This window comes from Buteo buteo, chromosome 7 (assembly GCF_964188355.1).
Source record: "Buteo buteo chromosome 7, bButBut1.hap1.1, whole genome shotgun sequence".
Taxonomy (NCBI): Eukaryota; Metazoa; Chordata; class Aves; order Accipitriformes; family Accipitridae; genus Buteo; species Buteo buteo.
The window spans coordinates 40,600,432-40,667,926 of record NC_134177.1 but is presented as its reverse complement, the minus strand read 5'-3'; the positions used below and the strand labels follow the sequence as shown (position 1 = coordinate 40,667,926).

The window sequence follows — 67,495 nt, the reverse complement described above, 5'->3', positions numbered from 1 at the left end:
TCCTATGCCTGGCACGAGGGGTGTGGGTGCTGCCCCGAGGGGTGTGGGTGCTCCCGTGGGGACTCTCCTGCTCCCCCCCCCCCCACTATGAGGGACCCCCTCGTGCATTCCTGGCAGTGTTGCTTTGCTCCAGGGTAGGAGCCCCCCATTTCCTTCCCGTGGGGGGTTATTACTGAGCTCACCAGCCGGGGTACCGAGGCTGAAGCCATCCCCAAGCCTATTTTTGCTCCTTCGGAACAGGACTGGCACAGCCCTGTGCTCGAGCAGCTGGTGATGCCCCTCAGCTCCCCAAACCCACAGCAGAAACAGGAGTTGAAGCTCTTGACCCCCTCCCCGACCCCCTAAAACCCCATCAGCGGAGGAGCTGGGGCAGCGATGGGGAAAGGCTCAGCATCAGTACTTACAAGAGACACCCTGGCTTCCAGTCCAGATTGCTGCCAGCAGCAGGGTAAGCAGGGCCAAGGAGAAGACCTTCATGTCCAACCCGGGTCTTGGTCAGTGCCAACACCCAGCAGCTCTTACTGCCTCGAGGCCACCGAGAGCTACCTGACTCTCCTGCCTGCACCTTGGCGTGATATACCCCCTGGCCAGGCTTTCCATGACAACTTGGGACTCTCCCCGGGGAAAGAACCACCCGGAGATATTAATAAAGGGCAAGTAGTGAATGGAAATTCCTTCTCCTGGTCCCTCCAGCCCCTGCAGTACCTGAGGGCTGCTGGAAAGTGTGGCTAGCAGCCGACAGCTCTGCGCCACTGGTGATGCACTGGGGCCGGCAGTCTATTTTGGGTTTGGTTGTTGCCGCCAGCAAACCACACAGGATGATGCTCACACTTGCCAAAGCCCGCGGCGAGTTTATTTTCAAAAACCACCCACCGTCAGCTGCGATGCCTCTCCTGCAATTTTGCACAGGGGTGAGTGGCTCGGGGGTGGTCGGGCTCGCCCCAGCCCACCCTGAGACCCATCACTGGCTGCCCGTCGCGGTGGCTGTGCCCATGATGGTGCCGGTCACCGTGGCAGTGCCCATTACATCTCCTCCTCACATCCGCAGAGTGTGGGCTGTTGGTGGGGACCGACCAGGCACCCCCAAGGGGCAGCTCTGTCTGAATTTGGGCCAGGGGTCTCCACTCGTTAGGATGGCTGACGAGGAGCGTGGGAAGCCCCCTCCTCACGGACCGTGCCTGCCTCTTGCCCTTCTCACAGGTGGCTTTCCCCAAAGCCTGCATGGACATGGTTTCGGTCCATGCACCCCCTTGGACCCCCCCAGACCCCCTCGGACCCCCTCGCAGAGACATGGCTGGGGCTTCGTCTCTTCCCAGCTCCTGACTGACCCCAGCACTTACAGATGTGGTTTAACACCCGGGTAGGAAAGCTGGTAGCAGGATCCGCCCCCTCCCCAGACACTTGCACAGACAGATGTTTGCATGCGTGAGATCACGTTTAATTCCGTTCAGTGCCTCGTACAAAAAATAGCCGCGGAGCTGCTCCCCCCTTAACCCCTCTGCTGCTGTCAGGCCGGCGAGCGCAGCCTCACCAGCACGCTGCTGCTGCCTGCGAGGGGTACAGGCAGCTGCCTGCATGCAAAGCAGGGCTGAAAGCATGGGGGCTGGCAGCGGGGCTGGACCCCAGCACCCCACGGGGTCGGCACACCCCATCCCGGCGGGATGCCGGGAATGGCAAAGGCCCTTTGCCTTCGAGGAGGTGGTGAGGGTCATCACAGCGTGATGGGGAAGATGTCCCCGATGAGCTGCTATATCCAAATGTGGTGCCCCTGCAGCCACCTCTGCAAAGGCATCACCTTCGTTGTGTCTCATTCCCCGCGGAGAGGACTCCCCGTGCTGCCTCCAGCCGCTTCGCTAGCTGGGGATGGAGAAGGAGCTGACTTGGAAGCTCTGCTGGTACTTCCTCACCCAGGCCCTGCTTGCCTGGGTGCAGATCTCCTTCCCGCTCCTCACCCTGAAGCTGGGGCAGAGAAAAGACGGACTTACCAGGGTGGCGGTACGGGGACACCAGTGCTGAGTTTCCGAGGGTCTCAGAGGCACGGAGGATCAGGATTGGACCCACCCAAGCAAGGCGCGGGGTCTGGCAGGGTGTAGAGGGGCTTTATCCCCAGGGCTGGGTTTAGGGTACTCACATCACAGCCTCGTGTGGGCACTCAGGGCTGGTGGGGTAGCAGGCGACGATGTTGTCTCTCTTGATCCTTCTCGTCTGGAATTTGAAGCAGCACTTGTCTGGCATGGCCGGGGCTCCTGGGGGGACAGTGCAAGCTTGGTTTAGCCTGGAGACCCCCACCTCCCATCTCAGCCCTCCCGCCACGGGCACGGCGGCTCTTTGGGGGGAGCCCCCTTACACCCCATGCGGGAAGCAAATCCATCCCCACGGCCCTGGGGGCTGTCCCCGTCCCCCAGCCCCGTGGGGACGTAGCGGGTGGCAGCGCTCACTCTGAGCCAGGCTCTGGCAGCACAGCGCGGCGAGGAGGAGGAGGAGGGCGCAGACCACCCCGGCTGTCTTCGCCATGCTGGGCTGTGGGACGGCTGCTCGGTGGTGCCGGGGCAGAGCTGCCGTCTGCTGGGGTCAGGGCCGCGGGGCTGCTTTTATGGGGGAGAAGCGGGGCTGGCTTCCCCCAGGGCCAGCAGTTACGTGGGGGCAGGGGGAGGACCTGGTCCCCTGCCACGTCCCAAAGCACAGAGGGTGAAAATTACTCATCCCCTCCCAGCACAGCCCTGGGAAGGGAGAAACCTGCTCCCGGGCTGTGCTTTTGGCCCCCGATGGACTTGGGGTTTTTCCTGAGCTCCTGCCTCCAGCGTTAGGGCTGGTGGTTGCTCCCAAAGTTTGGCTCCGCACCCCCGTTCCTGGGGCAGGCTGCATGCCCCATGGCAGGAGCCCCAGGGCGGGCGAGAGGGTCGGGGCATCTTCCTTGGGTGGGATCAGGACAGGGCTCAGCACCCTGCAGGGTCCCCAGCAGCAGCACACGCTCCCGACAGTCCATGTCCTTCCCCTGCACCCCAACGTTTTGCATCCTATCGCTTTGCATCCCAGCCCAGGGGACAAGTGGCCACATACCTCCACCCCACTAAAAAAAAGCCATAGAGAAACAGCTTCTGTTTGGTTGTACCAGGCACGTACACGGCTCTGTACTAGTTTTAGGGGTGTTTGGGGTCCGTCAGGGCCAGGAAAGGCTGGGCAGGTGGCTCCGCTGCCCTCCCCCCCTGGCACCGAAGCAGCAGCTCATGTTCTTGGCCCTGCTGAGCTGGGAAAGGCAGGGGCCAGTTTGGGGCTTCCCCAGTGGATTTTGCCAGGCCACAGCTGTCCAAAAAGCCCCCTCTCCCCCCGGTCCCAGCAAATCCCGGGATTCATCCCAGCTGCCTGCAGCTGGCGGACGGTGGGAAGCGGTGGGGAGATGCAGACGTGCATCCCCGCCAGCCCGCCAGCCACGTCCTGCCACGCAGGGCTGGGGACGCCGATGGCACCCTGTCGGCATTTTGGCCACCCTGGGCTGCAGTGCAGCCCTGCCGTGGAGACCCAGCTGGGGAGGGCATGGGGTGCTGGCCCAGGCAGGGACCTGCCCCGATGGGAACTGGGGTCACATCCACGGTGGGACCGCACGTGTCCCTCCGTTTGCTCTTCTCCAAAGCCATTTCCCAGAAATCAGCCTCAATTTTTTGGGCCGCAGCGTGCTGGGTAACAGCTGGGCGCAGCAAGCGGGGCTGGGCGATACCCCAGGGCTGGCGGGTGCGGACAAGGGGGGAGGTCGTGTTTCCGTGCCTGGCTGGCAGAGCAGAGCACCTTTCCGTCATCACCCCAACTCCCATTTAATCTCTCCTTGGGGAGACTCGGGGAAGTGGAAGAAAGCGGATCGCTCTGATCCCAATCCAGTGCAGCTGCCTGGCTCGCTTTTCCCTTCCTGGATCCATCCTTTCCCTCTTATCCTCCTTCTTACCCCCACGCACTGAGGAGCTCCTGGCCCGGCCGGGGTAAATGTAGCCTCCTAAGGGTAGAAAATACTCCCTGCAATAAGAAACAGAAGCTCAAGGAAAACAGAAGAGAGTTATTGGACTGGGAAAGGCCCCTTTTAAAGACTCCCATGCGAAATACTGGGATCCATCAAGCTGGGGAATTCCGGGGATGACGTTCCCAACACCTGCAGCATCCCTCCAACCTGAGCCCCGGCACTGGTGTCTGCCCCGCGGAGCGAGCAGACCCTGCAGACGGGGTATTTTGGAGCACGGGGGATTTTCAGCCCTGGTTGGGTCCCTGGAGCTGGCAGCCCCTGAGCACCCCAAGGTCCCTGTGGCTCACCTGTACCTCAGGAGGAATATTCTCCTTCCCGTCCCCACATAGCCCAGGACGGGGCTTTACTGGGTTGTACAGACCTGACACCGGAGCCAGGGATGTCCATGGGGGCTCAAAGGGGCCAGAGGCACAACTAGGTGCTCCTGTGGCTCTTGATGAATTTAGGAGAAACTAGTCTTCACCCTACAGGTCATCAGCCCTCCCACGTTTGACGCAGAAAAGGGCACGGTACATGGGCAGACCCACTGCTGTGATGAGCAGATCCAGTCTCTGCTCTGGGGTGGCCCTGCACATCCCCCAGTCCCGCATGCTGTCTGGGCTGAAAAACACCCTTTTCCTCCCTTTCTTCCCCCGTTTCATGGTGGGGGGTGCTTGCTAGCACTCAGATCTCCGGCTCTGGGCTTGGCTGCAGAGTGTGGTGAGGAGCAGAGCTGCTGGCAACAGGCCAGCAGCCTCCATCTCTGCCTGACACCTCTCCCAGGGCCATGGCGTAGGGTCCTGGGGTTCTGCCGGCCCCACCTTTTATCACCCTCCCTTGCTGGGAAATCCCATGAGTGGGGAAAATCCCACCGAGAAATATGGGGGATACAGGTGGGGGACCCAAGGAAATGTTGCCTCATCCCCCAATCCCTCCTGCCACCCCTGGCATGGTGGGAGTACTGGGGGCGGGAGAAGGGCTGGGGGAGTGGGAGGAGTGGGAGGTGTCGGCGCCTGCAAAACATATGGGACGGATCCTGCTCCTGCTGCCAAGAAGCGCAGGGGAAGGTGGCAAATCTGGGGGCTGGCAGAGGCATATGGGACCCTGCTGGGGGCTGAGCTCTCATTACCCTCTCCAATATATTTGCAGGGGCTCCAAATCTTCCACTGCTGGGCAGGATGAGGATGCCCCAATCCCACCGGCCCCCGGGGGACAGCAGTGGATGCTGTGGCCCCGGCCACCCCACGGCTGACCCACACGGGCATCGCTCCCCAAGGCTTCTCTGCATCCTTGAACAGAAAGCGCAAGCAGCTCCTGAGGAAACCACCGCCTCCGCTGGGAGCCTGTGGGTGCTTCATCACCTTCCGTGCTCAGAACCAGCCCCAGCCTCGTCTCACAGAGCGAGCGCTGCATTGCTGGGGCTGCCAGAGAGAGCTGCCGGGCACACCGGGATGCCGGCTCGGTGGCACAGCCCCCCTCGGAAATGCCGCTAGCCCCTGGGTGAGAGTTGCTTTTCCAGCCATGTATGCAGATGCTTTATTGATGCTGCGGCACTTCTCGTTTCAGCTGATCGATAACCCCGGGGGAGGAAGATCTAAGTGCAGCGCCCGCGGGACGGGACGGCTGCTGCAGCTGGGGCAGCCAAAGTCACGAATGTGATCAAAGCAGCTTTCCCAGGTCAGGTCTGTTTTCTATAAAGGATTTGTTTGATTTATTCTTCTCCCTTTTAAATCTCTGTCTCGGTAGGATCAGCTTTTCCATTACCTGGCTGGGGCTGATGGCGAGATAACCGCTAAATGCACAGCCTGCGCGTGCTTGTTTCCTTTTTTAAGGTCCTTGCCCAGCCCCGGCCACCCGGGACTTCCCCAGGTGCTTGCAGAAATGGTTTATATTGAGATGCGTCCACCCTCGCCTGTCCCCAGAAAGAGGTGGCTCGTAGTCATCCCCTGGCTGCCACCCACATCCCTGCGGAGCCTGGCTGGCTCCTGCCCAGATGCCACCACCTTCCTCCAAAAGCAGCAGGGTTTTTTTTTTTTTTAATCCAAGGCTGGAAAACCCAGAGGGGATCTGCAGCTCACCCTGCAGATGCTCACTGGGATGGGAGTGGGTGTGTGGCCGCCCGGGCATCGCCCAGTACCGAGGGGATGGGCCCATCTCCTGCTGTTGGAAGATGCACTCACTTAGAAATAAGATGGAACAGATGCCACCATCCTTGGCCAGGGGAGATTTCACAAGGAAAGTCATGGCCAAGCCCCGATTTCAGACACGTTAATCATGTGGGAGCAATGGTGAACACGCCGCAGGCGTTGCTGGAAGAAGCCGCAGCTGCATCACCACGCTCCGACCAGCCCGTCTCGCTCTTGCCCGCCTAACCTGGGCACGGGGAAAGGCTGGTAGCGATGCTCCCCGGCTGTGGGAACCGGGAATCCAGCGAAACGAATGGCATCATGTAGCTTTCATGTAGATATCTGGGGTTTTGGAACCCTCTCTTGATTATGGAGTCTGTGCTCTGCTCCTGGCTGGTGGCTGTGCCGGGGCAGCCCCCTCGTCTTTCCCGGCTGCCAGTGCCAAACAGTGGGATGTGGGTCACCCTATGTCCCCATAATGGGGAAAGCAGTCCCAAAGGGACAGGTTTTCAACCCAAAGCTGTGGGTGGGGGGCTCAGGGCACCTGTGGCAGAGCTGATTCCAAAGACGAAAAGCTTTCCTCCGGGATGACGGTCCCTCTTCCCATCACCCAGGGAAAGGGGCTTTGCGGTACCCACGTTGTGCCCTTCGGGCAGCTCGTTCCTTGGTGTTTCGTCCTGTCCCAGCTGTGCCAGGCTGAACTCTCCCCGGTCCCCGGTGTGCCCCGCTGTGTGCTGCCTGACTCATTTCCCGTGTCCTTTGGCCCCCAGCATCCTGGCTGCCTCCGCACAGGGACAGCCCTGGCTGAAAAGCTGATTTCACACCAAACTCCTCTGCTTGAGATTACGATCAGGGCTGGGCTGCTCGAGTTGAGTGATCTCTTCTCCCCACCCGCCCCGCTCCCCAAACTTGGCCTTTGAAAACCCAGAGTTTAAAACTAAGATAAACCCGAAGCACTGTCTGCCTCCTTATCTGCACCCTGATTTCTGCAGGCTACACACGCCTCACAATTTCCCAGCAACCCAAAAGGCAAGAAGCAGCATTTAATGGTGGAAAAAAAAGAAGAAATACCAAAAGAACAAGTAAGATGCTCATAAAATCCTCTGCACCTGGGAGCTGGGGTCAAAAATAATAATAAAAATCACACTAGGGACGTGCTGGGCTCTCTGGATCTTCTCCAGGGACAAGACCCAAGGCTGGGCAGCGCTGGCAGGATTTGGGGAGGTGGTGATGGGCAACGGGGATCAGCATCACTAGGATGTGGGGGGCTCTGCTGCACCACCCCGAATCCCCCCCGTGACCCGGTGTTGGGTTCCTGTGGTGTTTTTCCCCAGGCTGCGGCTATCAGCAGCTACGATCTGCTTTTGCAGCATTAGTGACTGTTAGCTTTCACACATATTTTCTGAAACCACCTGCCCAGGGAGGAAAAGACACCCAGCGGAAGATGAATACATTTGTCCCAGGACCACGCCGGGGTATTTTCCTTGTGCATCCTTTCGCCGGCACCGCTCTGAGCCGGGGGAATTGGGACCAGCATGGCCATACAGCAGCCCGGGCATGGCCACCCTTTCCCCTTAGCATGAGTTGCTTTTGGAAATCTCCCTAAAATACTTCTGTGATTATTTCCCAGGTCCGCCGTGGGAAAGCCCTTCCTCCCCACCGTCCCTCTGAGTCTGCTGTGAGGAAAATCAGAAGTGAGAAGCATTGGATGTGGCAGCACGGATGGGGATGAGCACCGGCTGTGCGGGGCTGGGTCCCACTGGCCCTTGCTGGTTTTGGGACCCTGGGGCTCACTCGGGGCTCATGGCAGTGGCCGGACCACAAGCCAGGTGAGGTGCTGGCCCATGGGAGCCCTTTGGTCCCACCGAATGGCTGCCTTGGCACTGCCAGGCTGGGCGGAGGAGGGGAGAGCAGAATTTGGGGTGCCGGCCTGGGGCACAGCAGCAGTGGAGGGGTTTCTGCATCCCTCCAAGCCTTGGCTGATGTTTTTCCTCCATTTGGCACAAGATGTCAGTGCTGCCCAAGGAACAGCTGCCGGTGCCATTCCCCCCTCATGGCCTGGCCGGGCCATGGTGCTTCTTCTCCATCACTTTGGGGTGCCCAGCCTGGGGTGCTACCTGGGTGCTCCCGGAGCCCGGACATGGTCCCCCCGCCGGCAGGGACCCACCGGGGCTTCTCCCGACCGGTGGAGATGCACCGAGAGCAGCAGGTCTCAGCCAGCCCCACGGCCTCAGGTTCTTCTCCTTTGGAGCCACCACGAGGCTCTCAGACACCCCCTGTCCCATGGGAATCATCTGGAAAGAAATCCAGGAGCCTGGAAGAGGAAGCAAGGGGGGGAATCAGCCCCATCCCCACATCCCGTGGCACTGCCATCTCTGCCGCTGGCCATCCTCTCCTTCCCTGTGGTGTGCAGGGGATGGAGAGCAGCTCTCCCAGGGCTGGCATCCCTCAGGGGGAGATGAGCTACTCCATGCTGGGAAAAAAAAAATACGAAAGGGGATACAGAGGGAAAAGAAGCTGGCAATGAAAGAATTGAAACTCTCTACCAACCATATGTGGAAAGGAGGGGGGGAAAAACCCTCAAAAGAGTGTTGACAAGTCTGGAGGCTTCTGGGACCTTGGGTGACCAGAAAAATAACACATCAAAGACCTCACGTTTGCCTGAAGACAGATAAAAACTCTAAGCCAAAATGTTCTATGAATATTTAACTACCATCAATATTTAATTAGCAGATAGAAAGAGATTAAGAGCAAAGGGATCCATCCTCTGCATGTGCTCCAGCCCTGCTCCGTGGGCACGTGGGGGCTTGCAGCGGCGGCGGGGGGGCACGGCGCTGCCTGCAGCCTGGCTTGGCCCCGAGATCAGGGCACAGGGACCCTGAAGGAAGGGAACGAGCCCCCCAAAAGGAAAGGATCTGCTTTCCTAGCCCCCCACTGCGGGGCTGCGTGAGAGAGGGGAGGGATAACTCATGGCAGACCTGGGTGCTGTGTCTCTGAAACAGCTACCCCCCCAAAAAAACCTGCAAAAAAGTAATTTCAGTGATTCAGGATGTTCCAAAAAGAGCATCTTTACCCCCCCCCCCCGGCTCCGGTGAATTGGCTGCTGAGGGTGACAAACAGAGATGGAGAGTTTCTGCAGAGAGAGGGTCAGGAACTGAGCTTTCCCAGGGGATGTGCAGGGTTGATCTGGGGGGGCTTTCAGGGAGTGCAGTGCCGCTGGGGGCTGCCCAGCCTGGGGTGCCCTGCAGGGTCAGGGCCCAGGAGCTTGCCCAGGGGCAGGGGGGATGCTGGAGGTGACTTGTCCCCCTGCCCTGGGTTCCTCCACCTTGTGGTCCATGCTCACTCTCCTTTGGGCTTGAAATCCCCTCCTGCCCCAGTGCCTGTGAAACTCTCTGCCTCTTGGCCGCAGCCAGCGGGGCAGAAAGGTGCCAGCCTGTCCCTCAAGCTGCCCCCCAAGCTGCCCTCCCCTGCCCACGCTGCTCGGCTGCGTGCTAATGCTTCGCCCTCGGTGTCTAAACCATATGCTCCCGAGTGTCTAATCCACTATTAATCCCTAATGACTAATCCTTTTAAGTGACAGCAATGGCTGGGGGATGGTGGGGGGGGGGGAGAGAGGGGATGGACACTCCATGTGCCACTGTGGTCCCCTCCTAGACCGTGTCCCCTGTGTCGGGGGGACATCGCAGCAGCCCCCGACCTCCAGCCCAACCCTTCGTGGGAAGCTCGTCCTGGGTGACCACGGTCCCTGACACTGGGGTGGGCGCTGGGAGAGGGTGGAGGATGAGGAGGGCTCGCCTTGGCCAGCCCTGGGGCTGGGGGGGAGAGCTGGGGGGGGGGGGGTCCCACCACAGCTCAGCCCTGGGCTTTGGGCCCCCCTCACCTATGTTTCGAGGTTATTTCCCTCTCTGGGAGCTGCCTTAGCTGGGGAGGGACTGGAGAGGGCAGTAAAAGCCAAGCCGTGATGGATTTTCCTTGCCTGCTGGGCCAGGGAGCTGCGGGACAGGCACATAGGCAGCACTTTTGCAGTCCCCCAAATGCCCCAGAAGCTCTTCCCAGCCCTTTCCTAGCCAGACTATTGCTTGTGGAAGCGAAGCACTCTGTGGGTGCAACCGTGAGGGTGTCTGGATCTGGGCGTTTGGTCTGGACCAGCTCTCGGAGGTGAGGATGTGGGGCTGGGGGCTGGGGTTGGGATGGTGCTGGGGACCCCCCGCACTGCCTCGACCCCTCTCTCCATCCCAGTGCTGGTCCCTACAGCCCATGCCAGCTGGCCGATGAGCCATGGTGCCACATCCTCTTGCAGCCAGGGTCATCCTGGTGGCTTCCCTCTCCCAGCCGGGGTTTTGTGGCCAACCTGGTCCTCGAGCATCTCCTGAGCCATGGATGCTGTGAAACGGGGGCGGGGTATTTCATGCCTGCTGATGGTTGCTGGCAGCGTGCAGCCAGCAAACCACTTCACCAGGCGCTTTCCCACCAGCTGGGGAGGGGTTTTATTTTCCCCTCCTGTTTTTGATGTATTTGAAGCAAAAGCCCTTGGTGTCTTTTCTCCCCACCGCAGAGCTGGAGCCCTGGCCGAGCAGTGGGAGCCAGTGGGGCTGGGAGGGCGCACAGGGGGTCCCCACCCTCCATATCCCCCAATGTGGCAGAGCCCAGGGGATACCTGGAAAATAAAACCAACCTCCCAAAGCCCAGCCTGGTGTCCTTAATCCCCAACAAAGCCAAGCCCAGCTGGCGCGGGACCCGACACCCCCGTGTACCCCGCAGCAGTGTTGTCACCCCGCGGCGGTCCCTGGCCCCAGGAGGACCGGGATTATGCCAGATCACTCATGTATAAAATTGTTCCTCGTCCGGCGAGGAGCCCGTCGGCAGGGGAAGCCGTGATGGGCTCCGCTCGCCGCCTCGGCACGGAGACCTGCCGGGCCCTGTGCCGCGCGGCGATGTGGCGGCGGCGGCTGCAGTTTCCATATCTGGGCCATTCACCACTCGAGACTTTTAGCGCCCGGAGCAACGGCATGTACTGCTGATGAGTTCTTTCTGCTCCAGTAATTACAGTGAGGAATTTGTCAGAACGAGCTTTCTAAAACCTTCTTGTCTTGTTCTGATTTTACCTGGAGTGTAAAAAGTCATTAGTACGGTAAAACGGAGGCTCTGCTAAGCCAGCAAGCCATCCAGATAAGGCAGTTTACATCCACTACACACTCAATATGCACCAAAAAAAAAAAAAAAAAGGGGGGAAACAAAAAAATTGCTGGCTTTCTATTTTACCCAGATGGAGTTTTCCATGATTGAAGTTAGCAGGATGAGAAGGCAAGCAGAGAAGGTGGCAGGCCCGTGGGCTGGGCACGGCGAGATGTGCCGGCTGCTGACACCTCGTCTTCCCCCCGGCATCTGCGTCCCTGGCTGACGAGGCACGGAGCTCCCCGGCCGCCGGTCCCCTCTGGGATGGGCCAGCCCTGCTATTTGGGGCAATTTGGGTTTCACCCACAACCCCTCTTTCAGGAGCTTCTCTCCCTGCAAACGCAAGCGCAGGTTCGTTGGGTACAGGCGTCGTGGTTTGGAGAGGCTCCTGCCAGCCCCAAGCCGCAGCCCGTGATGGGGCCGTGCTGTCCCCGTACAAAAAAACCAGTGGAAAACTCACCCAGACGATGCTCCGGTTGTCCCGGGGCTGCTCTGAGCATCCCTCTGTGAGGCATTGAGCCCAGGGTGGGGAAAACCTCTCCTGATCCCATCATGGCCTGAAAATAGCATCGTTTGTGGTTTCAAAGCATCCCAGTCCCTGCAGGCTCCGGTTTCAGGGATATTAGCAGATGTCAGGGAGTGTCTGGGGAACTCAGGCTTGAAATGAGCCAGGAAAAAAAATCATGTCAATAGGGAAAAAAAGGAGCTGATGTCAGGAGAAGTTGCGAAGCGGGTGTCAGCACCCTCCCCGCTATTTTCGGCAGGGAGCCGCAGCCCCGGTTTGCCGGCGGTGTGAGCGGGGCTCTGCCTGCAGAGGGTCACCAAGCCTGCTGCGGGGGGAGATGGATGGGTGTGATAAGACCTGGGTCTTTTTTTTTAAACTTTCCAGCCAAAAAATAATTGAAATTTAGCAAAATGTGTAATGTGGCCAAGAGGATTTCACTTACTGACCTCTCCTCGATCTCCCTCCGGGCCATGATGCCGGCTGGGTACCACATCCATCCCTGATGCTGCTTCATCACTGTTCTGCCTGAAACCCGGCAGAAACTCCCACCCTCTGCAGCCTTCAGGGGTTTTTAATAGGGAGGTTTAAAAAAAAGAGACGCTTCTATCTTGGGCTCTAATCAAAGCATTTTGGTTTGGATTTATTAAATGATAACTTTGGGGGGGCTGAAAGGAAACCCTTTGGTGGGGGCTGCTTGGATTTCAGGGTATTTCCAGCATCTCTGAAGGGCACTTCAAAGAGAAGAAGTGATTGCAAGGCAGAGCATCTCTCTCTGCAGATGCAAAACCCAAACCTTCAGATTTCTTCCCTTCTTATTTACTTTCATGACCAACTTGGCAAAGTTCAATCAAGTTTGGAAATGGTTTTGGTGTCACCAGATCTGTCTTCCAGGCCCAGAAATCCTGGGGAATGGGAGAACATTTCATCCCCAGTGTTATCTCCTGGAGGCACAGTGACTCCCTGGTGCCAGGCAGGTATTTTGGTGCTTAGATGGGTATCTGGGGAACAGTGTTTATAAACTGGGCAGCAGATTAATCCCTGTGCACAACAAAGCTCAGCTTCTGCTTTTCCCCTTCCTTTTCCTCCCTTGAGCTATTTTGGGGTGCAAAGACCCATTTTTCCCTTTGCTACACCCTGACTCCGCACACCTGAAGGGCCCTGGTGTGGAATTTGCAGCACGTCTGATTAATATTAATTATTCCCTCTTATTAACAATGTGAGACCCCATATCTGTGCACCCCAGAAAGGCTGCCTGCTTAGTGCTCTGTTCCCAGGGTAAATGGCAGGTGAATAAGATTAGGAGCTGTGAGAGTGCACCGTCTAAGAGCTTTAACCGGCAATTCCCAGAAATGGTGGGGAAATAATTCAATATTATTTATGTGATGCCGCTATGTTGGAGCCAGGCTTGGACCATGGATCCCTGAGGCACAAGGAGCCGCCCAGGACACACAAAAGGGGGTCCTTGTTTCCACCCCCTGCCACGATTAGGCTCCGAAACAGGGTGTCAGAAGAATTAAAGGGATAGATTTGGGAGAATGGTGGTGATGGGAAGGGTCTGGGTGCTTCGCTTTCCTCCCCAGGCTCCCCTTCCACAGCTCCTGGGTGTCCCCAGCTAGATGTGGGTGTCCCCAAATGGCACCTGCAAATCTCCCCACCCTGAAGTCTGTCACCCTGCGGTGGTGGCGGGGCTGTGGAGGCGATTCGGGGTGTGTGGGGTGCCAGTAAAGCTGCCTTTGGTTCCAGTGCCGGAAAAGAACAGCTCTTATCTGGCTACTATTTTTATGTTGCTGAAAAACCAGCAGTTTTGGGTTGGCAGAGGGAAACGAAACACCGGTTCAAGGTCAAGCTCCAGTGGTTTTGGCCAAAAAAACAGAAAAATAACCCCATGCGGGTGATTCAAAGCATCCAACTTTGAGGTCCCCGAGGGGGATTTTCTTTTGCCTCTTTGCCCAAACCCAGAGCCAGAAGCTGGCTGCAGCCATGGAGAAGCGTGTGGCCGGGGCACCCTGCCGCCCCACGCTCGCTGCTCTCTGTGGCTCCGGCTCAGCCCTTGCCTGATTTTTCTGCCCCTTTTTCTAGCCCTATCCCCAGTTTCCAGCATTGTGGCTATTGCCCCGCTCTGCAGTGCTGCCCTTGACCCTCCTCTCCCCCCCCTCCATCACAAGGATGAGGAGGGTCTGAGGATGCTGCGGGATGGAGCATCCCTCGAGGACAGCTGGAGGGCTGATCCGAGATGTTGAGTTAATGTGAGCGCTGCAGTTTACTCACTAAAAGAGGTACAAATATCACCTGTCAAGCACGTAACCTGGGATTTGGTCAAGAGGAAAGAGAATTCAATTATTTGTCAGAGTATATTCCCCATCGCTTGCAGCGGCTGGCAAGGACAGGGTCCAAAATCTGCCCTGGTGGGATGTACCCATCCTGTCCCTGTGCCACCCAAACATGTGCCCGCTTCTCAGGGACATGTGTCTTTCCCAGTGCATCCCACTCCACTGAAGCAGTGGTTTTACTGGGCTGGGTCAGGATTTCTTCACCTCCCCATCCCCTGCCCAGACCCTTTGGCATCCCTGAATAAAGCGCTGGTGATGGGAGAAGGGAGTTAAAGTGGCTGGAAAACGCTTTTAACAAGCCTTAAAGCCACTTTGCATCCTCACATTGTTTCCAGTAATAAAGTCAGGTTATTACAAAAATCTATTACCATCAAAAGCCGCCGATAAACCTCCAATCCATCCGCTGTGAGGTTTAATATTCCTCCTGGAGAGCTTTCCCTTTTCTGTGGCACCGGGCCCTTATCTGCCATCACCCACCTGGGCGGGCTGTGCCGCGATCAGATTGGGTTTGCTATTTGTGGGGGGGTGCGCGTTTGATTTCTAATCTGCAGGATTTTGGTTTTGGCATGCTGGAGCTGTTGGATCCCGCTGGGATGCAAAGGACCCACGGGGGGCGGGGGGCAGGTGGGGAGACCTGGGTCATGCCATGGGGCTCAAAGGTGTGACTTGGGACCCCCCCCAAAAAAAACCCACATTAAATATGGTGATTTTATTAATAGCAAAATTATCTGCCAGCGGCTGAAGTGCAGAGCCCCGGTGTGTCATGCACCAGGGCTCAAGGGCTGTTGCAAAGAGCAGCAGCTTTTGGGGGGTGGCACACTGCACCCCTGAGATGGGTTGGTGGCAGAGCAATGGAAAATGTTTTTTTTTTTTCTAAGTTTCTGGCAGTTTTAGAAAGGGGAGAGGAGAAATTTGCTTTGGGATGGTTGGAAACTACTGCTTCTCCCCCCTCCCCAAATTATGGCCAGATGGAAATGTGGAAATTAATGAGGAATAAGGAAATTAATAAGGAATAAGGAACGGGGAATAAGGAATAAGGAAAGTAATAAGGAATAAGGAACGGGGAATAAGGAATAAGGAATAAAGAATAAGGAATAAGGCATAAAGCATAAGACAAAAGGCGTAAGGAAATAAGGAGTAAGGACTAGGACAGGGTCCATTCCTGGCCCCAGGCTCCAATCCCAGCCCCATGGACCAAGACCACCCTTCTGCCGCAGACCTTGGACAGAAAAGCATCCTCCTTGTAGCCAAGTTTTGAGGCTGCTCACGCAGGGGCTGCTGCCGGAGCTGCCGCTCACTTCCCGCCTGGTTAAGTGGGAGTCCGGGATGGAGACTTAAGTGACAAATTGCCTGCTTTTTAGTGGGATTAAAAATAGACAGCAGGCTCCTGGGATGGCACTAACGCTCTGGCAGATCTGGCTTGCGGTCAGGCTGATAACGCCGGCGCCGGCGTGTTTTCCAGATAGCTCTGGGGAGGCGGATGGGGAGACAGCGAGCCCCACGGTCCCGGGGGAAGCAGGGCTCACCGCGGCGGGAAGGCAAACCTTGGGCCCAGGACCAGCATCGATCAGGGACCGCCGTTAATTGCTATTAGAGACACAGGGCCTTGGGGGGCTGCTTGCCCAGCATGGGGGGCTCTAGCCTATAAGGAGGATGGGGGCTGGCAGAGCTGGTCGGGTCCCTTCTGCTCTCGCTGGGCTCCACTGTGGAGGTGGGAAGGATTTTACTCTGGTTTACCCAGGACCGGCACATCTGTAGGGACCAGGACTCAAATCACAGCTCTGCACTGGGGAGAGGCTCGTTTTGGGGGCCCTCTGCGTGTTTTGGGGTCCCTCTGCTCATTTTGCAGTTCCTCTGCTCAGCTGCAGCCCTTGCTGCTGCCCAGGGGTCTCTAAGAGTGGGTAGTGCAAAAGGGGGGTAATTAATTAAGATCACTAATGGATGGAGCAGGGCTGGGCAGGTGCTCACAATCCCACCAGCCCAGCTTTTCCCATGGGAATCACCCCGCCGGGGAGCATCCCTGCCTCCCCCTGCCCTGGGAGGGCTGTTTGGGGCCAGCCCTGGCACTGAGCATCTCCACGGAGCCCGCGTGGTCTTGCCAGCTTCTGGTGGTGGAATATAAATCTTTCAAGGCTGCAAATGTCTTTTTTTTTTTTTTTTTTTTTTTTTCTATTCTGGGTGAAGAAAATGGATTTTTTTTGCAACTCGCTTCAATGTCACTGGTATGGAGAGATGGGAGCGGATGCTGTTTGTGCACTGCAGACCCCTCCCTGCGCAGCCAAGCAGAAACTCGCTGCCTTCCCTTGCCTTCCCTTTGCATATTCTTATTTTTTCTCACTGCCTGGTTCTTTTGGGAGAGTTTAGTGTGTGCCGGGACAATGCCTGATGATATGGAAAGGGACTTGTGCAGCTGGGGTGCTATGGCATCCATAGGCCAATCCGGGGTCCCCCTGTGCTGCAGCCTACGGGCAGTTTGTAACAACACTCAGTGATTTATGGGGTCCTGGCTCTCACGAAACTCTAAATCAGTGCTGCTCCCCCAAAATTCACCTTCGGGCAGGGCTGGGACCAGGGCTGGGAGGAATGAGAGGGGAAGCGGGAGAGGGGGAAGCCCCAGGGGGGAGGCTGACTGGTGGGGGGCCGCGGTGGGACCCCCAGCCAAGCTCCCTGACCTGTGGGACGCAGTGGCAGGGTGCAGCCCCATCTTTGCTGCCCTTTCATGGCCTTCTGGAAATGACCCAAAATGCAAAACCATTTTGACCTGTGCACAGGGGCAAGCTAGGGCAAGGTGAAGGGAGGTGACAAAGGACACCCTGTAAGTCTGTGGCAGGGGCTGAGCCCTTTTGGCCACCTCTTGCAGAGCCCTCAAAGGCCGTTTGACTTTGCAAAGCATAGTCGCAGGCTGGGGAAATGCAGCCTGGACCCTGGCAGCCCCTGGGCAAATGGGGGACCCTCGCCCTCCACACCCAGCTCTGGGAGAGGAAGATGAGGCTGAGGAAGGATGCAATCGTCCATCAGACCCCCCGAGGTGGTCAAAAAAAGGACTGCAGACGTCAGAAAAACCATCCCCATGTCCAGCCCCGTTAGCAGGGTTGATGTAAAGGATACACCAGATGCGTCACTGAAGATGTCGGGGGCTTTAATTGAGATGTGACCACCTGTAGCCAAATACTGAATCATCTTTGGCCAGATACCGTCAAGGTCAGGAGCATTTAATTCGAAAAACCGCTGAGCTCTGATAGAAATTATTGCTAGAAGCCTTAAACACCAGCTTTTGCCACAAAATTGTGATCCTTTCCCTGCCTGCCCCCAAGACAGCCCAGCGGCTATCCCACTGGAAAATCCTCCCCCTCTCCTGACCATTCCCCATCTTTCCCTTCCACGTCTGGACTTTCTAGGGGCTTTATTTTATTTTAAATGGCTGCTGCATATTGAGCAGAGAAATGACGTTGAAGGAGGCTTTTTTGACCCCGGTGCTATAATTATTCCAGATTCCAGCAATGCGTGTGGTTCAAATGCTCTTTTCCCTGACGCCTCCCAGCCCTGGCCGGTGGCTCCTTTCTGTCGGGTACGGGATTGCCTGCGGTCCCAGAGGCTCAGCGCTGGTCACGGGTGATGCAGGCAAAGCCCTTTGCATGGGTTTCCTGGCAGGTTTTTGCATCCTGTGAATGCCCAGGTACAAAACGAGGGGTTTTCTGCTGGTTTCAGGCATATTTTGGGTTAGATGCAATTTCTGCTGTCTCCGAAGCTGCTGCTGCCCACTCTCTGCCAGCTCAAGCCTGTTCTGGCTGCAATGCCAGTCCTTCTGGTGCAGGCAGCAGGTTGCTGTTAGCCCGGGGAGAGCAAAGCAAGGAGCTCAACCCAGCCCCTGCTCTGCCCTCCCCCTGCATCCCCCCCTCGCCCCCAAATCACAGCAGCCCATTCCCACTCAGGATCTGCCTCCTCCATCCCCACCCCGGAGCTGCTGAAGGGGTTAATCCACGTTGCACAAAACCAGATGGGAAAACTATCGGCTGCTAAATGAGCTCTTGAAAAATTCATGGTTCTAAATGGTCTTCCAGGGGGTTCTTCCCCGCCACGAGGGATGGGAGCAACCCAAATCCCAGCTGGGAGCTACTAATGGCAGGAAGGAAAGGGTTTCTCTGGGCCCAGCTCCAGATGGGATCCCGTACCCCCAGGACACCCCAGCCATTACTGGGGTGGCCATTAGACAACGCTGGGGCTGACCCAGATGAATGAGCAGCTGCTCCATCGTTATCCCACCGGACACACCAGCCGGGCAGGCGCTGAGGATGGGGCTCTGAACTCCGGGATAAAAGCTGGGCTCTGGTTTCCCCTCTCGAGGCCGGCGGGCAGGGGAGGGTTCCGCTAGCCGGGGGGGGCAGGTGTCCCATCTGCCTTCAACAGAGCCCCGACAGCCGCTCGGGTGCCTCTGGGGGAAATTTGGGCAGTGTTTGATGACTCTTTGCTTGCAATTAGCTGCTCCAGCGCTCGGTTGCCAGCCCCGGAGGGAGATCCCCCAGGGAAGTGTCTGCTGGTGTTGAACCACGTCCCGTAGGCACGGAGGGGGTATGGGTGAACCCCCCCGCTCCTGCTGCTGGGGTCTGACATTCTGGAGATATTTGGGTGCTTTTTGGGGTGCAGCGGGGGGCCCAGCTTGGGACCGCTCTGCAATGGGTGTCCTGTAGGAGATGGCAGCGGGACCCTGGAGCTGCCACTGCCCCGTGCCCAAGAACAAACTCAGCCCGACGCATCGCGGTGCCTCCGAAAACAAGGCTGCGGGATGCTCAGCCAGTCTCAGCCCTTCTCCCAGCGCCTCCCCCCGCCGCCGTCTCCGTCCCCGATGAGTGCTGTTGTGACAGGTCCAGCGAAGGGGAAAGGGAGGCCCTGCTCGCTGCCGGGGCCTCTCGCCGCTCGGCTGGCAGCGGTCCTCGGCCCCGGTCAGGCGGTGCTGAGCCAGGTGGCAGAGGGGGCCTGTGGCGGGGGACACGGAGCTGCCGGTATGGGGGTCCTCACCTGGAGAGGTCACGGTGGCCGTGGGGAGAGAGGGGACCCGAGATGAGGAGTATCTGGGGGAGAAGGGCAGAGAGAGGGGGTGTGGGATGGGTGGAGGGAAGGAGGGATGGAGGAATGGAGGGATAGAGGGATGGATGGATGGATGGAGGAATGGAGGGATAGAGGGATGGGTGAGGGATGGAGGGATGGAGGGATAGGGGTGGATGGGCTGGCAGAGGGGATAGAGGGATGAATGGGAGGGTGGAGGAATAGAGAGAGGGAAGGATGGATGGATGGATGGATGGAGGAATGGAGGGATAGAAGGATGGGCGAGGGATGGAGGGATAGGGGTGGATGGGCTGGCAGAGGGGATAGAGGGATGGATGGGAGGACGGATGGACGGATGGATGGATGGACAGACAGACGATATAAAGGGATGGATGGATGCATGGATGGATGAATGGATGGGCAGACAAAGAGAGGGTACATAGGGATAGATGCATGGATGGATGGGTAGGTAGACAGAGTGACAGGGAGAAGGTATACAAGGAAGGGTAGCTGCTGGCCGGAGACGAGCAGCTGACTGTCTCAGCAACCAGATCCAGAGTTAGATGGACCTTTGCTCTCATCTGAACTGGCCATTTTCATGCTCCCCTGCTAAGTACCCCAGCATTGGAGAGCTGGTGGGATCTCATCCCGCTCGGCCACTGCCAGGCTGTCAACCTTGGGCCAGCCATGAGCCCGGCATCTACTGAGCCCGTGCTTGGGGGACAGCCCCCCACCAGGCAGGCAGGTCCCCCTGCCCTCAGGGGACGGCCCAGTTTTTCTTTCTGTTCCCGCAGTAGCCCCTCTGCGGGGCACACACAGCTCTGATGTCAGGGCTGGACCGGTGGAGAAGCCGCTCTTGCCACGTTTCTCCCACCCTGCACCTCACCGTGGCTCTCCTTGGGCCAAAACGGGACCTTTTGAGGCTGAGTTGTGTGTGTGGTTTTGTCAGTTTTCTGCCCCCTTCTCCCCAGCTTACAGTGAAAACCCATTACCAGGATAATCGCACAGTGCCGGTCTTCGCCGTGTCCCACCAGGACCCATTTTGCAGGGGTTGGAGCGTTCATCAGCTGGCATCGGGTGGATGCGCTTCCCTGGAAGGGATTGCTGGAGGCAGATGAACCCGGCGAGGGGTGAGCAGGGGGATGTGGTGGGTGCAGGGCTGAACATCCCGGGAGCGGAGGAACTGGCCAAACAGCCTTTTCCATGCAATTCCCAGCTGAACTCACCCTGAGGACGGCCAAACCCCGCAGGAGGGAGCTGCGGGGTGGCAGGATGCTGAGGACCTGCAGGTCAGTACGCAGCAGTGAGCACATCTTGCCTGATTTGGGGCTGCCCAGGATGCTCCCGTACCCTACCCTTCGCCCTGCAAACCAACCCAACTCCAACCCAACCTCTCCATTGACCACAAATTGCACGGGCCCCGCTCAAGCCCGGAGCATCCCAGCTGGGAAGATGGAGGTGGGGAAAGAAACTCTCGCGGATCCTGCCCCAGAGGGCACGGGGCTGAGCAGCGCTGAGCATACGTGAACCCGGGGGGGGCTTGGCCAGGAGCTATTTGGTGTGATGGAGGGGACACCAGGGCCACGCTGGGGCTGCGGGAGGGCTGTGCCCTGCGGTGAGCTCATCCCCACAGCAGCATTAGCCGCGGATCCTTCCCCCACCGCAGCCCTTTATCTGATTAGGGACCGGGGGAGGCCTAAAAGCCTCCAGAAAATCAAACAGCCTGAGCTAAGCCAAGTGAGGGGGCGACTGGGAAACCAAAGCAAATGGGCTTTTCTCCTCCTCTTAAGTGCTTTTCCCTGTCTGTCTTTCCATCTTGGCCAGAGAGGCTGGGAAGGGGGAGGGAGACGGGGATGGAGAGGGGACTTGGGGCGGTCAGGTTTCCCCCGGCGAGAGCGCGGGGATGCTGATGGGCACCTGTCCTGGAGACACGGCCACGACGCACTCTCCTGCACTCCTGCAAGGTCCCAAACAGCACAATATAGGGAGCAAGGCTGGAACAGAAGGGATTCTGCATTTAGTTTTTATATGTTTTATATATATATGTGTGTATATAGATATATATGTATATGTATAGGTGTTGGTGAGGTCTGGGTGGAGGGTGGCAGTAACTCCCCCAGGAGCGGGGTCCCTTTGCAGGCAGGGGCTTGCAGACACCTGCCTTGCCTCCTCCCTGCCTCTTCGCTGCCCTCCAGCCCGCCCAAGGTCTAGAAATAAATGGTTGCAGCTCCGGAGCCATTTGGAGATGATGAACGTCTCTCCTCGCCCCCGTGAGACCCCGGCCGTCCCTTCGGGCTCGGAGGAGAAACCAGCTGCAAACTCATCAGCCTTGCGGGAGGGAGCAGGGCCAGGCTCACCCTGCCTGCTCCTGCCTGCCAGCCTGCTGCCCACCCTGCTCCAGGCGGCTCTATATCCATAGGGGCTATAGGGTCTGTGTCCCAGGCATTGAATCCACCGGTGCTTTGAGTTTTCCCCTCGGCTTTCCTGCACCCCCAGGCACGGCAGGGGCTTCGGTGATCGGCAGGTCGGGATCCGGCCATTGCCGAAATCCCAAGGTCGGGATGCGAAACGTGCTTTTGCTTAAGACGGGATTTGTTGCCTTCGATTTCCTGGCATCTGCCGATGTCTCGCTTGCCTCTTGTCCGTTGAGGGCTTGGTATTTGATTTAGGTGCTGCAAATTCCCTCTCCCCCTCCAAAAATAACACGGGCTGGTCCTCGCCGTGCTGCTCCCCGCATCTAACAGCACCCAGCACCAGGTGCTCGCGGGCTCAGCGCTGCCATCAGCCCACTGCTGATTTCAGAGGAGCTGCTTTTGAACTCAGCCAAGTGGCTAGATCCTCCCCCGAATCTCCACGCAGTTTTTTATTTTTGGGTGAAAAAAAAAATAAAATAAAGCTAACAGCATGGCAAGAAAAGAAACGCTATTGCTGGCCTCCCTGGCTGCCAAGATAACCACCCCCTCCTGACGAGCTGCTGTAATTAGGTGCTTTGAATCCCCGGAGCTGGAGAAACGTGGTGTTTATCAATTTTCTGCGAGGATGATGGGATGCTCCGTTTTTATACGGGGTGTTTTGGCACGTGGTGGATGCTCTCACGTGCACGTGGAGAACAGCCCGGCACCCAGCCGCAGGGATTTACACCATCGGTCTTGCCCTGCAAGGGAAACCCAAGCTTTGGCATTTGCCTTTTATTTTTGCTCAGAAATACAGCAAAAAAAGGGAATGGAGAAATTTTCCCATGGGGTAAAAATTTTTGGAAGGAAAGAGCAAAAATATCACTGCTGGTCTATTGAGATGTTCCCCTCTGAACCGCTGAGTCCACTGGGTTTCCTACTCGTGGGACCATTTCTTTCCCCCCATTCCCTTGTGCTGAGCCCCAACAACTTTGATAATGTTGACTTGTTATATCAGATAAAATTTTAAAGGCCTATGATATAGCCCCAAATTAATATTTTAATAGAACGTAAAAGTCGAGGCAAAGATGAATCCAAACAGTAAAATTGAAATGAAACTTTTTTATCTCGCAAGAAGGAAAGGGCTTGGTGCTACCGCTTTGATTCGCCCTTCCGTTACTTTTATACGCTATTAAAATATTCATTTTAATATTATAAATATTGCATTCAATATCTAATGTGCTGTTACACTGTTCGGGGCACACGAAAGTCAAAACAATTTGCTGGCCGTGGGTAGCATGGGGTGTGCTCAGGACCTGCAGCATCTCAGTGGTGAAATATCTCAGCCCATTTCTTGCTTCTCTCACCCATTTTCCTCTGCCAACATCATCCTGGGAGGAAGGAGACCCACGGGGTGGCCTTGGGGACCAGTGATGGAGACAGTCCCCAAGGGGGCAGAGAGAGGGGTCAAGAGCAGGACAGAGCCGTGGACCCATGTAACAAGCCATGAACCCTGTGAGGAAACCAGCTGGATGATTAATTACAATAAAAGCCTTTTTTTTCCCTTGCCTTAGAAATAATAATATAAAATTAATTTATGGCAATTACGGGATTTCTATATTTATGTCATTATCAGAACTATATAAGGAAAGGCGGATGATATAAATGTATTTCGGGCACTGCTTTGGAGGGGAGGGAATTGATATATATTTTTAATCACATTCCAGGATCAGCCATTCAACTCCCGCGCAGAATTAGCTGTCGGGCCGGGGTGCGAGCGCTCCAGCCGCTAACAAGGCAGCCGCCATCAGAGCCAGCTGCTTGTGGGCGAGGAACTTCCCTGCCTGCATTAATCTTTATTGGAAAATAATGGGAAAACTGGAGGCTTGGGCTGAGGGTTTCACTGTCCTGGGGTGTGTCCTGTGCTTTTTTTATATTTAATTTTTTCTGGTTTATAGGTGATTTATCTCCTTTGGAGGGTTCTTGGGGTCACAGTGTGAAAAATAACAGCCTGGAGTATCCCCTCAGGTGCAAACCCCCAGCCCTGGCTCTTGGCTTTTTGTTTAAAGCCCCCCAAAAAGGTGGGGTTCGGTGCCACGTTTCCCCATGCCGACACATCCAGAGGGAGGTTTGCACCCCACGAGCCCTCCCTGCCTTCCACGTCTCCATCTTATCATCACAGCGAGCTCCTTGCATCACCCTTGGACACACGCAGCGAAGCTGGAGAAAGCTCGGATGTGCCTTGGCGGGCATCATCCTTGTGGGTGCCTCAGTTTCCCCATGCAAAGGGAATGAGGAAAACCCCCCCGGACCCTGCACCCATCACCCGGGGGGCCCTTCGCAGCACCCCTGTGCCCGCTGCCCGCCTGTCACTGCGGCACAGCTCCGTCGCGACACTCCACAGCGGCTCCCACAGGGATTAGGGCTGGATTCGGCGATTAGCACCTCCCGGGCACTGTTATCCCAGCGATTAGTGCTGTCCTGGGATTACAGGCAGGTGAAATGCAGGTCAGGGATTACCGGGGAGAGGCCGGGCTGTCCCGGCACTGCGGGTGCCACTGGTGTCCAATGCCACTGGGGTGAGCGGGACGCCTGGTGGGAGGTCACTGGTGCCAAATGGTGTCCCCAGGCTGCTGGGGGTGATGTGGGAAGCCAGACTCAGCCCTGCCTGGACATCCCTCAATGTTTTTTTCCATAATTCCTTGGGAAATCCATCCTTGGGCTTCCCAGTGCATCGTATGTCCAAAAGAGCAGGAGATGCTCAGGTGGGTCGCCACAAAGACGGATGGTACCCTGCGCAAGTGTCACATTTTGACCTTCTCTGCTTTGGCTTCTGCTAAAATAACAGGATTTATCTCTGGCATCTCCCTGGCACAAGCGGCAACCCCGCCGGCATGCTGGCTTCGGTCCTTGCTCAGGAAAGAGAGATCACAGCCGCCCGCTCTTGCCCACCCCAGCCCCTCTGCCTGCCAAAGTGGGAGCCATAAATAAAATCCAACTGGGGTAAAAATACTTATTTCTGTAACAGTTGAAAAATATCCTGGCGGCGGTGCCAAGAACCTGCCAGAGGCACCGCGGGAAGGCGGGAGGGATAGCACCCAAACACCCCGCTTTAAAAGCCCTCATCCATCAGCGGGAAAAGGCTCTCGTGATGGGGCAGGATGCGGCGCGGTCCCATCATTATCCCTAATTTCCTGACCCCGGGGCCCGTTTTGGAGTGGGGAAACTGAGGCTCTGCCCCATCGCCCCCCGGGCAGGCTGGGAGCGATGAATCACTGCCCGGCCACTGCTTCGCTCAGTCTGCTGCTTCGCCATCCCTGGGGATTCAGACCCGTGAGTCAGCCCTTCCCTCCCCAAAGCAATCGGGAGATTGGCTTATAAATCATGGGATTTTTATGAAAACAAGCAGCGGTCACCTGGGCGGTGGCATGGGGCCGCTCGCTGCAGCAGCCGGGCCTTTTTCGGTTGCCAGAAATGATGCTCTGCCCTTCCCGCAGGGCTCCGGGTGGTGGGTTTCGGGGCAGACCCCCTCTCCCTCCTCTTCTTCACCCTGGTCCCTCTGCCATCCCCCAGCATCGTTTGCAAAGACCTCCCAGCAGCACCCAAAGGTGCTGGGGGTGCGCGGGGGCTCAGCCTGGGGACTGTCCTCCCCCCCCCAGCACTGCCGGGCTGCCGCTTCTTGGGGGCTTCTTCAGCTTCTGTCACTGCTCAAGGTCAATCCCATTAATTGCCGTGAATTATTTTGGCATTAATGGAGATGTCTTATGCAGTTCCACTGTAAATGAGGCTGCCAGGATGAACATGCTGGCCAATATTTCCTGGTGAAGGGAGATGGGGAAATATACGGCAGCAGAGCAGGGAGGGCGAAGGCACCCGGGGTGCTCGCGGGGCTGGTGGAGGCAGGAAAATCCACCCTTGGATGGTGCACAGTCACAGGGAAGGGACGCATAAGCATGTAGGGAACGGCTGCCATGGGTACTCGGTCCCCAAATGCCGGCATCCCCACTGGGGACCGTGTGGTTGAGGGGAGCGTGGCGTTCCCAGGGTGGGAAGGCAGAGATGCTCCCCAAAAAACCCAGCTTTTCCATGGCTCTGTACTGGCAGCAGTGAGCCGGGACAAGGGGAATCCCTCCCCAGCCACGCTGCAAGTGTCTCTCTGCTGGATGCGTGGTGTGGAGGGGACCAGGCGGCCCACGAGGGACAGGGGCAAAGCGATTCTTGATCCCCCATCCCCGGGGGGGCGGGGGGGGCCCAGGGGGTCCCCAGCCACGCGTGGGGGCTGCAGCCCGGCCCTGCCTGCACGCACAGCGCTGCAGGGAACGGGGTGACAAGGTTGATCCCCCCCGGGGTGACAAGGCTGATCCCCCCCGGGGTGACACTAGCGGAGGGGACACCCCAGCCACAGCGGGGATGGGGAAAGGACCCAAACCCCCCCCAGGGTGGTGAGAAGGGACCAAACCCAGGTGGTCTTCTCCATCCCGGGGGGGGGATGCAGCTCTCTGCCCCCCCACCCTGGGGTGTCCCCAAACCTCATTTTTTATTTTTTTGCATTGCAGGGGAGGGCAGCCTCCCCTCCGCGGGACCTAGGGTGTGCGTGGGGTGAGTGGGAACCCGCTGGGGGATTTTTTTTTTTTTGGGGGGGGGGGGGGCTGCGTTGCATCGCATCCCCTGGCATCGAATCGCATCTCGGCTTCCACCTCCTCGCCCGAAGAGGAGGGGGAGAAGAAAGGAGGAGGAGGAGGAGGAGGAGAAGGAGGAAGGCACCTCCCCCTGCCTCCCTCCCCTCGCTGGCACCCACCGGAGCCCGATGCGGCTCCGGCCGGGCGAGCGGCCACGGGAGCGCCCAGCGGCGGGGCCCCCCCGGCGGCGGGCACGGCCCCGGCTGCAGGCGGGGGGGGGGGGGGGGTCCGGAAGGGGGGGGTGGCAAGGGGCAGAACCCCCCCAAACTTGCCGCTTTCCCCAAGGCCCCCGCACCCCCTCTTGCATTTTTGTAAGGCACCCCCCTCCTCTTGAAGCCGAGGCGGGGGGGGGGGGGGCAGAGGAGCAGGGGACCCCCCCCTCTTTTGCATGGTCATGGCGGGGTCCCCCCGCTTCCAGCCCCCGCAGGGGGGCAGCGGGTGAACCCCGACACCCCCCCCCCCCCCCAAACTTTGCCTTCGGATGCGGGGACTCCGCCGCCGAGCTGCTCCTGCCGCCGATTAATTGCATCTGCCTGGGATTAATTATTTACCCGCCTGCTTTGGGTTGTGGGTTTTTTTTTGTTACGGTTGTTTTTTTTTTTTTTTTCCTGGGGGGAGCGCTTTAATTCAGCTTTTTTTTTTTTTTGATTTGAAGAGCCGCGCTTGGAAATCTTATTTTTATTCTTGTGCATGGGGGGGCTGGCGACCTGCTAGCCCTGCAGCATCATCCTTCATCAGCACATCTTTGCTTTTTTTTTTTTTCCGGGAGGGGGTTACACGTGCTCTTCTTCGCCCCCACCCCCCCTCCGGCTCCTGAGGAGGAAGAGGAGGAGGAGGAGGAAGAGGAGGGGGACCCGCCCCCGCCGGCTGGGCGCTCCCCTGGTCGCCCTGCAGGCTCTGGGGAGGGGGGGTGCGGTAAATTTGGGGTGCAGGTTGGGGAGGGGTGGGGGGCCAGAGATGGGGTGCTCTGCTCGCTAAGCTGGGGGGGGCAAACCCGAGCCCCCCCCTCTAATCTGAGCCGGGTCCCCCCCCCCCCCCTCCCCAAATTCCGCCGTTGGCTGCTGCTCCCGGCTCGCACGTGGTTGGATTTAGGGGATTTCTGCGGGTTTTTTTGGTGCTTGGTTTGGATTCCTTTTTTTTTTTTTTTTTTTTAATTTTTTTTTTGCCACGGGGGTGGCTCGGGGCCCAGCCGCCCCCCCCCCCCCCCCAGCTTTCTGGTTGCCCCCCACCTTGCAATGGCCTCTCCGGAGAAGATGCACCCTGGGCCGGCCACCCTGCTCTGCTGTCTCTGCTCCCTGCTGCTCCCCGGTAAGTGCTGCTGGCACCGGGGGGGGGCCGGAATATATCTATTATGTGTGTGTCTGCAATACGGGGGGGGGGGGGTGTTTGCACCCATCTCCCCCATCCAGCCCCATCTGCCCCCCCCAGGGGTAGCCCCTGCCCTTCTGTACCCGGCTGGGACCCCCCCTCCAATCTCAGCTGCCACCTCCCCTGGTTCTCTGTGCCCCCCCCCCCTAGCGAAATGGGTAAAGATTAGAGTTTATTCCTGGCTTAATGAAATGACAGCTTGTGTTTTGCGAGCGCTTGCGGCGGGCTGTTTCCCTGGGTAGGGAGCAGGATGGCGGGGGGGGGGTAAATGGGGCGAGGGGGGGCTTTGCCCCCCCCTCCCCTTGTCTCCTTAATGCAGAGCTGCTTTAGCAGGAGGATCAGGGGCTTTATCCGCTATTATCCACTCGCTTATCCCCCAGACCCGCACCCAGGCACTTTCCCAGCCTGCGCCGAGTTAACAGGGCAAGCGCTGCCGAGGTGGTATGATTTTGGGGTGTGGGGATGGGGGTGCAGCCCCTGCCATCCCTCTGTTTTGGATTTTCCCCCCCCTCCATGGGTTTTAGGGCAAGGGGTTTGGGGCTGGTGGTGCTGCCCCCCGCCCCGCCTGTGGCCTGGGCAAGGGGGGGGCTCCCCGCTGCCTGCGCTCCCTTGCCCTGAGTTGCATCCAAATCACTGCTGTGCCATGGCCGAGCTGTGGTGACATCCCGGCCTGCCCCGGTGACAGCCCTGGGGACACCGGCACCTGCGACCGGGGGCTTTTTTTGGCGAGCGAGGCCAAAGAGGGGTCACGCATCCCAGGGGATACGGGGCTGGTTTCCGTGGATGGTTTTTTTCGGATGGTTTCTGTGTAAAACCAAGCCCCACGGATGCTCCAGCTAAAGCGGCTTTCCCTGGCAGCCAGCTTGGCCAAGCAGAAAATGGGGGGCTGCTGGCAGTTTGGGGGGAACCACTCAGACCCCTCCTGCCAGCCCGGCTCTGGCTGTGGGCTTGGCGTGTCCTGGGGGCTGTGCTGCCCAGCTCAAACGAGATCCCCCCGGGTACCGGCGGGGGTCTCTGGACCGTGCCCAGCTCCATTTCGCACTGGCAGCCCATGGCCGAGACACTTCTGGGGCTCAGGCAGGGCTTTTTCGGGCATCCGCAGCCCCCCCCGAGGCTCTTTGGGGAGCTGCTCACCCACAATGGTGAAATAAGGAGGAGGGGGGGATGTTGGGAGTATTGCGGGGAGCTGGCAGGGGGTTTCCCCCCTTAAAAAACTCTGACCCCAACAGAGGAGCAGGAGCGGAGATGCTTCAGGTTGGCGAGCATCGCAACTTTACGTAGCATCCTTTGGGGTGGCAGATGCTGCCCCCCTGTACCCCGAGACCGGGTGCTTCTTGGGGAGCTGCCCAGGCAGGGTTTGCTGGGCAGAGCTCTCCTCTTTGGGACCGGCAGGTTCAGGGGGTTTGCAGGCAGGGCTCTGGCAGCCGGCGGGGAAGCACGATCTCGATTTCTTCCGCTTCTCAATTTGCCTGGATGAGATTCAACCGTCTGGGTCGGTGGTTCCCCACGGCGGGTGCGCTGCCGAAGGCGGCTGTCGGCTTTGCTAGCAGGTGATGGGAAACATCTCCGTGCGAGTGATCCATCAGGAATCGCCTCTGGTACCAGGGGCTGGATGTGGCCCCCTGCTCTCCATCCCCTCCTGGCCATTTCTAAGCCCCCCCCCGCCCCGTTGCTGCTGGGACACCAACAACCCTGTGGGTCAGGCCTCTGGTTTATACCGGGACAAAATCTGGCCCCTGGGCTGGGGGATGCGATGGGTGGGGGGGTCCCCGTGGCGGCGATGCCAGCGTGAAGCGGGCGAGGGTGGCCTGTGCCGGCTGCAGGGCCGGGTCTCGCCATGCTGCCGCGGGAGGATGCCTGTGCCGGCGGAGAGAGAAGCCTCTGCCAGGAGTTTTTAGGCTCTTTTCAGGATGCGCAGCTGCCCTCGCTGCCGCTTCGGCCTTTCCTGGACAAATAAAGGTCTCGGAGGGAGCAGGAAAAAGAGGCTGAGAGCTCCTAATTCTTCCAGCCTTTCTCACAAATGGCTCGGGCTGGTGGTGGGGGTCAACTGGCGGTGAAGCAGCACGCTGCTCTCCTGCCTGGGATATTTTATTCCCTTTTCCCTTGTTTTTTATTTAAGAGCAACCCTCGACGCCAGCTTCGCCCCCGCTGCGCTCTCCGCCGGCACTGGGAGCCGCTTGGCTGCTGGCCCCGGATCAGCTGCTTCCAGAAAGGGATTTTTTGGCACCTCTGGGGTGGGATGGCCCTGGGGTGGCCCCAGAGCTTGCAGGAGGGACGGACGGACCCCGAGGCGAGGCTGCGGCACGGTGGGGGTGCCGATGGTGTGTGCTCGGTGCGGTCGTGCTGCGAAGCCGCGAGGGACCTGTCGGGATGTGGCACAGGGGGGATTCACCCACCGGTTTGTAAAATAACTTGTGGCGTCCGTGGGGTTGAGCCTGGACTCCTGCGTCTTCTCTCTGCTGCCTGCTGAGCCTCGTACCCGCAGCGTGCCTCAGTTTCCCCTCTCCCAGTGGCAGCACTCCCCCAGAGGCAGTGATCCAGGGGTTTTGGGGTTATTCAGCATCTGTCCCGGCACGCAAGGCAGGCTTGGGGTCCTGCGCTGGATCCTACAGCCCCGACGCCTCCATCCCGCTGCCACTGGGGATGGGGCCATGCCGGTCTCCCGTATCTCCCACCGCTTGTTCCCACCTTGGGCCAGTCCCAGGCGTGGGGCTGGGGGTGAAGGACGATGCTGTGGCCCATGGCTCCGTCCCTGGTGGGGGGCTCCAGCCAGTGCACCCCAACCCTGGTGGAGGGGGGGGGAGGATACGGACCACCCCCCATCCCCGTTTTGGCTTAGAGCATCTCCAGGCTCCAGGATTTTCAGACCAGCAGGTGGAGATGTACAATAACTCGCTGCCAAACTGGGAACGTACACCCGGCTTTTGCTCATTTAACGCCCAAACCGGGAACGTACACCCGGCGTTTGCTCACTTAACAGCCCCCATCCCGGCCGTGCCGATGGGGTCAGAGCGGCCGAGCACCCTGAGCTCCAGCCAGGTCCAGAGAAGGGGCAATACGACCTTTCCCTGCCTTGGGAGGCAGGTGAGAGGGCAGGATCTGGCCTCTGAGCTGGGTTAAACCTGGCACAAGTTTTACCTTTGGTGCCGCAGAAAAGGGGGTCACCCAAGGGCCCACTCCATCTCCCCCTAACCCTGCTACCTTAAATCCCAGCAGGATGCTTGTGCTGGGACGTGGGGGTGCGACATTGGACACCCGACCAGGAAATTGGCTTTTCTTCTCCCCTTTTTGTCCTCTTGGTGTTGTTGAGGAAAGAGAAAAGGATGAGGGATGCTATCAGTGGCATGATGGAAATCCTCTGAGCGATGATTTTGGTAAGCATCAGTCACAGGGTTTGGCCCTGGGGATTTCAAGACGCGTTAGGTGCCTCGATACCTTCGGCCAGAACTGTCCTTTTGTGTGTGTGTGTGTGTCTGTGTGTGCACGATGCTGCACCCCGGGCTCAGCCCTGCTGTATCGCTGGGGGAAACTGAGGCAGGGTATTGGGTGGCAGCAACCCCCTGGCTGGGGATTGCTCAGCAATTTTTAGAAACCTGGCTTTTTTTGTTGTTGTTTGGTTTTTTAAGTGCTACTATTTAATTAACCCCACCATGACTGGCTGCTTAGGTGCCTCCTCGCCCAGCTTCTCTGCATCCTGAAAAGAGGAGGAAAGGAAAACCCAACCCAGCTGGGGGTCCCTGCAGAACATCCCTAACATTGCACCGGCACGTCCCGGTTCCATCCCCTCCCGTAGCCCCCAAGCTCTAACAGGGAGGTGGGCAGCAGGATGTGGCCTCATCCTGGGAGGTGCAGTGAGATGATGGGTGAGGGAAGGGGTGTTTACGTGGCATAACCTGATTTTTTTTTTTTTTTTTTTTTTTGGCTCCTTCAATTGCCTGGCCAAAATAGCCCACGATGGGCGTGTGGAGGAATCGGCGAGCTGCCGGTGCGTTCCCCTCCCGCGCGGCGCCTGTCGCTGCCGCCGTATGGGCATCCCATCCATCTGGAAAAGGTCACTCTTGCTAATCTAATCAGAGTCTTTTATTATTAAATACACGGCTCTGCTAACGAGCAGCTCCCCAGGGAGGGAGGGAGGTGGCTGCTCCAGCAGTGGGACATGCTGTGATGGGGCCGGGGACCCCAGACGGTGCCTTTGGGGATAGAGTCCCGCTCGGGGAGTTTGTCTGCATGCGATGCCAGAAAGCGAAATAGTTCAATGGTGTGAAGTGAGGCAGGTCCTGGTGCTCCTTGCCGAGGGGAGAGGAGGTTGGAGGTCACCGTTTCCCTGAAAATTGGGAGAAACAGGGTCCTCCAGCCACGTCTGATGGTGGCCCAGCCATCCCCACCCCAGGGGAGGCACCAGCTGGGCTGGGGGATTTATGGACTGTCACCTCTCCCCCAAATGCCCCTGGGTTTGGGGGATGTGGCTTTCCTGGGGACCAGTCCCTTCATTTTTCCAAAGCTCTTGCCTGACCTGTTGCTGCTCCCCACTGGGCACACATCCTTCGCCGCCAGCTGGGTGCTGAGCCCCTCGCTCGCTCGTCTGGCCTCCTGGGAGGATACCGTAATCAAGGCAATTCGCAATCTTCTGATGAAGCCGTCGACTCCCGCTGGCGAGCATTTTCCCATCACTTGGACAATATTTGCCATCCTTGATTTTTCAATAGCTCTGCTAAAAGCCCAAGCGGATGCTGCTGGGGTGGCTTTGCTCCTGCTCTCAGGTGCTGTCACCTCCCGTCTCCTGCAAGGGTTAATGGGGCAGGTTTTGCCCTGATTAAATGGGCTCGGTGAGGCTGGGCTCTTCCCCAGGACCAGCAAAAGTTGAGAATGAATTGATTTTGAATTTATTTTTCTGTAAGGAAAAGCTACGTTTTTCCCTCTGGAAGATAAATAAGGTTGAAAATGCAATACCCGCCGCTGCCGGCTAGGTGTGGTTGCTGGACGCGCTCCTCCCTGGGTACCAGCTAAATTAAAAAAGGAAGGGGATGTATTCGAGCTGCGTGTGTTTGATGCTGTGCCTGCTTTGCTGAGTGGCAAAGTGCTGAACTGGTGAAGTCCCTGGCCCAGTGCCTGTCCCCAGCTCTGCTTCTGGGGCTGCTGGGATGCGGTTTGGGGCTGATGCTGGACCCCAGCCCCGGTTGCTGGGGTCTGGGGCTGGATTTATCTGTGGCTCCTTGTGCTCCCTGGGTGCCTCTGGAATCGAATCCCGCTCCGGCTCCAAACGCAGCCTGACACACGTCACCGGGGGGGAAATGAATCGGTGTCTAATCAGTCTGAAATGTGTCACTCGGCACAGCCTGGGGGACGTATTTGGTGTTCAGTTTTGGAGGGTGCTGGGAGGATGTGTCTGCTCCTGGCTATAGTGGGAAGGGACAGAGAGGGGACAGGGGGGGTCCAAGCAGGACATGTGGCTTTGGGGGGGGTGGGGGTGTCACTGCATCGCCTCTACCCCAACACCGTGATGCTGGGGGCTTCTCCCTCGGGAGCTGCTGTCCCTGTCCTTGCTTCCCCAGGCCACCCTTCAGGGCTCTCCCTTGCTGCCTGTCCTCCTCCTCCTGGCTCCCGGAGGGGGTTATTTGGGGAAACCATCTGTGCTCGCCTGCTACTGGGGGGGCTGCTCCCAGCTCCCGGCATGGGAGGAACCTAGCATGGGGGCAACCAGCCCAGGACCCACCACAGCGTGTGCTGGGGGCTCAGGGGCTGCCGGCTTTATCCCAGGGCTGCTCCCCCCCCCCCCCACCTCTTTTGGAGCCCCTGGGTATCCCTGTGGACATTCATGGTCAGGCATTTCCTCATCCTTTTCTTTCCCCCCTTTTTAATTCATTTCTTCATTTTTCTTCTTCCTCCGTAAAGGCCCTCTCCTCCTGTCCCCCGGCCTGTCCCTTGCCGTGATTTGTGGAAATTGCTCTAAAGTAGCTGCCACGTAAAAGCCTTGCCTGCTCCAGGAATTTATGGCAGGCTGCGCCTCTGCACGGCACATCCCATTTAGGCCATATTTATTTATTCCTTTAGGTTCCTTGCTTTTTTTTCCCCTCCCTTTTAATAATTTCCTGGGGGAAATGCAGAGCTCAGCACCGCAGCCTGGCGTGGCACTGGGATGGTTCCCTTTTGCTTAGTGCTGCCGGCCCCGCAATACAGGCTGTGTGCTGGCCTGGGGCTGAGTCCCACCAGCATTTCTTATTTTATTGCTTCTGCTGATGAAGCTGGGCTGGATCTTTTGGAGAGGGAGAAGTGTCAAGAATCTAAAAGAAAGGAGAATATAGCAGTACTCACCAGGTATGAGCACAACCCTGTATTAGACACTAGAGAATCCACTCCTAAGCCAATGCTGCTGCTCACTGAAAGACTTGATTCACTTTTCCTGGCCAGCACCCACTCAATTCCTACTCCGGGCTGATTTTTGGGAAGCCTGAACCAGTTTTACCTCCTGGGTTGAATGTTGCGGTCCTTGATACCACAGGGGTTCCCAGCCCTGTCGCCCCATCGCTGCTGCGGCCGTGGGCAGAGCTGGGAGCTGGGCGCATCCCTACGTCCCTCCCTTCCCTGCGGCCACAGCCAGGGTGTCTCACCGCCATGTGCCTGGGGAAGGTAATTTTACATTTGTAACAATTATTCACTTAATTGAGTTCCAATTAGCTGGGACTGGATACGGAGGCTGTCGGCGCGTTGGAGGGAAGGGAGAGCTTGTTGTCTTTTATGTCGCCGAAAACAATTTTCAAGGCTCTGGCTGCTGGGAAACATTTTGGAGGTTTCCACGAGGGGCTCACTTGTATTTTCTAATTTCGACTTGTGCTTTATTACTGGGTGTTTTTTCCCTTGGGTGTGTGAAAGCGTGGAGTGGAGCAGGGCTTGTGTTGGGGCTGACTGAGTTGAGGTGTGGAGGCCTCCGTTTCCCCTTTTTGTTGTTTTTTTAGGACGTTTGGAGGTGCTGACCCCGCTTGGGTGGGTGTGTAACATGGCAGGGATGAGTGCTGCAGGGAGGGAAAGGGATGGGTGCGATGCCCGTTCTCGGGTCGGGTGGGGAGATGGGGCACGAGCCTGGTTCTTCCCTGGACCACCAGGTTTTGGGGCTCTGAAGCCTCGGCTGGGGATCTGCGGATGCTCGGGGGAGCGGGGTGGCTTTATGCTGGCTTGAAACGAAACTGTAGTTGGGACAACTGTGCTGGTGGCCTGGTGAGAAATAGCCAGGTTGGGCTTCATCCTCGGGGGCTGCAGGGTTTTGCTGTGGTTCCCCGGCTCTCGGCATTTTGGGCAGATCCGTCACCCCGTTGTCTCATCTGGGTGCTGACCCACGTGGGGAAACTGAGGCAGCAGCATGTCCTGCCCTCATCTCCCTGATTCAGGGATAGAATCATCACCTCGTCACCCTGATATTGGGCTGGATCTAGGGAGAATGGGAGTACTAGCAGTCCCGGTGGTGCTGGCAGCCCTGTGGCCGGGAGAAGAAGCATCCCCTGCTTGTGTTTGCAGAGAACCGGAGATGATAGCTGTGCCCTGGGGTGCTGTGGTTTGCAGGGTCCCAGGGCCTGTGTCTGGGGTTTTGGACCACTGATGGAATCGTGCTGGCCTTTTCATCCTGTGGTGAGGAATCTCAGCGACTGGTGACTGCCGAAACCCCTCCAAAGGAGTCCCGAGATGGGTTTGAAGCCAACGTGAAGCCCTCTGCTAGGGATGATAACACAGCTCCCTGCCACCCCCCTGCCATCCCACCCCACAGCCCTCCCCATGTATTTAGTGAAGGTTTTATCATCGTGTCAGCTCGAGTCATTGCCTTATGGACAACTTTCCCTGCTTGCTCTGAGGTGGGACCACCACGGAAGGCCAGCTGCGATGGGCTGGCGTGGGCTACGGCCACAGCGCGTGGCAGTGGCCGGGCAGGAGCCGGGGCTGGTGTCCCACATCTCTGGTATTTTGGGATCTCCCTTGGAGCTGCATTTGGTCTGTTGATGCGCCAAGCCCCCAGTGCCGCCTGTTAAAATCATGAGAGGTTTTAACCCGCCTGGCATGACCTCAAACATCTCCTCCCTCTTCTCCAGTGCTTTTCCTATACGCTCTTCCCCTGCTAAGTGGGGATATACGTGCCGGGAGCCCCCCGCCACATCCCACGGGATAAGCCAGGATAAAGATCCCCCCTGGAGCGTTGCTAAAGCGATCCCTATGGCAGACAGCTGGGGCTAAGCTGGAGCTCAGTGCTGGCTATTGGTGCTAGATAAGAGGAGGAGGAGGAGGCTCTTCAGCCTCGGGACGATGGGTGGAAGCAGGAACGGGGCTGGCGAGGCTGCAGTGGGGGCAGGATGGGGGGGCTGAGCTGCATTCCCCCTGTGCTCCGTTTGCTGGGGATTTGGGGCAAGAAGGGAAGGCGAACGAGCTGGTGTCCCCCATCAGCCATAGCTACGTCCAGTCTGTCCGTCAGCCTCTTTTTCCCGTGTGTCCGTCAGTCTGTCTGACCCCAGCATCCCCAAGCAGGGGGCACGGAGCAGGGGGGTGGCCGGTGGTGACCAAAACCCTGCGGTGGAGCCCTCACCGAGGGGGGACAGGGAGGGCTTTTTGGTGCTGCAGACCCCCAGAAGCATCAAGACCCCTCGGCCTGGGGAGGGAGGGGGGGTGTCTTCTTGATTTTTAAGGCATGGCTGGAGGGTGCTGTCCCCACGTGCCCTCGTGACGGGGAGAAGCAGATCAGCCCATCTGGCCAGGCGGCTGCGGCCGGTGTGGGGCACATCTGGCTGGGCAGATGTGGGGGCTCGGCGAGGGGCTCGCTGGCAGTTGTGTTTCCATCTCCCTCTCTTTCCCCCTCTCGCCGCTGTGGTTCGCAGGTCACGCGGGCTGCCGTGGGGTGGGAAGGAGGGGACGCGCAGGAGTCCTGTCGCATCCCGCTGTGGGGCTGGGGTGGCTCTTCAGCCCTGGGGGGTCCAGGCAGCCCCCAGGCCAGTCGGAGCCTGGGCAGGCACAAAGATCTGCTTTTTTTGCTTGCGGTGCCGAGCTGCGAGGGTGGAAGGACCATATGGTCCCCTCTGCGCCAGCCTAATAAACCCGGGAATGCAGGTCAGGCGCTGCAAATCCCGTTAACCACAGCGGACCGCAGAGCGACCAGGGCTTAACCCTTCTGTCCCCCCAAACCCAGCCAGAGGTGGGGGCGTGAGAGCCACCTTCCCTCCCAGGGGCTGCTAGAAATCAGGGCAGGGGCTGGGAACAGTGGCGTGGGGGCTGGAGTCTCCTGAGCTGTTCTGCTTGTCTGTCCATCCCTCCATCCACCCTTTCTCCTTCCGTCCATCTTCCATCTCCTGAGCTGTTGTGCTGTCTGTCCTTCCTTCCATCCTTTCTTCCGTCTCTTGAGCCATTGTGCTGTCCATCTGTCCTTCCCTCCATCTCCTGTTCTCCCTCTTCCGAGAGCTATTCTCTTGCTGTCTAGCCGTTTCTGATCTGCCTATCTCCATCCATCCATCCATCTAGGCACCCTCCACTCTCTCTGCTGGTTCATCTATCCTTATCCACCCTTTCTTCTTTGCTGCCTAGCCAGCCGCCGCGCATCCATACAGCCATGCATCTCCTTCCCCCTTCTCCTTCCCTCCCCACCCTCTGTCCCTCCGTGGCGCAGAGGCTCGAGCTGGGCTGGGCTGTGATCCACTCTCCTGGCACCCACCCCAGGCTGGATGCGGCTGGGTTAGACCCTCTCCCGGCAGGATTAGTTTATGACCAAGGAACGGAGGCGCCGGTCCCGTCCCCCTCCTGGCGACAGATTATAGCATCATTTAAATGCATTTTGTCTGTGGAAGGAAATAGCTTCTCTGGGTGCCGGCAATCTGCCTGCGCTGAACTAATCGTGACCGTCGCGTTAATCTCCATCCCAGCTCATCCCCGCTCCTTTCCCCCATCCGGCGTGGCTGGGGTGCAGGTCTGTGCGTGGGCTCGGTGCCGGGGCCACCCCAGGTATCCCCATCGCAGCAGGGCTTGGCCTGAGTCGAGCAGGGTCCCCCGCACACATCTCTGCCCGGCTACAGAGAGGAGAGGGGTTTTCCTTGCCCCCCCCCCCCGGCATACAACCCCTATTTGCCGTCAGAGAATCCCCATGGCAAAGAGGAAGGAGCCGGTTGCTGGGGGTCTCTGCCACGAGCTGGGACTGGGTGCCAAACTGCAGACGAAAACCCAGCTGCTTTTGCCCTCCCGGTGCGGTGGGTGCCCCTCGCTGGCAGGGTGCGGGCTGGGTGCTCGCTGGGGTGGCACAGAGGCTCTCCTGTCCCCCCACCCAAGGGACAGGGGGTGACACCAGGCGTTTTGCACCATCCCAAGGGTGGGTTTTGCTTGGGGCCGAGCCGGGCGGGTTTTGGGTGGGTTTTCTTTGTGAAATGACCTGATCCTTCCCCAAACCTGAGAGAGTTTTAAGGGGTAGGACCTGATGCTATTTCAACGAGTCAGTTAAACGTAGCCTCTTTCCCTGGCTGCCTGTGCCTCCTTCGGTCCTGCTGGTACCTCACACAAGTGGTCAGGCTCGTGTCACTCCAGCTGGTGGATCCTTTTCTGCAAATAATCTCATGCCTTGGAAAAAAATCCCCTTTTCTAATTGCTGGGGATGGCAGGAGCAGCCGTGGCTGTGTCAACCGGGATGCAGGGAGGATGCAAACCTTCACGTTTCGTGGCAGAAAGCAACCTCCACGAGCTGGAGGAGCAGAAGGCCCCTCGCTGCTGGTTATTTCTGAGCAGAGTGGCACCCGTGGGTGCTTTCTGGGGCTCAGCACCTCTCCTGCAGCTCCTGGCTCTCCAGGAGCTGGGAAAACAGAGCAGGCGAGCGGGACAGGCTCCGCAGCCGGTGGCGAGCAGGGTTAGCGTGGCAGGAGCCGGAGCTGTGCCCACGGCGGTGCCGGCATGGTGGTCTCGCTGGTGATGCCAGCAGCGTGTCCCCAGCATCCGCCCGGCCCCGGGGAATTCTCTGCCTGGCTCTCAGACAAGTTTCCTCCCAGGCTACGTAGCTGCAGATGCTGCCCGTCCCCGTATCGAGTGCTAATCCTTTTATGAGCCCTCTAAGCTGCTTAACTGCCCTGTGCACCGCAGCAGAGAGTTCCCCGGGTGGGCTGTGGGGTCCCCTTTAGTCCTGGGGGGTCCGGCCAAGGCCGTGTTCCCGGCTGGGGAAAGCCTTGGGCTCCCGACAGGCTCTGAAGCCCCCACCGGGGAGGGGGCTGAGCCATTCCCAGGAGCGGAGCCGTCACATCCGCACCTTTCGTCGCCGTCTGACACGGGTAATTTGGGCTCTCCTGCTTGGGAGTCGCTTGGGAGCGGTTGCAATCAGCGCCGGGAACGTGGGGTGCGGGGGGCTGGCAGAGAGCCGCGGGGAGCGGGGGGGGACCCAGGCCTCCTGGGAATCGCTGGCAGCCGCTGGCGGATGCAAAGACCTTGAGATGTCTTCCAGGCTCCCGCGGCTGCCGACAGAACGCGTGCCATCGGCGCGGCTCCACGCCGACTGCCTTTCGCAGCATCTGCTTTAGCAGAAAGATTTTCGTGGGGTTTCTCTCCGCTTGCCCGCCGCGGCAGCGGGGTAGCCGGCCGGCTCCATCCAAGGGGCTCGGGCAGCTCCAGCCCCCCAGGAGTGCGTGGCCAGCAGGCACCGCGCGCTGCCCGTGCCGTGGCTGCCTGCTCTGCCTTTATGATGTTTATTCCTTTTTTTAAAGCAAAATGGTCAAAACGAAGGACAAAAGGGATTTCCTAAGGGCCGTCAGACCTGGGCGCTGCTGGGGTTTGCACAAAGTGGCCCCAACATCATCTCCATCGCTTTTCCACCAGGTCGTGTCCATGCCTGGAAAAATTGGGGTTGGGCCGGCTTTGGTGCACAGGGACAGCACCGTGTGGGTGGCACTCCTGGGTGGGTGACAGGTGACAGACCAGCTGTGACACCACCCTTAAGGGCAGCCCATGGGGACGGAGCGGGTCTGGGGTGAAGAAGTTGATTTAGTCACCTTCCCCGTGTGATCTGGGAGCTAAAAGCAGGAGGAAAGCCTTGTTCATAGATACTTGATGGGATCTGCCAGCCAAAAATTAACCTGGACCTGCCTAATTTTTGGTAACAAGCCTCTGGAGAAACTCAGCATCCTTTTCTCTGTGCATTTGGAAGCAGGGATGTAGCCAGTTGTGCCCTATTCCTATAAGTGGGTCTGTGCTGTTTCGGCCAGTGCCTTGGCAAGTGTGCCGGGGTGGGCGACCAGCACTTCGGGCTCCCCGGGGGCAATACCGAGGTTGGATGCGGCTTCAACACACCCTGGCCCAGCCTTGGGCAGCCCCCGAGCATCCCTCCTCGCTGGACACCCCATCCCGTGCCGAGGGTGGGTTTGGTGAGGCTGGAGCCACCCGCCGGGAAGCACAACGATGGCTAAGGTCCCAGGGAGGTCTTCTGCGTTTTTAGTTTGCGGGAGAGAAACCCAGCTAGACTCCCGCTGCCCTCGCGAGGGGTCCGGGGTCTGAAGCAGCGACTCCTCCTTGCCGTGGGGCTGGACCGCTCCCACCTGGGTTTGCTCTCCCGGCTTTGGGGCTCAGGAGATGCTCCGGAGGGGGATGCCCCATGCTAACCTGCACTCTCCATCCCCTTCACAGCCCACGCCAAGGGGCCAGCCCCCAGCCCGGAGCCCGCTGAGACCCCCGGTGCCATCACGCTGCCCGTGAGCTACCGCCTGTCCAACACCCGCTTGGCCTTCTTCCTCAAGGAGGTGGGAGCCAGCCCGGCGGGCAACGGCAGCGCCCCGCTGCAACGCGCCGAGCCCTTCGTCGTCTTCCAGACCAAGGAGCTGCCCGTCCTCAACGTCACCCTGGGGCCCTTCAGCACGGGGCTGGTGCTGCCCAAGGAGCAGCTGCAGCCCTCCAGCACCCTGGAGGTCCCCGACCGCCTCACCGTCAACTGGAAGGTGCGCGCCTTCATCATCCAGCCCCGGCTGGTGGCCAACCAGCCCGTGGTCCAAGTGCTCTTCTACGTAGCCGGCCGGGATTGGGATGACTTCGACGTCACCGACCGGCTGCCCTGCGTGCGGCTCCACGCTTTCCGCGACGCCCGCGAGATCAAGAGCTCGTGTCGCCTGCGGGGCAGCCTGGCCATGTGCCTGGTGCAGGCAGAGCTGCCCCACGCCTGGTTTGGCCCCCCGGCCGTGCCGCTGGGCAGGCGAAAAAGCCCCGAGAGCCTGGAGGTGCCGGGCGAGAGCCAGCAAGCCGAGCTCTACTACACCCTCCATGCCCCCGACGGGGCCGGCCAGTGCCTTGGGGAGATGGTCCCCCGCCGGGGGGCTGGGGGGGCCAGGACCGAGGGTCCCACGCAGCACCCGCTGCTGCGCATCGGCAGCGTCAGCCTCCTGCAGCCCCCCCCCGGGCAGCCCATGCAGGAGCATCGGCTGGACGGCAACGTCTTCATCCGCCTGCCCGACAAGCCCCTCAAGCCAGGCGAGGTGCTGAGCATCCTCCTCTACCTGATGTCCAACTCCACGGTGGAGCACTTCACGCTCAGGTAAGGTCCTGGGGCCGCCCCCAGCCCAGGAGCAGCCGCCTTTCGAGGGGGTGGTTGTTTCGGCTGGGCTGGGCGAGGGGAAGAGAGGATGGGGAGGGTGTGTTGTGTTTCTGGGACCTGTTGGGGGCTGGACCGGGTCTGGCAGGGCTTTGGGGAGGTGAGGGAGGCTGTAGGAGCAGTTGATGTGGTTTTGCAACGTTCTGGGACTTTGCAGTGGGAGCTTCTCGGAGGGAAGGGAAAGGTTGTCCGCCCAGGTTGTCCACCTCTGCATCACCACTAGGGTCTGCTGCCTTTGCCCTCCCAGTTGCGCTGGGATTAGGGCCCCGCCAGCAGATGTGGGCTTGTTCAGAGCCATTTTGGGGACAAGGTGTGTGGTATGGCCACGGGGCTGCTGCGGAGTGAGCTGGGGCTCCTTGTGTCTACCCGCATCCTGCTCTTGTGCCCACCTCCTAATGCCGAGCACCCCGGTACGGGGAGGTCCACGGGGACACCCCCCCTTGCTGCATGTCCCTAAGGATGGGAGGATGACCCCCGGCCACATCTCTTCAAAGGGCATTTACAAGTGTCTCTGTGGCCGCTGGGCCAGCGGTGAGCCCCTGGCATGGGGGACATGGCACTCCAGGCTCTCCTGTCCTTTGCCCCAGGGATGCCCAGCCCCACAGGGGTGTTACTGTCTTGGGGGGCAGCACTGGGGTGGGGGGACCGAACTCTTGCTGGAGGGGTGATAGGGGGGACAAAATCCTATGAAAAAGAAGGGCCGGGGTGGGCTTAGCCCCACGGCGGTTGCTGCCAACCTGGATGATATTTCCGACAGCCAGGAGGGACTGGGGGGAAAAAACCCACCCCCTGCGCCTTACGGCAGGGTGTCCGGGGGGGTCCACGGGTGCCCAGGGCTGAGGGTCTGGCCCTGACTGTTGCTCTCTGCAGGGTGAAGGCCAAGAAAGGCGTCAACCTGCTCAGCACCAAGTCGAGGAGCGGGCAGTGGTTGGTGAGCTCGGAGCTGCTGACGGGCGGCAAGCACTCCACTGCCACCGTCGATGTGGCCAGGGCGGATGGTGCCGGGCCCAGGTAAGGGACCCCCCTCTCCCTCCCCCAGCTCTGGGGGAGTTGGGGAAATTGCTGGGGTTTGGCCCGAAGCCGCTCTGCTTTCATCCCCATCTTGGGTGCCTGGTTGGCTACAGTGCCATGTGGGTGCTGGCAGGGGAAACTGAGGCACGGCAGTGCACAGCCTGGACCGTGGGACTTGGAGGCACTGAAGGGGGATAAGCAATTTTGGGGTCAAACTCTCAGTCCAGCTGAGGTCAGGGTAGGTCCTGCAATGACGTGGGAAGGGCTTAATTTTCTGTGTGGTTTTAACCTTGGCCAGCACAGTGTAGCTGGCTAAAGGGCAGGTGAAGGTGGGTTTTGTGGCCCAAGGTGGGCAGGTTTGTGGCCAGACAGGCAGCTGCCAAAGGGCTGTGTGAGGTGGAGCGTTCGGGTCGGATCTGCTTCGTGGTCAACACAGGCGACCAAGCTGGGGCTCAAGCAATGCGCTCGTAAGTCGTGGGTACCATTTAGCAGCTGCATCCCTGGCTCTGAGCTGGGATCGCCTGGCCATGTCAGATGCTGGTGGGCACGTGGTGGATTTTGGGGCTGAATTGTGAAGCCAGGGGGGATCCCCCAGTTTGGGGTGGAAGTATTTTAATTTTTTAAGAAGTTTTAATACCCTGAGAGGCAGTAGCTCTTTGCTGACTATCCTGGTGTCTCCTCTGGGAAGGAAGAGGAGCAGTCCCCAGGCAAGGTCCCATCTGGACTCTAAGGTGATGGATGAGTGTCGGATGGGGAGCACGAACTAAGGCAGCACCTGAGACGGGCAGAGCCGGTTCTGCTTGACGCAAGGATGATGCTCATCCCTGGGGCTCTGGGAAAGGCTCGGGTCTGTTCAGGAGAGTCCAGGGAATAGAAATGAGGATGGGCGAGGACCCACAAAGCCAAGTTGAAAACCCAGAAGCTGCTCAGCCTGGAGAAGGGGAGACAGGGGACTGGCCTGTGAGCGCACAGAGGCTGCGAGGGTGAGGGACAGCTTTGCTCCGTGCATCCACGTGAGCAGGACACGGCGAGCAAGGGCAGGGGATGGGCTCGGGGTCAAAACCACCAACAGGAAAGACTCTGAAGTGCTGGAAAACAATTGTTCCCAGGCTGTGATATCTCCATCACTGTGTCTTTGGGAAAAGGGAGACAAGTATCTCCAGGAGGTGGGTTAAAGCGAGTTGATGTGCTTGAGCCGTTCCTGCCCCCTGCGTTAGAAATCTCCCCATATCTCTGCCCTTACCCCATATCTGAGAGAAGCTGGGGACGAGCTCTTGCAGAAAGAAGATCCTCAGCTCTGACTACTTGGAACGTGAGCTCAAAAGCTATCTGCAGAGAAACCCCTCCAAAGGCCTTACCCAGAGGGTGGATTTTCCTTTACCCCACACCATCGCTTCCAGATACAAAATGCAACAGTGGCATCCAAGCCCGCAGCCCTGTGGCTGACATTGGAGCGTCCCTGTAGCTGACATTGGAGTGTCCCGGGGGCCATGAGCCCCCCCCCCCATCCTCTGCAAGGCCACCCCAGCACCCCTGCACGTGGCTGCCAAACCTGCCGGCAGCGAGATCCTCTCCGCTCCCCCCTTCCCTCTCGTCTGCCGCCGCCGCTTCAAATCAGCCTGGAAAGGTTAGAGACGGAGGATGAATTTAAAGTGATTACAATCACCTTTTAGACAAACAACTCCATCAAATATTAACGGAATGGAAAGTATGAATGACTCAAAGCCGTGTTGCCCTCCGGGCTGTGCAGCCGGAGGAGTTTGCCTCGATGGGGCTCTGGAGGCTTTTGGCAGCGCTGGCTGTGCGAGGAGGGGGCGAGGGCCCTGAGCTTTGGGGTGATAATGGCCAATTTGGGATGTTTTGCACCCCCAGCAGCTGCATCCTAAGTTATTCCCCCAATGTGAGCAGCCCAGCTCTTGTCTCAGCTGTGGCTGAGAGCAGATGATGCTCGGGGAGGGCAGAAGGCGGTGGCTGTCCCCTGGCAGGGCTCCTGGGATGCCCAGGGGCACCCCATGGTGAGGAGTCCCAGCGCCGAAGCCGCAGCTCTGGTTTGCCTTTGAACCCGGCTCTTCCCGGCTGTATTTAATACGTCTGTGTCGGAAGAGGCAGTGAGCAGCCCAATTCCTTTCTTCAGACCGGGTAGGCTTTGGCAATTCCCCTTGCACCCCCAAAGCTGCCTTGGGGGCACAAAGTCCCAGCAGGACCCCACCAGCCCTTGCGTGGCAGCTCCACTGCAAAGCCCATCGTCCCCGCCATGGGACAAGGGGAGCAGGGCTTGCCATGGCCTGGAGCAGCCCCGGCTTCTTGTTCTCCTCTTTCTCTGCTCCCTTTCACTCATTAGGTATTTATCAGAGAGAAACTCGACTGTATCCTGCATCCCTAGATCGATGGGACCTTCTCAATAGCTGCTACACTGCGAGATGAGAGCGGAGCCGGTCCTGGCTTCCCCTTCCGCAGGGATTTCACCTTTCCTCGCCCTCCTCCTGCTCTGGGGGGGGGCTTTTGCTGGCTCAGCGGTTCGTGGAGGCTCTGGGGTGTCCCCTGGGGATGCTTTGTTTTTGGGGAGTGTTGGAGAAGTTTGACTTGGGGGGGGGGGGGGGTGTTGAATCCTGAGTCCCCCAGGGGATTTGCAGGTTGGGCACAGCGACGGGAGGGCAGGATTGCATCTAGGGAGGTTTGCTCATAGGGTTGTGGTGTAAGAGTGATTTATGCTGCTGCCATCAGACTGTGTCCAAGCCGTGACACAGAGGACAAGGGACACCAGCTGCTGAGTCCCCTCATCCCCTTAGACTGGCACTGTGTGCTGCGTTTGGCAGCGTGCAGACTCTCCGTCCCCTCCTGCCTCGGGGATGCCCCAGAGTTTGCTCCCTGTTAGCTTCGGGTCCCGCTGTCCTCAGCAGCGGCATTAACTGCGTGGGGTTTTGATGAGCTGATGGTCTTGGGGCCGTTATCCCCTGCTGGTCCTGCCTACCTCCCCCATCCCCTGCCCGTCCACCCCGTGCATCCCCATGGCTGCCTGTGCAGGCTGGGGGACAGCCCTGCCCCGAGTCCCAGCTCCGTGTTGTCCCATCTGCTGTCTGTGGTTGAACTTTTCTCCCATGCCTCAGTTTCCCCATGTGAAGCCCTTGGAAGGGGCTGTAAAGTCAACGGCTTGGGCTGGGCTCTTGTATAGGGACTTACTGAGTTGGGACTTGTTGTCCCTGAGCATGCTGCCCTCCTGAGTGTAGGACACTTGGGGTTTGACCTGCGGGAGATGAGCGTGGAGGTGGGAGCAGCCCAGGATGGTAAATCCAGCCACACTGCTGGGAAGACAGAGCCAGGGAGACGAGGGCAGCGCCTGCAGCCACCCACCGTCCCCTGGGGCCGTGGCCACACACTCACACTGTGATAATATATCGCCCAGCAGCCTTGGGAGAGTGCCCGCTTGAGCCGCTGAGGTTTTTCTCCTGCTGGAGAGAGACAGTGAAATGCATTTCTCTCTCCCACTGGGAAGATTCCCATAGGAATCTACAGGCTCCCATTGGAGCAGTCCCTGGCAGAGGGGAAAGATCAGGGCTGCTGTGTTTGGCAGCAAGCATCGTGGTGGCACCCACAGCATGGTACCCGTGGCAGGCATGGGTACACCGAGAAGAGACCCACTGGGGGATGCTCTGCATCGCTAGAGGGGACTGTCCGATGCTGATCCCAGGGTGTCTGCGGGACCCGGGGCACCCAGCTCACCCTGTCCCCCTCCTGTCCCCTTGCCCAGGGATGGGGACTCCTCGTCTGAGATCATGCAACTGGATTTCGAGATGGAGAACTTCACCAGCCAGTCGGTGACACGCCGCATCATGTGGCACATCGACTACCGGGGCCGCAACCCCCCGCCCGACCTGGAGAAGGTGGTGACGGAGCTGACGGTCATCCAGAGGGACATCAGGGCCATCGTGCCCCTGGCCATGGTGAGCGGGTTCCTGCCCTCTGCTTAGCTTATCTGCTTGGATGTGGAGGATGGGTTGGGTCCCCCTGAGGGATCTCCCACCAGCTCATCTGCCCCATAGCACTTATACATCCATACATTCCCCCTCTCTCCCCTGCCCCAAGTTCTTCTCTCCGAGGACCGGAGCAGGAGAGGGGCCAGCCGGGATCTGACCCCGGAGGGACAGGCTGCCCTCTAATATGATGGTCCCCTTTGCACCCCGTCCCCAGGACACAGAAATCATCAACACGGCCATCCTGACGGGGCGGACAGTGGCCATTCCCGTGAAGGTCATCGCCATTGAGCTGAGCGGCACCATCGTGGACGTCTCGGCTATGGTCGAGTGCAAGTCCAACAACGAAGACATCATCAAGGTGGGTGTGAGGAGGGGGATCTTGTGACCCTAGCGAGGGGATGAGCTTCTTCCAGGGGTGCTGACCCCAACAGTGGTGCGGGCTGGAGCTCGACAAGCTGGGGAGAGGGGCTGAGCTGATGTGCCACAAAAGCCCACCTCATCCCAAGCATCAACCCCTCAGTGGCTTCGGTCCACATGTGTCTCTCCCTGGGATCTGTTGGGAGAAGAACAAGATGCTTTGTCACTGTCCCTGAAGAGGCCATGGGATGCTCCGGTGCTGCTCAGTCTGGCACCAGGCAGCAGCAATAACTATGGGTTATCACGGCGCTTAGCACTGATAAGGTGAAATATTGTCACCTCGCAATGTAAGCTGCACGTTTCTATCAGCGGCTTCACTTGTGCCGCCGGGGGACGTTTATCTGCCATTTGGATCAGGTGCCAGGCTGAGCTCAGGCTGGGGCTGGGTGCTGGCCCCAGCCAGGAGCGGGGTGACGAGCCGGGCAGTTGGGGACAATGGAGGGAAAAGGGGGGCTGAGGGAGAGGAGCGAGATGGGCTGCACGGGAGAGATGCTGATCGGGTGAATGCAAAGGGCTCGCTGTTGCAGCAGCAGCGATTGCCCCCGCATACGCCCGAGCCACCGAGACAGCAGTCGGTCCTCAAATCCAGCCATGACTTTTCCATCACCAGACCCATTCATCCATATACATTTTTCTATCACTGTATGTATCGATCTATCCACCTGCCTGTATTATTCTACCACCGTTTCCACCCACCCACCCACCCCGAGACATCGTTACCTTCTCCCAAACACCTCCCACACCTCTCCCTGCACGCACCCAGCCAGCCCACCCTCTCCATGCCCCCGCTGTGTCGGGCAGAGGCAGGGAGCCATGCGGGGGGTCTGGGCTCTCCCCTGTCCCCCAGGCTAGGGGACATAGCCCCTTCTCCCCTCCTTCACCAGCAGCCACCGGCTGCTCTCCCAGCTGAGCCAGGGGGGACGGGCAGAGCCCCGGCCCCACTGGGATTTGCTCTCTCCAGTGGTCCGTGGGCGCGCGGGTGGGTGACAGCTGGTGTCACAAACTGTTTACCCAAATTCTTGACTAAAACTCCGATCTGTGCGATTTACAGCACCGGGTCTAATTTATGGAGACCGGTCCTCTGCAGTGTGATAAAACACTGGAGCAATAATACACTTCAGGATGGACTCCAAGACACTTAAACTGTTTAATGTGCTGCCTTTCTACTCATAAATCTATTTACACACTGTCCCCAGACCTGGGGGGGAGCAGACATATGCACGCGAGCCGGGATGAATAATACATGGAGCAGCCCTCCGGCCCCAGCTCACCTCCTGCTCGCATCCCGCTCTCCGCTCGGAGCCCCGTGCAATTTCTTGCTGAGTTATTTTGCGTTTGAGCCAGAGCTTCGTTTCCGAGGGAGCTCTCAGTTACCTGCTGAGATTGGGGAGTGTGATTACGGTGTCAGGGCTATAAACCTGTTACATAAATCAAAGTTTACATAGTGGGATGTGCTATCTGTTACTGTAAATAATTTAGCATGAAGGAGGGCTGGGGAGCTGCTTCTCCCCATGCTGCCTGTGGTTTGGTGGTTGTTGCTCTCGTGTGTAACACAGAGGGAACATGTCCTGAATCTGGTGTAGACCTGGCTGTGAAGGTGCCAGGGCCACCTGCGAAGGATGGTGGGAGAGCATGGGTGGGAGTTGTCATCCTCGTCCCCTTCTGCGGTGACACAGGGTGACTGCCCATGCTCTGTCCAGAGACGAGGATCTCATCACTCAAGGTAGCATAGAAATAATCCCCTTGCCTGCCTGCACGGTGGCCTTGGGGCTGCATACGTGTTGAGGGACACGCAGAGAGAGGAAGGGCCACCTCTGCTGCCAGCGACGCTCAATGGGAGATGCTCAACCTCACCTGTTATGTGAACCTTCCTTAGGAGCCCACCATCCACATCCACTTGAGGACCCACCAGGAGCAAGTCAGCTCAATGGGACTGAGCCTCAGGGACCCTGGTCGCCGCCAGGACCCCTGGCTGGCCGACATGGCGTGCCACCAGCCGTCGTGGCTCTTCCCACTCCCGAGGACCTCGGAGAAGATGTGTCCCCTTGATCCCATGCTTGAGGCCATACCAAGTGGGGAGCTCTGGGCTACAGAAGCAGAGCTAGTGGTGCCTTGGCTCGGAGCCCAGGTAGACCTCAGCCTCTCGTTTCCCGATGCCTTGCTGCAAATCCGGGAAGTTTCTCTGAACAAGCATGCACTTCATTTAAAAGCTAATCTGCAGTCACTCCATCATTAGGACAGGCCTGATGTGCTGGGATTTTTTTTTTTGTTGTAGTTTCAGCCCCCCCCCCCCCCCCCAGTTGCAAAGCAAGTGGTCCCCAGAAGAAGATGCCGGGGGGATTTATTAGCTAAGGTAACACAAGCAGCAGCCCATCATATTTATTGTGATAAATGACACAATATCCAGAGCACTCCTTTGCTGGAGGATTCGCCCAGGAGCTCATCTTTATTCAGACGCCACCCTGCCAGAGATGAGATTGTCTCTTCAGATGTGCTGAGCTGGTATCTCTGATAGGAAGACAAGGAACAAGCCCTCCTGCATTGCACTCCCCTCCTGTGCCTGGGGAGCAGGGACTTCCCGAGGAGCCCAGGTCCCAGGCTCTGCCTCCTCCACCAGCCCAGGAGGACCACGGACACCTTGCAGCGGGCTTCTGCAGCCAAAACATGGAGCTCTTGTCAGGCCCTGCTCGTGGGCTAGAAAATGCAAAGTTCCTGCAGCTGGATGCCACAGGTACCCAAAGATAAGGTGGCGAGAGAGACAGTGATGCTGTCACCTCTGCTGTCACCTACCATTCAGCATGGACTCAACCCCTTATCAGCCATCAGAGAATATACGTGGGAGAGCAGCTTGTTGGAAATAAGCCCTTCTGTGCTGTTGACATGCTTGGTGCATCCGAGAGCGACTGCGCTGCTGGCTGAGCAAACGGGTTTTATTTTTCCCCAGCAGCAAACAACTCGGATGCAATTCCTGATGGTGTGGGGGATGAAAGGGAGTCAGGGTTGGGCCATGGGGCCACTGCAGATGAGAGGTTGGAGTCCCCTTGGCCTGGTTGTCTTCTGCCACCCATGCTGGGAAGGAGTTGTTGACTCTGGTGGCCCAAGCCGAAACACAGGCGATGCTGCAGTGGCATCCTCTTAGCTCCTTAATTGGCTTGGATCGGTCAGTAATAAGTGGCCCGCCCAGGGTATATTTGTTTTACAGCAAATTTAACTAATGCATTTGCATAAATGGGAATTAAAAGAGAAAGAGGGAGAGCGAGAAGATGAACGTAAGGATTGAGATGGACTCCAGGAAGCTCTTTCTGGGGTTAGCAGGAGGGACAGGGACAAGGTACTGGTGGGTATCTGCACATGGGCATGTGGCTGGTCCATGCTCGCTGCCTGTGCCCCCTGGGTGTGGGTGGAGGAGATTTTGGGGCAAATGTCCGTGATGAGCAACTTGCAACCTCTGTGATGCCTCTAGCTCAAGCTTGGAAAAAGGGTACAATTCAGTGCGGAAGCCAAAGAGAAACTGAGGGACTAAATGAAGGTGCCTGGTGGAGGTGGGAGTGGGTGAGGGCTGGCAAGAGGACCTGGGTCGGGGGGAAATTCGCATTATGGACATGGTGTGTGCAGGTCCACGCCTCTGAGCAGGGCTCTTGGGGAGGAGAGAGCATTCCCGCTCCTGGAGCCACCTTTAACTGGGTACCTGCCGGGTGAAATTCTGCTCCTCCGACCCTTCCCTTCCTCCAGGCAGCCTCCTGCCAGGATCTCTGCTGTGTCTGTGGGACCGTTGCAACCCCCATCCTCCATTCTCCTCCAGGTCTCCAGCAGCTGTGACTACGTCTTCGTCAGTGGGAAGGAGTCGCGGGGCTCCATGAGCGCTCGGGTCATCTTTACCTATGAGCACCTCTCCGCCCCACTGGAGATGACAGTGTGGGTGCCCAAGCTGCCGCTGCACATCGAGCTCTCGGATGCCCGGTTGAGCCAAGTGAAGGGCTGGAGAGTGCCCATCCTGCCGGACAGGAGGTGGGTGCTGCGGAGCCACCGTGCTTGGGGTCCATCCAGCCTGGAGAAGGCAAGGTGAAGGTGGTGGTAGTGGTCTAATTGCCTTGTTTAGCTACTTAATGAGGGGGGTTTAAAGATGGAGCCAGAGTCATCTCGGGGATCCTTAGTGAAAAGGAGAGAGATCATGGACACAGGAGGAAAATTTCACAATGAGGTTGGTCAAATGCTGGAGCTGGTGGGGAACATCCATCCTTGGCAATGGTCAAAACTTCCCTGGATGAGGCCGGGAGCTGCCAAGCTCCAAAGTTAGCCCTGCTTTGAGGTCTAGAGACCTCCAGGTGTCCATCCCAGCCTGAGATATATATTGTCCTCTCAGCCGGTTAGGGAGCAGAGATGCTGGCATCCCTGTTACCACATGCTGCTGAAGCCCTCAGAGACCTCATGGGCAACAGGCATCTTTAGGCCAGAAGCCACCTTTTTTTTTTGGTGACCTCGCGTATCTCCATTGCCTGGCCACCCCCTTCCTTTCCCGTGGGGGCTGAAGAGCCGTGGCAGCGGGGACCTTAGTAGCACTGCCCACCCACTGCCCCATCCCGCAGGTCGGTGCGGGACAGCGAGCACGAGGAGGATGAAGAGGAGAGGAAGCAGAGCCGGGGCTGTGCCCTGCAGTACCAGCACGCCACGCTGCAGGTCTTCACCCAGTTCCACACCACGGCGGCGGAGGGCACGGGGCAGGTGGTCACCATGCTGGGACCTGACTGGCTGGTGGAGGTCACCGACTTGGTCAGCGACTTCATGCGCGTGGACGACCCGCGGGTGGCCCACATGGTGGACAGCTTCACGCTGGCCGGGAGGGAGCCGGGGACCACGCTTTTCAAGGTAACCCCCCCCCAGCTGCCTTTCCTCAGCTTGGCCGGGGGTGGCAGGCGGTGACGGGCACCCTCGTCCCCTGCAGGTCGTGTCCCCGCTGGTGGAGGCGGTGCTGGGCGAGACGCTGGTGACGGTGGCGGAGGAGAAGGTCAGCATCACGGACCTGAAGGCCCAGGTGGTCTCCAGCCTCTCGCTGTCCCTCCACCCCAGCCCCGGCAATAGCCACACAATCATTGCCCGGACGTCCGTGCAGCAGACCCTCAGCTTCTTCAAGCAGGTGAGGCCGGGGGGGTGTGTGCATTCGGGCTTGGGGGGGCCCGGTGGGGAACTTGGGGTGGGGTGAGGGCTCCATCTGCAAGCCCCTGCTCTCAAATCCTGCCCCCGGTCATGCCAAGGCCCTCAGAGCACCCACTGTCCTCCAGACACCCTGGCGACCCCAAAGCACCCCAGAAAACTTCACACAAACCTATGGATGAACCCTGCCCGGCCTGGGGACGGGACACAACCGTGGGGACAAAGGGGTCTGGAGGAAATCCTATACGGTTCCCAGCCCAGCTCTGGTAGCCACATCTGGCACCTCTGGGGCTGGGATTTGGGGTGAGCCTGGGCAAGCATGGGGAACATTGAGGGAAGAACAGGCAAAAGGGAAAAACGAGGCGATGGTTGGAAGGAACAAGATGGATGATGGAGGGATAAAGGGTGAATTGGATGGAGAGAAGGATGCAAAGGAGGAGGGATGGACAAATGGGTGCAGGTGGGACTGGCATCGTGCTGGGCAACCGGTGCCTGTGTTGGTCCCGCAGGAAGCGCTCCTGAGCCTGTGGATTTCCTACAGCGACGGCACCACGGCCCCCCTCTCCCTCTACGACCCCAAGGACTACAACCTGGTGGTGAGCAGCCTGGACGAGAAGGTGGTCTCGGTGACCCAGGACCGGGCGTTCCCCTTGGTGGTGGCAGAGAGCGAGGGTGCGGGGGAGCTGCTGCGGGCTGAGCTGGTCATCTGCGAGAGCTGCCAGAAGACCAAGCGCAAGAGCGTGCTCTTCACGGCCTTGGCCAGCGTGCGGGTCCACTTTGGGTCCGAGGAGGACCCAACCTATGACTACGACCACGTGCCCAGCAAGCCAGGGCTGGCGGAGACGGGGGCGAGCACCACCCTGCGGGCAGAGGTGGAGAGGAAAGCGGAGCCGAGCGAGGACAGTAGGATGTCCAGCGCGTCTCACCCCACCGAGGACTTCCCCACCATTCCCACCGGCTTTGTCCAGGTGACCAGGGGGCTTACGGACCTGGAGATAGGCATGTACGCCCTCCTGGGTGTCTTCTGCCTGGCCATCTTGGTCTTCCTCATCAACTGCATTGTCTTTGTGCTGAAATACCGGCACAAGCGCATCCCTCCTGAAGGCCAGACTAACATGGACCATTCCCACCACTGGGTCTTCTTGGGCAACGGGCAGCCCTTGCGGGCTCACAATGACCTCTCCCCCCAGCCTGAGAGCCCTGGGAACCCCCTGGAAAATGTCCAGACCTGCTGCCACGGGGACCACCACAGCAGCGGGAGCTCGCAGACCAGCGTGCAGAGCCAGGTCCACGGTCGCGGGGATGGCTCCTCGGGGGGCTCCACGCGGGACCAGAGCGAGGACCCGCTCAACTCGCCCACCTCCAAACGGAAGCGGGTGAAGTTCACCACCTTCGCCACGCTGCCCTCCGACGAGCTGGCCTACAACTCCATCCCCATCGCCGATGAGGAGGACTTGGAGTGGGTCTGCCAGGACATGGGGCTGCAAGACCCCGAAGAGCTTCACAACTACATCCGCAGAATCAAAGAGATCGCTTAACGCAGGGGCAGAGGGGATGGGGCGGGAGGGAGGGGGCTGCCACGCCGTGCCACGCCATGCCACGCCGTGCCACGCCACGCCACACCATGCCACACCACGCCGGCTGCTTCCCCGGGCCCGGAGACCCAAATTTGGCTCTCTCGCGCGTTCCCTCTTCTGCACATCTCACGTCCTCACCCTGTTGGAAGGCACCCCCCGGGGGCCTTTTTCTTTTCTTGCCCTTTACCATCTGGTTTTCCCAGGGGAGGCATCAGCACACACGTGGCCCCCTAACCCGCCGGCGCAGGGCGAGGGGCCAGCAAGGGAGGCGAGCCGGGGGGCAGAGATGGATGGGGTCAAAACCTTGGTGCGTGCGTGGATCTCCAACGGCGAACGGGGCAGGATGATGCTGCGGGTCCCGCTGTGCGGCGGGGGAAAGAGGGGAGATGTCCCGTCCCCCCAGGAGCCCGGCGGGGAGGTGGCGGGTGGGGGCTTCCTAAAGGCAATCCCCCTGCCTTTGCTGTACGTGGTTGCACAATTTTGGAGGTGAGTGCTGGTTTCAGGGATTTGCTGCCCCACGGCTGTTCGGGGGCACCCCCACCCGGAGCTGTGGGTGATGCTGGGTGAGGCAGGAGGGGAGGGTGGCTGCCAAGGGGATGGAGCCCCATGGCCACGGGTCTGGGGGACCGCTGTCCCCGTCGCCTGCTGCGTCCCAGCCCCAAACACCGGGCTCGCCCCGCTCCCTTCGGCGTGGGCCCTGGGGGACGGTAACGTTTGCCACGTGAGCATCGCTTGGGGACCGTGGGCGGCTGCCTCTGCTCCCCCCTTGCTGCCTGGGAAGGGCTGTGGCCCCCAGGTAGGGGCAGTTTGGGGGTGCCCGGCAAGCTCGCTGCCCGTGAACTTGCCTGCTCTTGCCTCTCCCTCTGTTCCCAGCTGTTGGGGGGGCCAGTGCTGGGCCCCTCCACCCAACAGGCAGCTGGGACCTCCAGGGCTGGGATGTGGCTCTGGGACTGGGAGGTGGTGTGGGGGCTTCCCACTGCCCCGGGGGGCCAAGCCTGGGTGGGGACACCCACAACCGGACCTGGCCCCGAGTCGTTCCCCCAGTGCCAGCCCAGCAGGGATGCCTGGAGCCAGGCTTAGCCTCCGTGGTGCCTTCTGACTGCCATAACCCAATGCCTCCCCGGTCACCTCACGCTGGCGGCAGCTCCCAGCCCCTCCGGCTCACCTGAGAGGGTCCCCCCCAGCCCAGGGCCACCCCAGCTCCCAGCCCAGCGCAGAGCATCCTCGGCCAGGTTAACCCTGCGGGGACACCCCGGGTACCAGGGCTGGTGGGCTGGGGGTCCCGGGCTGTGCAGTTGTACCCGTGGGCACCGAGAGTGTGGGGATGGGGACACCCCCCCCGGGGATCACTCGGTGGAGGGGGAAGGTGGAGGCTGGCAGCGGATTATTTCTGGATTGGAAGTTACCCACCACTGTGTCTCTTTTTTTTTTTTTTTTTTTTTTTTTTTTTCTTAAATAAAAGACCAGAAAAGAAAAAAACAACGGAACAAAAAAGCCAAAACCAAAAGGCATTGCAGCACTGTGATGGGCCGTATCTCTGCTGCGGTGCCCAGGGTGGGTGCTCCCAGTGGTTTGGGGATCAGCCCTGGTGGGCACGGGGTCTGCTGGGGGTGGGGGGACACACACTGCCAGGGTGCTGGGGACATGGCTCAGCTTTGACCTCCACCCAAGCTCTGAGCGCTTTGGGGTCAAAGCTGTGGGTTTGGGCTTCCCCCCGCCAAAATCCTCCCTTCTCGGGCAGCCTGATCAAAGGCTGGTGGTCAGGAACCAGGCAATGCTGCAGCCCCATCCTCGCTGGCCTCCGTGCCTCAGTTTCCCTGGCAGGCAAGCAGCAGTCTGTGGTGGTGTGCAGTGTTTTGGAAGCCTGTTTAAAGAGTTTATCGATTTTGGGCTGTGGAAATTTCTCCCCTGAGTGGCCTTAAATATTACCCGATAGCTCTATGCTGATTTTATATATACATATACATATATATATGGGGGAATTGAGATGTGCTCAAAGGCCAGGCAGATGATGCAGTTAGGTTTTACTGTGCCCCGTTATCTAAAGGACCCAGGTCTGGCTGAACGAGCCGCTGAGCTGATAGCAGCTCCGAGAAGTCAAATTAATACACCCGACTTTCCTGCTTGGAACTGCCAAACCTCCTTGTTAAATTAACATATATGAATATTTGTTAAAAAAAAAAAAAAGAGGAAGAAAAGGAGGGGGAAAGGTAAGAAAAGTGTATAATAAAATTTTATAATTGTAATAAGACGTGGCAGCGCCCAACTCCTGCTCCGTGAGCGCGTCCCAGGGGCTGCGAAGGTGGAAGGTGGCGGGGGACACGCACAGACCCGCAGGGGTCAGGGACGAGGTAGCTTGGCCAGGCTCGGCATGGGGTGTCCCCACGGTTGAGCCTCCGCCAGGTTTTGCCCCCTCTTCTTCTGGCTGCTTTCCACCAGCCCCCCTGAGCAGCACTGGCCGCTCGCCCACCGCCTCCTCCCGGCGCTCGGTTGGTCTGTCACCAACCCTCAGCAGCGGTTTTCCACCCCATCGCTTCCCATTTTGGCCGATGGATCCGGCTCGGGTCTCTTAAGAGCCCTTGGGAAGGCAGCACCCATGGACCAGGGGAGCTGGAGCTGTTTGCGGGGGGCCGATGATGCTCTTATCCCCACGCACCCCCCCAGCTCGTGTCCTACCAGCGGGGAGGGTGCGAGACCAGCTCAGGGTGGCTTCACTTTTGAATGAAGAGAGCAAAAACTTCTATATAGCTATCTCTTTATTGATCTATAAAGATGTATATATTTATAATTCATATATATGTATATATTTATACTTTATACATATGTATATATATGCATATATAATATGTGTGTGCATATATATATTTATTTTTTACATATACATATATAAAGGATGTACATGTGTAGTCCCTGCATGGATTGATGCAAAGGGCTTTGCTCAGGTGCGAGGCTGCACGTATGCACGTACAGACACCTATCCATAGATTCACACACATTGACCATCACCTACCATCCCAGCCCTCAAAAGCCCCTCCCCGGGCATTAGGAGCACCAGGGAAGCAGCTCAACTATTGATTTGGGCTCCTGATGCTCTTGAAGCTCGGCAGCAAACCCACCAGGAGGCAATGGGCAAACCACTGGGGCCAAACCCCAGGAAAATGGGAACACTGCCAAGGCGCCGGTGGAGTCTTGGTGCCTGGTCCTCTTCACTCCCACTACTCGAGTTTATTTTTTCCCATCAGGAATGATCAGCTGGGACATGGAATTTAAAAAAAAACCCAAACAACAGACCCAAGAAAGCAGTTGGTAGATGGTAGATGGAGATGCAGCCCGCACTCGTGCTGGGGGCTGGTGGCACCCACCAGGACAGACCACTGGCCACCCGTGCCTCAGCACCCAGCTAGTCCGAAACCGGGACCTTCCTCCCTTATTGCTTCAGATCCCATTAAATAAACCCCCCCCAAACAGCCGAATCTCACTGAAGGAAAAAGAAAGAGGAAAAAAAATAATTAAAAAGAAGCCTCTATTCCAGCTCCCTTCTCGGGCTGCCCTCTGTTTATTCTCCGCTGCCTTTTTCCTGTTTAGCGTTTTACTATCTGCTCCCAGCAGGCAGGGACAAATTTGCATTTTAATGCAGCGTTGTGAGGCTGCACAAACCACCTGTGAGGAGGAGGCAGAGCTGGGGAAGGGCACCCCGATGGATGCTTGCCCCCCCCCCCCCCCAAGTCTTGCCAGCTTCCCAAGAACTTAATATTCCCCTTAAAAAATGATATGCTCTTAAAAAAAAGAAAAAAAAAATAATCAGACCTCCTAAAGCATCCATCCCCTTCGTGCAACAGAGAGAGAGCAGGGAGTGAGGGTGAAAAATAGGAATTTTCCTCTGCTGAGCCCCAGCCGTGCTCCAGTCTCCTTCCTTCCCCTTCTCCTCCATCCACCCCCCCATCATCTCCCCCATCATTTTCTCGTGCCTTGAGTTTTCTCTCCACTAGCAACACCTATTAGGGCCCTTTTTCCCCAGTCCCACCCTGGCACATCCCCATTGTGCTCCCCTTGAGATGCCACCAGCCACGTCCCCTCCGTGTGCGGCTCTGTCCCTGTGATGGGACTTTTCAGACAGGGACAAGGACCACAAAACCCACGGGGCTGTGAAGGACACAAATGCTTTTCCGTCCCCGCTCTCGCCCCGCGATGCTGCCTCCACCACCGTGGTCCTGCGCGTCGGGCTGCCCCGCAGCACAGGGGATGCAGGGATTTTCCCGACAGCGGGAGTGATTTATTTTCCAGGAATACAAGCGATAACAAGAGCCTCTCGGCAGTCATCTCCTCCGACCAGCCGGGGGAAGTTTAATTAAGGCAGGACCTGCGTGCTGCCCCCCCCTCCCCTCGCTGTTGACATTAACTGGGCAGGATTTGCACAGCAGCCAGAATAATTACTTTGGTAATTGCACCATTATTTCTGGGGGCTCTTGGCTGTGTTTTTGCCTAGCTTAGGGAAGATATCTCCCTGGGGAAAGAGGAGGGATGTTCTCTTCTCTGGACCAGCTGGAGCTGGGGATGGACTTCCCCCGTGGCTCCAGGGAGTGGGAATAGGAAAGCCCACCAGGTCCCAAACTTTTGGGGCTCCTCCTCTGTGCTGGGAAGCTGTTCCCCTCCTGCCAACTGTGGGTCCTTCTGTGCTGCCAAAATATTCCCTGGGGGCAAGGGCTGCCCACGCAGGGAGAGAAGCTGGAGCTGGAGCTGCCCCCCGCCCCAGCCCTGGGGTAGGGAGCAGGCTGCACATCCCCCAAACACTTGGGAGCACCGGCAGGTCTCCGCAAGGTTTTAGGACCCTCCTATTAATTTCCACCTGTTTTCCAGGAATTCTGCAGCACTTTCCAGGGACGGTGGGACATGAGCCCATCTAGGAGGTTTTCAGGGCTTGCTGGGAACTTTTGCTGCTCTCCAGGACTCCTCTCGGCTTGCCAGGAATTCCAGAGCCTTTCTTTCCAGGAATTTCCATTAGCTTCTCGTTAAATTCCCTCCCAGATCCAGAGCTGGTTTCCAACTTGTTGGCTGCACACCTTGGATTAACAGCTTCAGTGAATAATAGCTGGGTCAGTAGAGCTTCGAAACACCGCAGTACCCAGGCAGCAAGAAAGATGGAAAGAGGGTTTGCTTTTCCAGGAGTGCCTCAGTTTCCCCAGCTGTCTCTTGAAAGCCATCGGTGAGCAGCTGTGGGATGCTCTGCCTCGACTGACATCATGCAATCGCTGCATGTTCAGAAATTCCTCCTAAATAAAATCAAAGCACTCTTGGGTGATGGGAGGATGGAGCTCAGGGATGGAGCCGCATGGGCAGCGGTGGGGTGCTCTACCAGGGCCGGGTCCTACGGCACCAGGCCCCCCCATTCTGCACAAAGAGCCATGCTCCCAGCTCCTGCGGCTGTTCCCCCAAACCTGCTCCGGGCTTTCATTCGAGTGCCTCAGTAAAGATATTATCAAGACGGCATTAGGAGAAGCAGATCCCTTTTAACCACCATTGCATTTTAAATAAGCTTCACCGCTTCCCGTAAGGTAAAACCATTTTCAATTCACCGACTCAGCACCGGGGCGGGGGGGGAATAATTTCCCGCAGTTTGCTCCCACCCTGCCGATGGGATCGTGCCTGGCACGGGGCAGTGCCGGTGGGGTGACCCAGGTGTCCTCATGAGGGTCTGGCTCCGACCGATGCCACGGGCACCGCTGGCACAACCCAGTGGGACCATTGTGCCCAGTGGGACCATTGTGCCCAGTGATGCCGCGTCCCCGCCGCAATGGAGGGGCATCGCTCCCCGCAGTGGGGTGCAGCGAGCGCCCAGCTGGTTCTTTGCTAAATACAGCTATTCCTGGCCGGCTCCTGCCCGCACGGCAGAGGCAGGCAGGGCAGGCAGCAGATGCTGCTGGCGGTCCCAGCAGCACGGCTAAAGAAAGGCCCTGATTTCGTTAGTTCGTGGATTTAAAGGTCACGAAAGAGCATCTTGTCTGACCTCCCGTGACACGGCTCAGCGAATGGCACCCAATTACCGGTCTGTCGAGGCTCTGCATTATGTCCGATTAAAGGGTTTCTCTTGGCCATGACTGAAAACAAGGCTGCGAGGGCCCGCGCGTGGCTGCGTCCCTTCGTTTTCCCCGTGGGAGGCTGCCTGCCGTGGGAGAAAGCACCTCCCGAATATTTGGCTTTTGAGGGATCTGGGGTCTCTGCACTTCTGGGGCCAAAACACCGAGTGGTTTCTGGGGCCAGTCCAGGGAAAACAAAGCCTTTTGGCCATGCAGGAAAAAATCACGGATCCTTGTTCCTTGCAAATTAGCTGGTTTATGGCTTTTTTATATTATCACTCTGCTTCTTCATTGGGAATCCAAAGAAGGAACTGCTCTGCAGGATGGGGACCTCCCTGGTGGGAGAAACCAGCTCAGCCTTGAGGGAAAAAATGGCTTAAATTGGGATGCAACTGGGAAGACTGAACTGGGGATGAAAACAGCATCTCTGTCACCATCCTGCATGACAGGGACAGGACGCAGAGCCCCAGTCCCTCAAAGCTCCCCTAGGTGGCCCTGCAAAATGGCTTCATCCATTGTGCCTCAGTTTACCTTGACACTAATACATCCTTACCCTGCTGGGAAGCCTGTGACTGTGCAGGTTCAGGGCTACAGCCTCAGATGCAGCCTAATTAATGAAAAAATAATTCACTGCTAAGTAATTAATCACAGCCAATTTTCACACCCACTCTGTTCCCCTCCCTGGATTTGCAGGGTCTAATTCTAGCCTTTGCAAGATGCCATTTAGGACAGTTAAAAGTACACCCACCTCAGAGCAAATAAAATCCTTCCTCGGCCCAAACTTCCACCCAGCTCCAGCTCCAGCTTTGTCAGTGGTGTTTACCAGGGAGCTGATGTCCCAACACGACAGGACACTTTTGCCCGCCTTGACCTTGCAGGGGTTCAGATCTTTTGGCTCCGTGTCGAAAGCAGTGGGTGCCCAGGTGGGGCCGTGAAAAAAGAGTAATTGGAGGCAGCATAGATCACGCTAACGATGGCAAATCCAATTAGCCAAGGGTTAAGCACTCTGCTGATGAAAACCAGGGGTTCAAACTGCTGAGCCAGCAAAAGCTCTGCACCGATCAATGCCATGTGAATAATATTGCTTGTTCTTGGGAGCCCATTTCTTTCTGTTTCAACAGTGAAATACATTTTGCCTGGCAGGACCCCGCTGAGCAGATTAATAAACCGCCCTGGTTTAGGTCTGGGGGGGGGTTCGTAGAAACGCCACCTTTCCCGGCTCTCCTGCACACACGGTTAAACAAAATGAGGAATAATTGCTGCTCACGTCGTGCTGGCGGCTGCTGTCAAATGGTCCTGGGATTACTTAGCGAGTGAGGAGAATTGTCTGAGTTGTACCTGTAGCGGAGGGGAAGAAAATGCTGTTTCTAGATCAGTGTAATCCAACCGTGGGTTTATGGAGCCGGAGTCCTCTGGGGAGCACAAGAGAGGGGACATGAGCTGGGACACTTGGAGAAGCACCCAGCAAGAGCTGGTCCCAGCTGCACTCATCATCACCTCTGCAAGGTCCATGAGCAGGTCTGAGTCCCACCGTGGATTCTCTAGTGGCTACTAAGGGTTCTGCCTCTTCTCCATATGCCCACCCATTCTCCCCATATTGCTGATTCTAATTCCTCCCAGCCACTCTGGGCACTGACCAGGATGTTCAGAAACACCTAAAAGCAGAGGCAGCTCCATGGGGAATCAGTGCACTCCCCTAAACTACCTCTCCCCACCCCAGATGCCTACAGGGACCTGCTGAACACCACTGCTGCTTGGGATTAGGCTCAGCAAATGCTGCCAGATAAATAAACAGGGGGAAAAAACCCCACAACAATAAAAAAACCCAAAACGCAAGTGCAGGCAGAGGTGACAATGGGAGAAATGCCTGCCCCAGCAGGGTTCTTGGTTCCAGCTGCTCGGAAAGGGCTCCTCGCCACTCCGAATTGATCGCTGGGTACTGCTTGCCTCGGTGATATTCAAGTCCCAAAGGGTGACTGCTTCCAAATAGGGATACACAAAACTGGTCTGGAGGTGTGAGGAGCCGAAAGCTGCTCAAGTGAATGCTCCCTGGATGGGGAGAGGGACCAGGGACAATGGTGGTGTCACCCTGCGTGTCCCAGGCTGAGCAGAGGGGCTTGAGGCTGAGCCTGCCCTGGCCAAAACACCCACTCCAGTGAGGCTTTTCTTTAGCACTCCCAGCCTGCTGTGTGATTTCACCTTCACAGGACACATCTTGTAGCGTTAGATAACTAGGTAGGACTGGCCGGTGGCAGAGATGCTGCTGGCGGCTGGGGAAAGCATCACCTCGGCTGTTTTGGGAGTGATGGGTGTGTTGCATCCCAGCAGTTTGCTCTCAGTCCCTCAGATTTGTCCCTGCTTCACCTGATTGCTCGCGGCTGAAACAGCAAGACACTCCAGGACAAAAAGGACAGAAAAAATACATTCAAAACTAAAAATATTTCCTTTTGACATGTTTTCTTGGCTTGCAATAAGCAACTTCGATCTTTTGATCTGAAGTTTCTTCTCCCCTGACACGTCCTTTCATTGCATTTATTTATTTTTTGCCTTAAAAGCTGGAAATCAACCCAAGCCCTTTTGATTTTGACTGGAACAGACCAGGAGCACAGATGATGTCTCTGGAAAGTGGTTTTTTTTTTTCTGAACTGCTCCAGAACTGGGAAGAAGAAAAACCCCAAATAAATCTGTTGTTGGCACAGCTGAGAAGGAGATACTGAGTATGTGGAGGTCTCCGGAGGGGTTGGCCTTGGCTCAGCTATACCAACAGCTAGAGATGGCAAAATGCCTCTGACAAAAGCTGGAGGGGAGCTGGGCCAGTGCAGGAGCTGGGCCCCGCGGTGCTTGGCAGAGGGAGGATGGAGGAGGATCCCCAAAGCCAGGATGAAGCCCTCCAGCATAGAAATAATCCCATCTGGGGGACATTTCAAGGATTCGGTCTCTCAGCCTGGGTCAGAGGGATGGAGATGCAGCGGGTCCTGCAGCATGGGGAAAGCCGTCTGCCCTGGCTCATCATGTGGTAACGCTGCCATTGAGTTCCTCCTCTTCTCCCCCCAGAAAAACTGGGGCTTTGCGGATATTTATAACTTGGAAGCTTATTTTTTGCTGAGATATTTCCTTCGGGTACTTTGCTAGATTTTGGCTGGCCCCAGCCCTCTTGACTGGCTGGGATCGCACGGGACACTGCATGGAGTAATTACACACACCGGGCAGCGTTTGCGTTGGGGAATATGAGCCCACATGAGAAGCATCATAGATCATCTCCATTTCAGCTAGGCTAAGCAGAAGTTATGGGCTTGGAAAGCATTGGAGGTGTGAGAGAGACAAGCCAGGGCTTTCTGGGAGTAGCAGCAACAAGTTCGGTGCCATTTCACCAAGAAACATCATTTCTGGTCCCACCACAGCTGACGGCGTCGTCTTGCCTAGATGAATTGACTGCACACTGTGAATGCAACCGGGGCACAAGCACTCTCCTGCATGTCTTTGCCCCCATACAGCAGCTCCCAAACCCTCTTGAAAGCAGTTGAATCATTTCATTAGTGTGTTTTTAAAGCCACCTTTGCTGTGGCTCTCAGGTAGATCTTTTATAACCAGTTTATTTTCTCTCTGCACTCAAAACATTCACAATACAGTTCAAATCACTGCAGTGCACTCATTCGCCAGGTCCTCTCTCTATTACCTGATTTTGTATTTAGGCTTTGCATTGTGGGTTATGATCAGGAGACAGCTCTCCACCTATTAGTGCGGAAGCAAAGTCTCTCTGGGGCAGCTTCCCTGGGCTCTTATAATTTGATTCCCAGCTAATGGCTGTGGTTGAAAAGATACAGGTCTCTTAAAACCTGCCCTCCTTTTGCTTTTAGATCTGGGGCATCTCTAACTCTAAAGACCTGAGCTCCCTTCTGGGGGGTTATGAAGTTACTGGCAACCTATTGCTAAAGACTATAGCCCCCAGCCTACAGTGCTGGGATGCTTTATCCTTCTCCTTGATGGCCCTGCAAATTGGTATTTGCCTAACGTAGTCAGGGAGCGTTTTGTTTCACAGCTCACTGATGCAGAGATGGCAAATGTCCCCTGTAATCAGGTTGCGATTTCGTCTTCCTTTCCCCCCAAAACCCTCAGTGTTTCAAAAAAAGGTGTTTTTCCAAAGTGCATGGCAGAAGACACAGGAGGCAAAGCCAGGCAGCAGGGGAGGTGGCATCCCGGGCTACAAACCTTCCTCCCCAGCAGAGAAAGGAGAAGCCTTTGAACCCAAGTGGAAAAAGAAATGACACCGCTGGTGCACGGGGCCTGTGCTACACTTCCCACAAGTGTCCATGTCCATGATTGTGGTTGTTGCTAATCAATGGTGGATAAATTCAGCCCCTTCCCCATTTCTGACCCTCAGGACCCACCTTGGGTCTCCCCCATCCCGCAGGCTCTGCAGATGCTGTACCTGCCCACCCCAGAAAGCCCCCGGGTCCCAGCCCGAGCTTATGCTCTTTGGACCGCTAAATCTGGGTTACATCCTAATAAAGGGAACAAAGACCCTCTTCCCCCTCCTGGGCCATAACATGCAAACCACTGCCCGACCTCCACAGGCCTCAGAGATGTGTGTAAATGCAATGTGGGACGGATCCATGCTGGCTGTGGGGAGCTCCAGCCATTTTTCTTTCTTAGTTTTCCTCTCGTTCCCTCTTTCCCCCACTCCCAGCACCATGTGATCTATAGCAAGATAACAGCTTCAATTGCTCCAAATTGCTTATTGAGGAGTCTGTGGTAAATCAATGATTTTAAATGGGATCACAGAATAGCAATCCCAACAACAGCAGAAGAAAAAAAAAATAAATGGACCTGGTTGGCAGTGAGGAGAAGCGAAGTGGCCGGGCTGATTGCATTCGGGCTCTGCCACCAGTGATGGGCACTGGAGCTACCAGCATGGGATACAGGAGACAGGATCCAGCCAACCTGCTTAGAAACTTGTCTGGATAAAGCCAAGCGAAGGGTGAGCTTGCAAAGGTCTGAGCAAGCTCTCCTTGCTCTGTTGTCTTGGGTGTTGCAAGTAAAATTGGGATCAGCTCTTCAGCATCATGCCTGGGACAGGATCCACAGTGCTGGACTCTGAGACGTGGCATGTGACTGTCCCTACAGCAAGGTCCTGAGCTTCCTTGCACAGGGCAGGGAAACTGAGGCACAGGTGCATGAACCCCCCTGGGCTCTGCCCATTGGGCTCTGAGGCCACAAACTGGGCTAAAATCCCCCCACATGTGCATGTGGATCCCTGGGCACAGTCTACATCTCAGCATATGTTTGCAGACAAGGTGTAGACAAGGCCAAGTTCCCACCAAAGCCGTTACTCATCCCCTCCAAATTTAATTTCTGCGTGAAAATATCCCCAGTCTTCTCAGAACAAACAGCTTGTTGGTCGCTACCAAAGAACATGAGTTATCATGTCCTTAAATATCCATTTTCTTGCTTTTAAGCGCTCAGGTTCTTGCAGTGAGTTAGTGAGAGCAGAAATGCTGTCACTTAGCAACCTCCCCAGTTTGGAGGATGCAAAGGGAAGTGGTGATGGGGGATTTTTGTCTTTCTTCTGCTGGAATTTCCAACTTGGCTCAGTCCTGAAATTTCTGTGTGCATGTCTGCAAGGCAAGACAAAAATGAAGATGCAGGCAAACAAAAGCTCCATTAGACATGTCAGTAAGTGGATGAATGAATGCTCTTCTCTTCAGGTTTTTCCCTCCCCCATGATTAATGAATTTCATTTACTGCATACAACCATACCTTCATCTTCATGGTCAAGGCAAGAAGCCGCCCTGCCTCAGTGCAGGCCAAATAGGCAGAGGTGCAATGGATGGAGGGATGGATGGAGGGAGGGATGGTTGGAGGGATGTATAGATGGGCTTTTAGTAGGCACGGTGCTGCTCACAGTGTCCCACCTGGCAGAAAACGCATCGGTTTGGTGGCAATGCCTCATGCCTTTCAGGGATGGGATGAAAAAAAGCCTACAAAATCACAGGACAAGTTTTGTGTTGCTCTCCGTGGTCATTTCCTAGCTCTGCCACCCAAATCTGGAGCATATCAGTCCATACAAGCCTGTTGTAAAATAAGTGGAAGGGGGAGAGTTGGGCCTGACACGTCAAAACCCAAGAGCAGGTGCCGGAGAAGCTTGTGGTAGTTCTGGGGCCGTGTGGGTCAATTAACTTCACTTAGCTGCAGGGTGGGATAAAAAGTAGGTTATAAAAAGCATTCAGAGAGTCTTGTACGGGCATGGGGTGGGTTTGGGATGTGTTTCACCTGAGGAAAGAGAAGCTGGATGGAGTTCAAGACCCTTGGCTCTGGGATGAGCTGTTTCATGGGGTTTACATGGTTCAGGTTAAGAGTGGGGATGAAAATCCCCAAGAGTCAAGGCTGAGGCTGTCATTGCAGCCCCCAGGTGGGACACTTCGGCTCTGCTACATCCCTCCTGCCCGAGCATCCCCAGACGACACTACAACACTGCCCTCAGACACAGGACACCGCTGGAGTTATCAACCCGATGAGCCCAGGAATGCAGGAGAAGTGATGGAGGAGAGGGGTCCCGATGCTTCTGCCGGGCTGTACACAGAGCAGGGACAGCAGGGATTCCCCTCGTACATGAACTGCACTTAGGGAGAGGAAGCAGGTAAGCAGAAACAGTGCAGAAACCACCTCGTTTGCAGGGTGCAGAATAAATGGGGCCAGTGATGCTCATGGTGAGGGGCCCCATCACTTCTGCCCTCCCTGTTCTGGTCCCCCGTGGGTTTCTGGCTGCCATGTGGGTCCCACTCCGACACATCCCGGTGGGAGATGGCTCAGCCCCACTCTAAACGAGGTGACTGAAACACAACCCTCATGCTGCTTTAATAGACTACTTATATATATATATATATTTAGTGAGCAAAATGCCACCAACCTTGCAAATACAGCTGGAACAGGCACCACTACAGAGCACCATCGGTGTCTATTATGTGACTGCTAAATAACATTCCTAATAATTAATTGTTGGTTATTTCGGAGGCAAGAACTTGCCCATTACACACAATGTGCAATCAGCTGTATTTAAAAAGCTCTCTGTGAGGCTGGATTCAGCAAACTTGGCCCACCAAGACGAGCGGTTAAGCGCATGCTTAACTTTAAGCAAGTGCTTTTGTCTCTCTGACTCCAGATTAAGCATACGCCTAACTCTGTTGCTTATTCTGCACTTGATTTATGGACTGATTTATTTAAAAATGTACCATAGCATTCCTGACAGTTTAAGCTTCAGAGACCTGTCCAAGAATAATTTTTATGATCAGAGACGGAAGCAAAATCTAACTCAGTTATAAACTGACATTAGAAAGCCGTCAGCTCTGCAGTTTTCATGGGGTGGCAGCATGTGGAGATCTCAGCGTGGGCACTCATGTGCCTCCTTGTTCAGCATCACAACCTGATTTGCAGTTTCCCTCATCTCCAGGGAGGTTCTCTCCCTGGGAATCTGATGCTGGACCTTAAAGGGGGACAGAAGGGGTAGCAGAGATCAGAGAGCACCCTTGCGAGGAGCTGCATCCACAGCAAATTCAATTCCCACCCCAAAGGAAGATCTGGGATGGGACGATTTAAGGACCAGCAAATGCCACAGTTCCTGCCAAGGCTGGAGGTTTTGCTGGTGTTGACACAGGCTCCTTGCCCCTGACAGTGAGCAGGATGGGTCCCACCATGGGTCCCTCTGAATCACGAGGGGAAAAGCCCCGTCTGCCAACCCTTGAGCTGCTCATGTCGGGGACAAACTGAGCAAAGTCTCTTCTCACTTTGCTGCTCTCCCCATCTGTAAATACTTAGAGATAGCAGCCGTAAAATTACCTTAGAGAGAAGGCAGCGGTAAAATTACATCAAGCCTAGGGGCTTAAACTGATTGAAGGATACATTTTCCAAGCTGATACAGCTAAAGCAGCAGCAGAGCGCTCGTGCACCAAGCAGCCGGTGGAGTTTGATCATTTTTTGCCCTTCTAACTAGCCAGACAGCCAGAAGAAGTCCCACAAATATTTTGGGAACATTTTCAGGAGGAGAAGTGCAGTGATGGGGGGGAACACATTAGTCAGAGGCAAAAGTCTCTGAGATTTTCCAATGCAAACAATCATTG

The 67,495-nt window shown here is 57.5% G+C and overlaps 3 protein-coding genes across 3 annotated transcripts in view; 1 reads left to right on the top strand and 2 right to left on the bottom strand.

Moving 5' to 3' along the window:
- The window catches only part of LOC142033416 (C-C motif chemokine 13-like), a 1,911-nt gene extending 753 nt beyond the window's left edge, over positions 1 to 1,158 (bottom strand). The window contains exon 1 of the mRNA XM_075033350.1: positions 405 to 1,158. Coding sequence (XP_074889451.1) covers positions 405 to 477 — 73 coding nt within the window. The 5' untranslated portion in view covers positions 478 to 1,158. The remainder of the gene's footprint in view (positions 1 to 404) is intronic.
- Positions 1,159 to 1,416: 258 nt separating this feature from the next.
- LOC142033414 (C-C motif chemokine 3-like) lies at positions 1,417 to 2,570 on the bottom strand. The gene is made up of 3 exons (XM_075033349.1): positions 2,439 to 2,570; positions 2,132 to 2,246; positions 1,417 to 1,959 (listed from the first exon to the last, which is right to left on the bottom strand). Exons 1-3 carry the CDS (start codon positions 2,512 to 2,514, stop codon positions 1,854 to 1,856), a joined length of 297 nt encoding a protein of 98 aa, XP_074889450.1. The 5' UTR covers positions 2,515 to 2,570; the 3' UTR covers positions 1,417 to 1,853.
- A 24,882-nt stretch (positions 2,571 to 27,452) lies between these two features.
- Positions 27,453 to 55,556, top strand: TMEM132E (transmembrane protein 132E). Its single transcript, XM_075032568.1, has 9 exons — positions 27,453 to 27,547; positions 40,223 to 41,120; positions 42,048 to 42,188; positions 45,937 to 46,129; positions 46,377 to 46,520; positions 50,382 to 50,587; positions 51,166 to 51,445; positions 51,522 to 51,713; positions 52,240 to 55,556. The coding sequence occupies exons 1-9, from the start codon at positions 27,475 to 27,477 to the stop codon at positions 53,266 to 53,268; spliced, it is 3,156 nt and encodes a 1,051-aa protein (XP_074888669.1). The 5' UTR covers positions 27,453 to 27,474; the 3' UTR covers positions 53,269 to 55,556.
- The last annotated feature ends 11,939 nt before the right edge of the window (positions 55,557 to 67,495 follow it).

Excerpts from the sequence above, each read along its gene's own strand:
- TMEM132E (XM_075032568.1), top strand. The coding sequence starts at position 27,475 with ATGGCCTCTCCGGAGAAGATGCACCCTGGGCCGGCCACCCTGCTCTGC. Across the intron at positions 46,130-46,376 it reads CCATCGTGCCCCTGGCCATG|GACACAGAAATCATCAACAC; the intron begins GTGAGCGGGTTC and ends CCCCGTCCCCAG. Across the intron at positions 46,521-50,381 it reads ACAACGAAGACATCATCAAG|GTCTCCAGCAGCTGTGACTA; the intron begins GTGGGTGTGAGG and ends ATTCTCCTCCAG.
- LOC142033414 (XM_075033349.1), bottom strand. The coding sequence starts at position 2,514 with ATGGCGAAGACAGCCGGGGTGGTCTGCGCCCTCCTCCTCCTCCTCGCC. Across the intron at positions 2,247-2,438 it reads CTGCCAGAGCCTGGCTCAGA|GAGCCCCGGCCATGCCAGAC; the intron begins GTGAGCGCTGCC and ends CTGTCCCCCCAG. Across the intron at positions 1,960-2,131 it reads TGCCCACACGAGGCTGTGAT|CTTCAGGGTGAGGAGCGGGA; the intron begins GTGAGTACCCTA and ends TCTCTGCCCCAG.